A 72089-nucleotide genomic window follows, 5' to 3' on the forward strand; every position below is an offset into this window, starting at 1 on the left:
CTTCGAAAAATTCTGAATCTAATTTTTTCGCCATGCACATATCTATATATTATACCAGGCTTCATTCAGCACTAGATAAACAAAATACAGCAGCACTTCTTAAAAAGGACCTTTATTAGGACATATGGTCCTAATAAAGGTCCTTTTTAAGAAGTGCTGCTGTATTTCACTTATCATATATGAGGAATTAGCAGTATCCTGGGAACAGCGTGCACTCAAGCAGGATGGTGCTGGACTCTTGTTGTATATATATTCTTTCAGCACTTCCCAGAGTTCTTCTTTAAGATTTAGATTGATAGATTGTATAGGAGGCGCCCTTGTGTCACCAACAGTGTTAAATACCTCTAAATGTGGCAGTTCTAATATATATCACTAGAGTGATAGGAGTATTTACTAGTATTAGAATTGTATTATGTGGTCACTGGTGTAGGGTACACACATACAATAATAAACAAAGAGATTATTCAAATCACACAATATAAAATATAAGATGAGGTAATAAGTCAGATATTATGCACATGTTTATATAAAGATAATTGTCAATAATAATAAATGCTTATAAATGGACTCGCTATGGAACAGTATCTTCAAATTGTGGAGAAATGTGATATCTGGGCTGGTGGAGGCAGCTGACTGTTAAGGATCACGGCCAAGATCCAAGATCAGTATTCTGCAAACAACACAAAAAAACAGAAGCTCCACATGGCCCAATATTGTATGGAACAGAATTTTTGATAGATGTTAATGATTACACTCACATATGGTCAGACACCCCTAGTGGTGTGGACGAGGCAGTCTGGGATCAGTGTCAGTCACCCAGAAGACTGGACTATAGAATGTATCCGGATCTCTGCAGAGGATTATAAAGAAAAACACAAAGAAGCCTACATGGCCTAGCATTGTTGAGACTAGCAGTGGGAGGTAGAGAGATAGATATACACTCACATTTAGTGGAGCACCTCCCTTAGTGCTATAGAGGCAAGCTGGGGTCAATATAGTCACCCAGTAGACTTATCCCACAGGGGTCAGGAACTTCCAGTGTCCAATCTCAGGTTGATGGTGTTTTGGAACAAAAACACAGAGTATGGCAGCAAGTGGTAAGTTTAAATAAAACTTACTTTATTAAAATAATTAAAAAATAATTGCAACGCGTTTCTCAGCCTACCAGTGGCTGTTTCATCAGGCATCATTCTTTAAGATTTAGGTTGTCTTTTATTTTGTGTGCTTGGGATCGTTATCATGCTTAAAAATAAAACCATTCCCAATCAGATGCTTTCCAGAAGTAATAGCATGATGAATTAAAACCTGTCTGTACTTTTCAGCATTTATGACAATATTGCTATCACCACTGGCAGAAATGAAGCCCCAAATCAGGACAGACCCACCACCATGTTTCAATGAAGGTTGCAAGCACTCATTCTTCCATCTCTCTCCAACTCTTCATCTCACATATTGTCGATGATTGAACCCAAAAATTTCAAACTTGGATTTGTCACTCCATAATACTTTTTTCCACTGATCTTTAGTACAATCTTTGTGAGCTTTCACATATCTTAGCCTTTTCACCCTATTTCCCTTCCAAAAAAGTGGTTTCTTGGCTGCTACCCATCCACAAAGACCATTCCTAATCAAGCTTCTTCGGACGGAAGAAGGGTCAACTTGGCATCCAGATGAAGCTGCCAGATCCTTGCTGGACTTCTTCTGGTCTTTCAAAGCAGAAACTCTGAGAAATTTCTCATCAGATTTTCAAAGTTTCTTTGGCTTTTCAGTCCTTTTTTTGTCCTTGACCTCTCCTGAGTACTACATCTTGAGTATTCAGTTTGTTTGCTGATTTCCCTTTTGAGAGTGACCTTGTTGATGCAAAAGTATGATTGTATGTCTGTCAAATTCTGTGATCTTGGCATTTTGAATGGAATTATGTGATTGAAAGTTGGTCTTATTAGCAAGCTTCCAATTAATTAAACTCATACCACATGCTTATGTTATGCTCAAGCATGTCTTGCACAAACCTGGTGTAATAGACCTTTTTCACAGCAGTCATTTTGACATAAGATACTTGCCACTTTAGCGTATAGAAGCAGTTTTTTTCAGATTTTTCCCAGTTTTTTAATACTGCATACAAATTATATTATATATTGTCATTAAACCATTGCTTAACCCTTTGGCTGCTAAGCCATTTCCCACCTGGGTGCTAAGCTGGTTTTGAGCTTTTTATTTTTAACTTTTTAATTTGTTCCAGATCCCCAAGACATATACCGTTGGAATGGTTAGGCAATTACCTTTCCAATGGTGGGTCTTGGAGGTCTGTAGCTGCTTAGATGCCTGAGATAGAGGCTTCTAAGCAGCATGCCCCCATCTCCCTAAACGTGTCCATTGTCAACTTTAAATAAAGTTGCACAGTGACGTCATCATGTCATTGCTCATGATGTCTCAATGCCAAACGTGAAGCCCCAGTGATACCTGTCAATATACAGGCCTGATCGCCGGGGTGGGATTCAGTGGAAGCCCCCAGATTGCCCTCAAGGTGGGTGAGTGCTAGCGACGACTGAGTGCAGCACCTGACTGTAACAATTTGCAACGACTCAGAGCCGTTGTTAGCACTCAAAGGGTTAAACAACAAATCTTATGGTGGCCTAAGACTTTTGAACAGTACTGTATATAAATATATAGTTTAGATTCCTTAAACCTAAATTCAGCACTATTCTACAGTCCATCAGCAGTGGGTGGGACAAGCATTTACAATTATTAATCTTTTTCACGGTTAAAGGGGAGCTTAATGTTAGAGTTCTTCTTAATCTCTGTTTTGGTCTTCTATAGGTGGTTGAGTTGGGAGGGTCACAGTGGGTTAGAGGCCTTGTTGTAAAGGAGGAAAGTTGGTTTTGTTGGGGTGGAATTAAAGAGTACAATGCCACACAAGGGTGTCTAGATCTAAGAGGTGGGTATCAAGGGAGTAGTAAGTGGCAAGGCATTATTGCTGTAATGTGATGGGGAGCAGAGATATATTTTGGTGAGTGATCAATTGAAAAGCAATAAGAGAGATATAATTAATAACATTGTAACACTTGATGATAGTGGAGGGGTTCATTTGTTTGAAGTGGAAGTTGATTCAGTGGAATTAATATAGTTTCTCTAGCACATGGGCATTTTAAGAGATATGGCACTTTTCCTGACACAGACAACGCTTAGTTAGTCGAATTTAGCTAAATGGGAGTTGGTTTATAAAGTTGTTCTTTACAAGTGAAAACCAACTTGGATACCGTGTCTTTTTTTTAAATAGTTAAAGTGAAAGTAAATCCTAGCATTTTACAAACGTTAGGATTGACTTGTAAAACAAATAAAGGGGACTTTCATTCATGAAGTATAAGATACTTCATGTAGAAAGCTCCTTTATTTGTTTTAACTGATCGCCGATCTTAGCTGCTACAGCAGCACACGGCTAAATATTTTTTTGCTAAGAGGTGACATTTTCACCTCTTAGCCAATAGCCTGTGTGGTAAATCTGGCTCCCATGGGCGCCAAGCCGGATTTACCATACGGCTATTGGCTAAGAGGTGAAAACGTCACCTCTTAGCAAAAAAATTTGTTTAGCCGTGGGCTGCTAAAGCAGCTAAAAACGGCGATTGGTTAAAACAAATAAAGGAGCTTTCTACATGAAGTATATTATACTTCATGAATGAAAGTCCCCTTTATTTGTTTCAAAAGTCAATCCTAGTGTTTGTAAAACGCTAGGATTTACTTTCACTTTAAGCAGGTTAGCTATCAACAGATGATTCATTTGAAACTGCCATCAAGACTACTTATCAATTCCAGCTGGCTTAAATGACCACTCAACAGAATATCTTAGCATAATCAACAAATACATAATAAAGAGACAATGCACAAGCACTTAGTTTGAATTTCAAACTAGCTCAGCATGCTAAGGCACTGTGGCTGAGCTCTGTAGCAGGTCCGATCCCCTGCGAGGTCCACTCAACCTTTCAGCCTTCTGAGGTCGATAAAATGAGCAGTGCCTTGAGACCCTTACGGGTGATTAGCTGCGCTTTACAAGTACCCAATACATACATACAAATGTCAAAGCTAGTTAAATTTTCCTTGCAAATAGATCATGTGGCAGCCATCAGCCAATCACAAAATGCATATATGTATATGCTGTGAATCTTGCACATGCTCAGTCAGAGCTGGTGCCTCAAAAACTGTACATATAAAAAGATTGTGCACATTTAGATAATGAAGGTGAATTTGAAAGTTGCTCAAAATGTGGTGCTCTATCTGAATCATGAAAGCTTCATTTTGATTTGACTGTCCCTTTAAGAGCTAAATGGCGAGTTTCCATTGGTGGTGTTAACTTTGGGATGTAAAGCATTGAACTATTAATTTGGTATAGAATGTTATTAGCTTATATTCCTTATTAGTTTTACTTTCTCATTCCATTTTAAGTGTTTGAAATTTCATCAGGTGTTACGCATAACCCTCCCCTCATGTCAATTTAAAGTCAAGCAATTTGGTATTTTTTAGAGACAAAATAGAATATTAGAGCTTAGCAACAAAACAAGATTGTGTTAAGAGACTGGTTTTGCTCTTACAACCCTCTCCTGTGGTCAACTGAGCTGCAAAAGATAAGCAAATATATAAATAAATACTAAACTATTTAATTTAGATCTATGTCAGACTCCTATGTTTAGTTTGTATATTTTCCGTTATGGTTAAACAGTGCATTTATATAATTATTGAATTATGAATTATTGCATATATATCAATTTATATATATATATATATATATATATATATATATATATACATAACTTTTATTCTTGTTTTCTTTTTCTTACACATTTAATATATTAAAGGGCCATAATACCCAAATATTTAAACACTTGAAAGTGATGCAGCATAGCTGTAAAAAGCTGACTAGAAAATATCACCTGAGCATCTCTATGTAAAAAACAAAGATATTTTACCTCAAAAGTTTCTCAGTAGCCACATCTCATTGTAAAGGACTTCTAAGCAACAAATGAGTATGTCTGTCCCGGGACAGCGGAAGGAACGAGCTTTCGTGCATACTCATCTTATTTCCCTATTCAGTGTAAGGAAGTTTACAATGAAAACTCATGAGAGTTAAGTGAAATCTCATGAGATCACAGTAAAAGAGTTCATGACCTCAGCACTGCTGATGCTGATTGGCTGCTGTTCATTTCTTCATTTTTTTTTTTACCTGCAGCTGAGCAGTAACTGAAATATAACTTTTTACACAGAACTTACTCTGCTGAACTGAGGAGATTGCGAGGTAAAATATCTTCTTTTTTTACATAGAGATGCTCAGGTGATATTTTCCTGTCAGCTTTTTACAGTTATACTGCATCAGTTTCAAGTGATTTAGCATATGAGTATTATGTCCCTTTAAGTATTCCTATGTATATGTATTCTTTATAGATAAAAGTATTTAAAATGTTTTTTTTTTATTATTTGAATTATTTTGATAAATATGTGTATTTGCACATTTTTAATGTATTTCTAATTTAAATCATCAGTTTCAATTCTTTACACCAAGAACAGTCTATCATAAAAATGTGTCCATTAAATGTTGCACAGAACAGCCTTGTAAACTGCCATTTGTTGTTATTTTTATTGATAATCATTTTAGCAGTAAATGTTAATTAAAAACTTGACCAAAGTTGGAAATTTCAGGTCATATAAACTTGCTATAGCAAAGCCAAAGGTGGAAAATGTTTAGCAGTTAATCATTAACTAGGGCAATTTATATAGAGAGATCATTAATTATAATGATCACAATGCAAATACAAACCTTTTATTTGTCTTTAACATATACATCTCACTTAAATACATGAATGCTGATTATTACTACTGATTATAATTTTAAAAATAAATATTCATGTTCATTTTAAACAGACTTTAAAAAATTCTATCTCTAGTTAACATTTTTAAAATAAAGTTGGGTTTATACTTACTTTGTAAGTAATTTTCAGGCAACTTCTACTTTTTTAATATAAACACATAAATTTTTTTCTATAGTAGTGATTTCCATTTACAAGTTAGTCAAACTCAATTTATGTAAAATTAATTATCAATATTAAAGGGATAGGAAAGTCAAAATTATACTTGCATGATTCAGATAGAGCCGGTCATTTTAAGACACTTTTAAATTCACTTTTATTTTCAAATGTGCTTCGTTCTCATAGTATCCCTTGTTAAAAAATGAATACGCACATATCATACGCTAGTGGGAGCTGCTGCTAATTGGTGTCTGCACACATTTGTCTCTTGTGATTGGCTAAATAGATATTTTCAGCTTCCTGTCAGTAGTGCAATGCTGTTCCTTCAGCAATGGATAACAAGAGAATGAAGAAAATTTGATAATAGAATTAATTTGGAAATTTGTTTAAAATTGTTTGTTCTATCTGAATCACAAAATAAAATTTTGGGGTTTACTATCCCTTTAAGTAGAGTGTGTAAGTTATTTGCTGTATATGTTTTACATATCCATATAGAACGTACTGAAGAGGTGCAGCTCTGAACCTACCTGTGCTGTGTTATCTGGAGATAGAACTTTCCTTCTTGTGATTCCACCTTCTAAAACTGTTCAATAGTCTTCAGGGCTCTCTTCTAAACTTTAGAAGAAAAAATATTGTACTCTTGGGTACAGAAAAGTTAAAGTGCCATAAAACATATTGAGATCTGTTCATATCCTAAAAGGGCTAATTAAGTATAAATAGTTTGCATAAAAATAGTTTAAAATTTGCTGGCAAGTATTTTAAAGAATTTTCAAAAATATGCAAAAATACTTACATAGCCATGCTGTTTGGAGTAGTCTGGTCCACCCCCCTTATAAGTGTTTAGCTTTAGAAACACAGGCATTGTATTTCAACTGAGTTCACAACTGCTTACTTGCTTCTAGGCATGCTCCAGCAGATTATGAGTGTTAAAGTCTGCATTCTATCTAATCAAAGGTAGATATAGATGCAGCCATAGAAGGAATTGTGTGGGGGGAGTTAGAGCTGTACAATTCGGAAACTTAAAAGAAAGGATTTATGGCGAGGCACTGCAGTACAAATTTGCAAGTAATTAAAGTACATATTTTGTCTCTATCCCAACTTATTTTATGTCCCTTTATTATCAAATTTATTCAGGAACTTTAAAAAACCACGATTAGAGATGCAGGCTTTATATGTCAGATAGGTCCTTTTTAAACATCTCTTCTTTGATCACAGGTTTTCCATTATACAGGGGGTGACCTTGTTATATCCCAATATGCTCCATAAGCAGTTTGCAATCTCCACGGTTCTTTTGACATAATTTATCATATAAGGTCCTTGCTTTCCAGGTTTTACATGCTGGCACTTATCAATGGTTGCTTTGTGCTCTCTGTGGTAGTAGATATTCTACCGTTAACACTTAGGTAAATTTATGAAAAGAACAACTGAATACTCTGAAAACTTTTATCTTTATCCAATATCTTATTCACAAGTGAAATTCAGGGTTATTACAACTCACTAACAAATTTCTTACACGTTTCAAGCCTCACCGGGTGCTTTGTCTCTGATGTGCCCTGTGCAGTAAGAAATGTTTAAAGGGACATTATACATTAATTTTTTTTTTTGCATAAATGTTTTGTAGATGATCTATTTATATAGCCCATAAAGTTTTATTTTTAAATAAATGTATAGTTTTGCTTATTTTTAAATAACATTGCTCTGATTTTCAGACTCCTAACCAAGCCCCAAAGTTTTATTTGAATACCGTCAGCTACCTTCTCCAGCTTGCTCCTGTTTGTGTAAAGGGTCTTTTCATATGCAAAAGAAGGGGGAGTGTCTTATTTGCCACTTGCAGTGGGCTTTCCAGCTACCTTTTCAACAGAGCCAAACTGACAGCTTCTAGTTAAGTTTTTAAACAGTTTTATACTGGATTTTTATATCAGTATCTGTGCATCGTATTCTTTATAGTAGTGTCTATTACATGCAGTTATATGAAAATGAGTGTATACTGTCCCTTTAAGAGGTTTGGTAGAATGCTATAATGGCCCTGAGTTTCCCTTGTGAATAAAAAGTTGCCTATTGATAAAGATTAAATTTGCCAGCATATTCTACTGCTTTCATCATATACTGTACTTTACAGTAAACTGAAAATAGTCAACTTTGACCATCGTTTGCTGAGTTATTTTTTACAAAGTTGGCTGGAATAACAATAGTGGACATATTACCTATTGCCATAATAGCTGTGTTTTTTTGTTGTTGTTTAAAGTGTTTAGCAAAAGGTTTATAATAATATGTTTAATAAAAAAAATATTTTACTATTGTTTTCTTTGCGTAAAACATTAAGGGGATACTAAACCCCATTTGTTTTCGTGATTCAGATAGAGCATGCAATTTTAATCAACTTTCTAATTTACTCCTATTATCAATTTTTTTTCGTTCTCTTCGTATTGTTATTTAAAAAGCAGGAATGTAAAGCAATTTTAGGTTCAGCACCCTGGATAGCACTTGCTTATTGGTGGCTACATTTAGCCACCAATATGCAAGAGTAACCCAGGTCCTGAACCAAAAATGGGCCGGCTTCTGAGTTTTACATTCCTGCTTTTAATATAAAGATAGCAAGAGAACGAAGAAAAAATGATAATAGGAGTAAATTAGAAAGTTGCTTAAAATTGCTGCTCTTATCTGAATCATTAAAGAAAAAAAATGGGTTTAGTGTCCCTTTAATAAATAATCTATGTTTGGTACTTACCAAGTATTAAACAAAAACAAATTGTGGAGACTAGTAATTATTATGTTTATTGATCTGCTAAAATATTTGCCTGCTCCAGTTTTCACAAGTAGAAAAATCTAATGAATCAGTACAAGTTAACCTTTCTCTGTGATATATATGTGGTTGTATTTTACAGCCATTAGTATAAACTGAAAGCAATGAAATATGAACCTCAGTGGACATTATAGGTTCATGTTATCCAAACATCAAGCTAGGAATCAAAACACATTAATCAAGGCAATAAAAATTGCCTCCTAGGGGGGATAATTTTGGTAAATCTGGTGCGGCTCTTTTGTCCTAGTTTTACCTCCAAGACGTTGATAAGTGGCTGCAGTGTCTGTACATTATGAAAATCTTTCATGAAAAATGAATCTGGAAATATGAATGTATTTACCAAATTTAATATATATGTATAAAATGACATCACAATAGTAATCATCTGTTCAATGTAAAAAGCATTTTAAAGTTGTATATATTTTGAATTTCTCATTTAATTTAAAGTAACAATATTCAAAATTATTTAAATTACTAAAAAGAGAAAAATACACTTCAGATATCCAATAAAGAAATTTTGGACATAGCTATAGGAAACTCTACTCATCATTTTATTTATTTATTATTATTTTTGCTAAAAATTTATACTCCAATTAAATTGCTTCAAATTTGAATAAGAAAAATATTACAATATTAATGGCTACGTGGATCAGATATTCTTTGATGATTTGAGAACTTATGTTAAAATCAGATTTGCAACTATTATTGATTTGTTTAGAAGCTCGTGTCTCACATTTTTTTGTTTTAGTTTGGAAATTATTTTGGTCTTATTTTGTTATACCGAGACAAAATTGTTGATATTTAGAATACTTTCCAAAAGAGGAAATATTGAGAAATACAGGAAGCGATTAAAAAGGAAGTATGAGATACGTAAAAATAATTAAGTTGTTCGGTGCGGGATTATCTTTCGTCTCTATTAATTTCTTTTTAGGCAAAAAAAAAGTTGCAACTCTAGTATATAATATATAACTCCATAATAATGTGCAGGTACTGCAAAATATACTAGTGCTCTACAAATAGATTATACTACTGCTACCAGTGGCATATTTATGTTTTGTGCTGCCCTAGGCACTCAAAATTCTGCTGCCCCCTTAAAAGGTTTTAGGCCTTTTTTCAACTTGTTATTTTTTTGGGCCAGTGTGTAAAATGTTTTTGTTTTATTTGTTTTTCATAACAATTCAAAATAAAACGGTCTAGCAAAACACTTGCATACAGGTGGGTTGAAGTGCAGGCATCTCATATAATTTTCTACCTGAGAGAAGGGAGAGAAAAGAAGGGGAGAGGGAAAAAGGGAGGGAAAGGAAAGCAGGAAGGGAGAGAGGGAGAAGAGAAAAGTGGGGAGGGAAAGAAAGGAGTAAAAGAAGGGCGCAAGGGAGGGAGTTGAGAGAAAGAAGGGAGTGAGTTGAGGGAGGAAGGGAGGGAGAAAGCAAAAGAAGGGAGAGAGGAAGGGAGGGAAAGAAGAATACACTTTGAAACAATCACTGTCCTTTACATGCAACAACATACAGTAATTTACAAAGACAAGAGAAGACAGAAGCGCCACATGGCCCAATATGGTTTGATCCAAAAACAATATGATATGTATACAGGGAGTGAACTCACATTCATGAAAGCACCTCAATTAGTGCTATGGAGACAGTCTGGGATCTATTACAGTCACCCAGAAGACCAACTCCCGGTAATGATGTAGTGTCTGTATCAAAACGACAAAAAGAAACACAGGTGCCTACATGGCCTAGTATTGCCTTAACACAGGTGAATCAGTATGATAGAAGAGAATGGTACTCACAATAGTTGTAGCATCTCCTTTGATGCTATATAGGCAGGATGGAATCCATATAGTCACCCACCAGACTTAACCTTAGGCCAACTGGACACAGATGGAAATCCAGAAACACCAATGGTCAGGATAGACCCAGGATACACCAATGGTCAGGATAGACCCAGGAAAGTTCCCTCTCAGCCAGAGGGATAAAAATGGCAAAAAAGATGGTAGCAAGTGTTCAAAATATAAAATTGCTTTATTAAAATAATAAAAACAAGGTGACGCGTTTCTCAGCTATAAGCTGTTTCATCAGGCTTCATAAAACATTAGGGAACACTTGCTATATATACCAAACATCTAATTAGTCTTACTCAGTATCACATGGTAACAGGAGGGGCCTGAGTGACCATTGGTGCCCTATTGGCCTATCATATTACAAATAACATGGTAACTCCTCTACCATATGTTAAAATAAGTAAATAAATAGCTAAATCAGCATGCATCTCATCAACATCTTGCTTATGATAATCAACATAATACATCTCAATAAATTTGATGGATAGTACATAAGTGATTAAACATGCATCTCTCTGGTGACTAGCAACAATTGATCTAAATAAAATTCATGCACATAGAACTAGATGTAAACAAATATGCATACATAATATATGTAATATATGTAACCATAGTGGTGACCCACCATTTTATATATAAACAATGGCATCTCAGACAGAAGCGTTTTTATCAAAACAACTGTGATATCGCTTTAAGGGCTATCCCCTCCCATCTCATGATCCTCCCTTTATTAGGCAAGTTCTATCAAACAGTCCTTGCCTGAAGATTGAAGTTAAACAACCACTACTTGTTGCTCATACTTTTTCCTTTCAGGTCATTTTGTACTTTTGGCTTTACTTCTAATTTCCTGAAGTCTTGGATTATTTCCCCTTCAGACACCTACCATCATCTGGATCAGATTCATACGCAGCCGGATCTACTTGCCTCCGCGTCCCGGAACTAAGCCGCACACACGCCACGCAGTTTCCTAAACAACGGTCACATCTCATCTCTCCTCTCACAAATTGGTTACCGGTATCGTATGCTGCATTATTGCTCACTGCATGTACTTGAAATAAGACTGCCATATCTGTACTTGTATTCTATCTGAATTGCCAATTGCCTAACCGGATAAGTCTGTGCATATTATTCAGAGGTTGTTTTGGTTAACTCCGCTATAGTGGATTATCAGACTTGCCACTTAAAGCTTCTATCAAGTTAACTATTTCTGCCTTCCTGTGCAAGATTGTATGACTGATATTTGTACATATTTTAGTGTGATTGAGTGTGTGTGCGTGAAGATAGAAGGATACTACTTTAACTCAAGATTGGTATTAAGACTCATAACTAAGCAAATTCATTGTTTAACTCTTACAAGAGTTTCTAACTCCAACTTAATCAAGTCGTTTCACTTCAGTTTAAGATTTCATATAAATGACTCACATTGTCTATTCAGGTAATTTTAAGTTGTAATTACTTGCTTAGCACAAAAAAGAGCAACAAACCTTTATTTAAAAGGAATAAACTTTTGAATCTAAACTGAGACATAACAGAATCTTCAGGCCCAAAAGTTTAGGGGAAATCTTGTATACAGATTATAAGATGGATCCCCAGGAAGTAAAAAATCAATTAACCAATGTTTTTCAGAAACTTGATTATTTAAACAAAGGGTTAACTGAGGTACAAGCAGAAATGGTAGCATTAAGATCCTTAGTTAAAGAATGTATTCCTACAAAAACTACTGACTGCCCTGAACCACATATACAATACCCTCAACCCTTCTCTGGCAAACGTAATGAGTATAGAGATTTTAAAAATGCATGTCATCTGCTATTCTCTCTACGCCCACGTACTTATCATTCAGAAAGAATTAAGGTGTGCACCACCATTTCATTTCTGCAAGGGGAACCCAGATCTTGGGCCAATAGGTTCTTTGAAACTAATAACCCAATCTTAGACTCATTACAGGATTTCTTCCTCGCCATGGCAAACTTATATGAGGATGCCAACACCCAGATTACTGCAGAAACTAAACTGCGCTCTTTAAAACAGGGAAAACGTACTGTCGAGGAATATACTACCGAATTTCAAATGTGGTCAAATGACTCTCAATGGAACGAAATTTCTTTAAAAAATCAATTTCGTTTAGGACTCTCGGAAAATTTAAAGGATGAACTCTCTAGGTTAGAGGTTCCTGAAACCCTCTCTGGTTTAATTAAATTAAGTACTACCTTGGACCGCAGGCTTCGTGAAAGAAAAGCAGAAAGAAAAGGTTATGACGTTATACCTAAACGTTACTCCATGTATACTCCAACTTCTGAAAGATCGTCAGCTCCTAGTACACCTATGGAAATAGGGGTCATCAAGGGTCCTCTCACCCCAGAGGAGAAAATCAGGAGACGATTGGAGAAATTATGTCTCTACTGTGCTCACAAGGAGCATACAGTTGCTACATGTCCGATACTCCTCAAACAAAAGAAGGGTAAGCAAGCTCATAATTCTCAATTGTGCCATATAAGCTCTGACACACAAATGACTATATTTTTTTCCTTACAGTGGGATCAGAGAAACATACAAGCCACAGCATTGATTGACTCAGGGGCTTCTGGAAACTATATTGATAGTACCTTTGTTAAAAATAATAAAATTCCATATGTGTGTAAAGCAAAACCTGTTTTTGTCAAATTGATAGATGGATCTCTTACACAACATGGTCCTATCACCCACCACACCATACCCTTACTCATAACAACTAAAGATGGACATACTGAATATATCACATTTGATTTAATTCCTATTTCTTTACACAGTTTCATTTTTGGGTATACATGGTTACAGAAACATAACCCTACCATAGACTGGACACTTAATGACTTAAAATTAGATTCGCCTTATTGTCTAAAGACTTGTTATCCTCACTGTACAATATCTGTATTGGAGAATGGTATACCCAAGCCTTATCAGGACTTGGTAGAGGTCTTTAACATGAAAGAGGCAGAAAATCTGCCTCCTCATAGGGAATTTGACTGTCCCATTGATTTGATACCTAATAGTCAAATTCCACACGGAAAGATATATCCGTTATCTCAAAATGAATTATCTTTTGTAAGGTCATATTTAGATGATAACCTTCGTAAGGGTTTCATTTCACATTCAACCTCTCCTGCAGAAGCAGGTATGTTTCTCGTAAAAAACAAGGATGGAACCATTCGTCCCATCATAGATTACAGAGCGTTAAATAACATAACAATAAAAAACAGATACCCACTTCCGCTTATACCTGAGCTTCTTGAACGGTTACATGGCGCTACCATCTATTCTAAACTCGATTTGAAAGGAGCTTATAATCTCATACGCATCAAACAGGGTGACGAATGGAAGACAGCTTTTAGGACACGTTATGGTTTGTACCAGTATAATGTCATGCCATTTGGGCTAAGTAATGCACCCGCTACCTTTCAACATTTTATTAACGAGGTTTTCCGTGATCTAATAGACGTATGTGTTATAATATATTTAGACGACATTCTGATCTATTCAAAAAACATACAAGAACATGAAAAACACGTCCGTTGGGTACTTACTAGATTGAAGGAACACAAATTATATGCTAAACTTGAGAAATGTTCCTTTCATGTATAAGAGATCAAATTTTTAGGTTATATCATAAAACCTGACAGAATACAAATGGATCCAGAAAAAATAAATGCAATTATAAATTGGCCGGTGCCAACAACTGTAAAAGCCTTACAAAGATTCATTGGTTTTGCAAATTTTTACCGTAAATTTATTGCTAATTTCTCAATGATTGTGAAACCATTAACATGTTTAACTAGTAAAAAACAGAAATATAAATGGACAGAAGAAGCACAGTTATCTTTTAATACATATTTTAGTGTGATTGAGTGTGTGTGCGTGAAGATAGAAGGATACTACTTTAACTCAAGATTGGTATTAAGACTCATAACTGAGCGAATTCATTGTTTAACTCTTACAAGAGTTTCTAACTCCAACTTAATCAAGTCGTTTCACTTCAGTTTAAGATTTCATATAAATGACTCACATTGTCTATTCAGGTAATTTTAAGTTGTAATTACTTGCTTAGCACAAAAAAGAGCAACAAACCTTTATTTAAAAGGAATAAACTTTTGAATCTAAACTGAGACATAACAACAACACCCTCAGGGTTTGTTAACAGGATTGATCAAATTCGAAAAACATAGTGGAACAAACCTTTGTAGATCGTGTAATTCTTAAATAGTATAACACTTAGTTACCGCTAGAATCAATACAAAATTGTAATAATAGGGCATTGTAACCATTATAGCACAATAATAGTAACAAACTAGTTAGCGTGTTAGAAAACGCAGTGCGCATGTCTTAGTCAGACATGTCATTCAAAGAAGGTTCTGTTGTGTAATTGGCGCCTAATATATAGCACTTGTGAAAAGGGATGTGAGTTAAATTATAGCGTGTCAGCAGTCTGCGAGCTCATCACGAACTGTACACCAAAATAATACTAACGTTTGATTTTTAAACTTGACCACAAAACCGCCACTCTACGGATCTACTCTAATCCCTCTAGACGTTGCATAAGGTGAATAAAAACATTCTAAGCCTATAGCGGCTAACAGAATTTAGTGTCAGCCCATTGACTCTGACGTATAGCTAGGTGATTGGGCCTAAATAATCATTTAAATAAAGGTGGGCGTGGTAGGGCAGACCGAATGTGATACCAGCCCAGGGTTTTGACATTTATCAGGATGTGAGACTAAATAATTGGACAACAGTGTTTGTTTACAGCATAAAGAGGCGTATTAGAGATTGACATATTCTCAAAAACCACAGTGTTATTCGTGGCATCTGATAAGTGAAATAAACGTAATTGATATAAATGTATATAGTATTAAAAACGAGCAATAGCGATCCTAAACTAATGTGGTGTGTATTGATTAAAATAAATGGTTAAGCTACATAATTCCTATGTGATGAGCTATGGAACTGTGACATTACATGTATATGAGTGACTAGGGGTGTAATCATATCACGGCTGATTCTCACCCTAACAAAGTAGAGCCTCATGTAGTAAATATAAATAAAATGCTCACTAGTAATAAATGTATATATTATGCCAATTGACAGAGGTGATCATGCTAAGATAAATGTATAATACTGTGTGTGAATGAATAAATAAAGTCTAACAATTCAGACCTTTATTCCATTTCTATTATATGGAAATAATAGGATAACAGATTTTCTGATATCTGTATATCCTATAGTGATTGATTGTTAGAAAAATAATTATAATAGTGGAAGGCAGCAATAGTATATGGTTATAAATAAAAAAGTAGAATTGGCCAGATCTGGACAAATAAATTACACTAATCTGCCTGGACTCATCATCTAGCCAACCAGATTAAGTGCGATAAAGGTGATAGAAGTATAAAAGCATTTAACTATTGCGGTGATGTGGATCTGAAGTTAGTAAACATATCTACCTTATTGTGATATGTATAAATTTGTGTGGTAGGGGTGTGTTGACTAAATTGGGATAGTGACGTCAGTGATGGTGTAGGTCTGAGATTGCAAGGGGTATTCGTCTCAGATGAGATATCTACATAAAGGGGTGGAAAAAGTGAAGAATAAGGAGTGATAAAAATATCATAATAATATGAATAACAGATAGGGACTCAGACAAATCAGATAAATATTCAGAGTGTTAATGATCAGGTGCACATGCTAAGTGTGATGTGTACTAGTAAGTCAGTGCTATGATGCTGAGATGGGACTTGGGGCAAGGGAGATAAGTGATCATGAGTAATAGTAGTGAAAGTGCGCATACTATGTATAGTATGTGCTAGAGATGATATTATGGAACTCACAATATACTGCAAATAATGTGTGGGGGCTCAAGATTAATGCTAAGTGATGGGAAGTGGCTAAAAAGTAAATATATAATTGATAACGAATTAGTGAGTGGTGTAGATATCGATATACACATAATGTTAAGGATATCATATATTTTAATTGGATATATCTTAATTGGATATATTTTAATTGGATATATCTCATAGATCAAAAGCGGCTAGATCGACACATTCATTAAGGCCATCGGAAATTAGGAAGTCTGATGAAACAGCTTATAACTGAGAAACGCGGTCATAGTTGTGGAATGAGGTTACAAGACAGGACACCTGTCTAAGCAGGACTTACATAATGGACAATCGCAATTTTGGACTTAGAAAGGTTGCATCTTAAGTTGTTTCTTGTATTATTGGGTGATCTTGTCTAGTTATGTCTATTTTCACTCCCCCTGTACCATGTGACAGCCATCAGCCAATCACAAATGCATATACGTTCATTCTGTGAATTCTTGCACATGCTCAGTAGGAGCTGGTGACTCAAAAATTGTAAATATAAAAAGACTGTGCACATTTTGTTAATGGAAGTAAATTGTAAAGTTGTTTAAAATTGCTGCTCTATCTGAATAATGAAAGTTTAATTTTGACCTGAGTGTCCCTTTAAGATTTTATGACTCTGATCTATACAATTCTCCCCTTACTTACAAACATATATAGCAGCAATACAAAATACGCATCAATTCCTGTTTATGTCAATATTCAGTAAGGCATAGCACAAATTCAGTCTTACATAATTTGAGTTCAGTAACATTAAAAAAATGTAATTTGTTAATCTGCATTGCACACTAAGGGCACGATTACAAGTGGCGCTCTAACAGTTACGTGCAAGTCAAAAGGGTTTATCGCAGGTGTTTGCGCACATCGGGTGTATAGCTCGTATTGCAAGTTGAAAGTGAACGCGATCGCTTGTGCGCATTTGAAGTTAGCACGCATTGGGATAGCGCGTCCTCAGAGCTCTGGTTAACTCTTTCGTGAAACAAAAAAGTGTTACAACACACATCAAAAATATAAATAACAGTACAGTTACACTTATACTAACTAATTATAAAAAAATATTGCACAAAAAGGTTATAACAGCTCAAAGATATGAGGTCTCAGGTGTTAGAAAAAAAAGGCAGACAAAGGGCTTTAACGTAGAGATACATACATATACATGAGGGTTTTTTATATAGAAAAAGAGATAAGATAAGGAGATATTTTTTATAGAGAGAAAGATGACATAAGGATGTATGTTATTTCTGCAAGCTCATCCCATTTAAAAGGTCTGGGTTTTTTATGGGCAGAAAGAGCTTTTTAATATGCAAGCATATAATTTTAAACAAATTTCCATTTACTTCTATTTTTAAATTTGCTTTATAATTTTTGGTATCTTTTGTTGAAGCAGCAGCAATACCCTACTGGGTGCTAGTTGAACACATTGGATGAGCTGATGACAAGATGCATATATGTGTAGCCACCAATTAGCAGCTAGCTCCCAGTAGTGCATTGCTTTTACTGTGCCTTTCTAGGTATGCTTTTAAACAAAGGACAACAAAGCAAATTAGATAATAGAAGTTGGAAAGTTGCTTAAAATTTCATGCTCTAGCTAAATCATGTAAGATTAAGTTTGACTTTAATACAACTTTAATTTATCTGCAACATACCTGTTCAAACTGCATATACACAAGAAAGTATTAGTTCAAGCCATATTAGTGAATACACATCAAAGAAAGATATTAAAGTGGTTACTCCCCAGGTAACGATAATTAAGAGTTTATTGACATTAAGTTTGCAGGCAAACTTTAAGAGATATTTGTGGTATATTTCCTGATCATCTAACGCCTGCTAAATAATGTCAATTTTCCTGTACCTTCTCTCAATGTACACACACTGCTCACATGCATAATTTGAGCTAGATTACAAGTGGAGCACAAAAATATTAGCTATATTGTGTTAACATTGCTCGAGCAGTATTCTAGAGCGGGCTAACTTCTAAATGTCAGATGGTGGCGGCTTCTTTAAGGTACTTTGGCTAAAATATTTACCACTCACACAAGATTTTTGGTTATTTTTTTACATGGGTTTGCGCAAAAGATAATGCTCCCTGCGCTATAAATTACGTTCCATTAGTAATCTAGGCCTTTAGTTGTAATTTCATTCCCTTGGTTACAAACAACCTGGAACATAAACAAACATACTTCAACAGCTTAACCATAGCTCCCTCTGTCTAGTTTTCTTGTGGCCATATATATACCTTTAATCATTTTCAGTAGTTAAGTCTCCTTGGAGGAAGCCAAACACGCTGCATTAAACTATTTGTTTCACACGTTAATAAACGTTACGTTTTATAACATGATGCTATTCTACATTTATAAACTCAACCAATTATACAAATATTGTTTATATATTACTTATTTGTCTTTTGAAGCATAAATTGTTCAAATAGAAGGCAATACATTTCTGCAGCGCTTACTATGTGCACTGGAGGATACAACAAAGTGAAAAGAACACAAGAGAGAAAAAAAGATGATGAGTACACAAAGAAAGAGAATAAATCCCACCCACTGTGACCCAGACTTAAAAAGAAGAAAGAAAGTTTATAAAGCTGGACTACAACCCATATAAAACAATGTCTATAAGTTACCAGTCCATAGTCCATACAATATAGACAAAAAATAATTCAGAGCATAGTTCTTTCTGTTTTTAAAGTAATCGTCTGTTATAGTCCTGATAGGGGTGCAGCCATTATCCCGAGGCGTATTGTCTATGCTCTAACATCAAAACAATCTGTATAAAAACAAAGGAACAAAGGCGCAACCCCAAATGAAGGCAGCATTTAGTTAAAAACACTTACAAGAGATAAAAAGTGCAATCGCATATCATGCAGTTCCGTGCAGCAGTCAGAGGCCATGTTCTCATGAAGCATCCGTGATGACCTTCGTACTTCAATTTCTGTTTCAAATCCTTACTGTTGGTTCAATAAACCATTCCTGCTCTCCTCCTCTACGCGTTTTGTTTGCCTCTATGCAAACTTTTTCAAGAGCAAAAAAGCAGAGATTCTACATTAATAATAACCAGTGCAAACAGCCAATATATGAAACTCCAAACAACCCAAAATGGGTATCTAGAGGTCAACGTTGTTGAATTAGACTAATCCAAGGATGCAAAAAACTGTTGAAAAATTGGTTGAGTTTTAGTGAGTTTAATATGGTGAGAACCCACTGGATAACCATATAATAACCAGGATTCTCTCTAATTTCTAAAGGATTTGAATGACCTTGAATTTGAAAACCCCACAAAAAGCTTTTGAGACCCTTATCACAGCTCTTCCAATAGCTTGTAGTAGACCCCTGGAGAAGGTATAATGATTATTGAGTGCACATTCTATATTTGCAAACATAAAAAGATAGATTTATAATCCTGCCATGGAGATAATACATCTAGACCCATTAAATATATATTTTTAATTATTTTTCAATGATATCACCCTTCAGCTCAAGAAACATCTCCAAACAATAGTGCAACATTTTTATTACGCCAAAAAATAAATAAAATAAACCAAATATATGACCTCTGTGTAGGAAGTGACCCTATGGTGGATTTGGCGCTAAGACTCATGGGGGGGGGGGGGGTGTTAAATGACTCATGCTAATGCCAATTTGAGCTTGGTTATTCTCTGTAGAAATCTTGGGGTTCTTCTATCTGGCCTCTTTTCTGGGTTTGACCCTAGGTACCCTGGCATATGTATTTTGTCTCCCCTTTGCCTGTACCTTGAATTGTGGAATGATACACTGGTTGCTGGTTTCTGCATACATTTGTCTCACTTGTGATTGGCTATAGAGATCTACGATTTGTGCAATGATGTACCTTCAGCAAAGGCTAACAAGAGAATGAATCAAATTAAATAATAGAAGTAAATTGGAAAGTTGTTTGAAATTGTATGTTCTATCCAAATCATGAAAGAAAATGTTGGGGTTTCCTGTACTTTTATCTGTTGCAAACTGAGTAGTTAGCAACATATGCAAGTAATTAGCAACAAAAGAGAAGTTAGTAATCTATGCAAGTAATTTATTCTGACAGCACAAGGGATAAAGTGCAAATAAAATTTTGCTCTATATGAAGTTTTAGCAATATGTAAAAATAAAAGTCAGAGGAACTAAAGATTCCTGCAAGACAGTAAGGACCTTTTAGTGCAATGTCCAAACAGAAGCCGCAAACCCAATGTCATAAATTACAGAAACGCTAAATCTGAAACATCCGAAAACAAAATATTATAACATCATGGGAAAAGCTTCACATTTAAAGCAACCTACTATAGGAAAATTGCTTCTAATTTTAAAACGGTATTGTTTGAGATAGATATGTTTGTTTTTTGTTCATATATTTTTTTTTTAAAATATTTGTAGCAGTAATCAAGTCATAGTTCTTGAAATTGCATTGACACTTAATTTTTTTTAGTAAATTCATGGATTGTTGTGCTTCCTTTAGGTCAAGGTGAGACTTTTTCAAATGGGAAAAAGGAAATTAATACAAAAATAGATTAAATAAATTCTACATTTACAGATAACAATAACATTTTTTTAAAGGACCAGTTAACACATTAGATTTGCATACTCAACAAATGCAATATAACAAGACAATGCAATAGCACTTAGTCTGAACTTCAAATGAGTAGTAGATTTTTTATAACAATTTTTTAAAGTTATGTATATTTCCACTCCCCTTGTACCATGTGATAGCAATCAGCCAATCACAAATGCATATACGTATAGTCTGTGAATTCTTGCACATGCTCTGTAGGATCTGGTGACTCAAAAATTGTAAATATAAAAGACTGTGAACATTTTTTTCTAATGGAAGTAAATTGGAAAGTTGTTTAAAATGACATGCTGTATCTGAATCATGAACATTTAATTTAACCTGAGTGTCCCTTTAAAGAAAAACTAAACCCATTTTTTATTTCTTTAATGATTCAGATAGAGCATCAATTTTAAGCAACTTTCTAATTTACTCTTAGGGGCCTATCTATCAAGCTCTGAATGGAGCTTGAGGGCCCGTGTTTCTGGCGAGCCTGCAGGCTCGCCAGAAATAGCAGTTATGAAGCAGCGGTCTAAAACCGCTGCTCCATAAACCATAGCTCAGAGCAGACGGATAGGAATCTCCACAATTCAACCCGATTTAGTACGATCGGGTTGATTGACACCTCCCTGCTGGTGGCCCATTGGCCACGAGTCTGCAGGGGGCGGCGTTGCACCATCAGCTCTTGCGAGCTGCTGGTGCAATGCTGAATACGGTGAGCGTATTGCTCTCCGTATTCAGCGAGGTCTTGCGGACCTGATCCGCACTGTCGGATCAGGTCCGCAAGACCATTGTTAAATAGGCCGCCTGTTGTCAATTGTCTCCATTCTCTTGCTATCTTTATTTGAAAAGCAGGAATTTAAAGCTTAGGAGCTGGCCCATTTTAGGTTCAGCACCCTGGATAGCGCTTGGTTATTGGTGGCTACATTCAACCACCAATCAGCATGCGCTACACTGGTGCCGAACCAAAAATGGGCCGGCTTCTAAGCTTTACATTCTTGCTATTCAAATAAAGATAGCAAGAGAACGAAGAAAATTGATAATATGAGTAAATTAGAAAGTTGCTTAAAATTGCTGCTCTATCTGAATCATTAAAGAAAAAAGTCTGGGTTTAGTATCCCTTCAATATATACAGAAAAAGATATCAGGAGCAGCGCTACCCAAGCTAGAAGTGTTTAATCAATAAGGGGAAACATTTATCTATGTGTTTAATAAATAATATTTAATAGAAAGAAATTATTTATTCTGTTTCCCCTTATTGATTAAACACTTCTAGCTTGGGTAGCGCTGCCCCTGATATCTTTTTCTGTATATATTAACCCTTTAACAACTTTTAGGGAGAGTTGTTATTCTGGAACAGCCTGAAGTGTTTTTTTGGTTTAAAGATATTTCCTGCGTGGAATTAAAGGGACACGAAACCCAACACTTTTCTTTAATTCTGCAGAAAGAGAATATCATTTTAAAAAAGTTTCCAATTTACTTCCAATATAAAATTTTCTTCATTCTCTTGTTATTCTTTGCTGAAGAGATATCTAGATACGTAGCGTGCACGTGCTAGAAACACTACATTAAAGGAAATAGTGCTGACATCTAGTGCTCTCGCTATTCTTTAACACTGTTGAAAAGCCGCTGCCATATACTTCTGCAGAAATGTGCACATTCCTGAACTTACCTTCCTGTTTTTCAATGAAGGATAACAAGAAAATGAAGTAAAGTGTATGTGCTATCTGAATCATGAAAGAAAATGCTTGAATTTTATGTCCCTTTAAATCACTTTTTGTACTCCCTGGATTAAGTAACTTTGCAGCAATTTATTGCAATATGAGTATATAAGCTATGATTATTAATAAATAGCAGACAATTTTTTTTATAATTATTCAATACCATTGATTAAAAAATAACCAATTTTCCTCTCTGATTGAATTGGGATATTCATTTGTTCTTTATAATTTGGGTTACTAAAGCATGAGAAAAATTGAATAAAGAAGGTAAATTGGGATCTTTCTACTTTATGGGTAGCAAATTTCGCCCTAATAGAATAATTGTGTTGATTAAAGGGTCATGAAACCCCCAAAAAATTATTTCATGATTCAGATAGAGAATACAATTTGAAACAACTTTCTAATTTACTTCTATTATCTAATTTGCTTTATTCTCTTGGTATCTTTTGTTGAAGAAGCAGCAATGCACTACTGGTTTCTAACTGAACACATGGGTGAGCCAATGAATCGGTATATATATGCAGCAACCAATCAGCAGCTGCTCCTAAGCTTACCTAGATAAACCTCTCAAGCAAAGGATAACAAGAAAAAGAAGCAAATTAAATACTAGAAGTAAATTATAAAGTTGTTTGAAATTGTATTCTCCACCTGAATCATGTCCCTTTAACTTATTATTTTCTGTATATTCAGAGTAAGGAACTAAGAAAAAAATATATTTAGCTTGTAAAAAAACCCAAACAAAATAAAACTCTGTGCAAGTGTTTATTCTGCCAAAACATAACCTTTAGCCAAAATTGCTTTACCTTTGGGCAGGACCGAAAAAAGTGCAGCAAATCCGCCCTTAGTTGTGAACATTTATAACAAATATCGTTGCCTGTTCTGTTAGACTTAGCCATGCGCCAAGGTGGGAATAAAGCCAGATTTATCAACTTACAATGCGATTCAACCCAAGGGGCAACAACAATTAAGCTAATCGTGTTTTAGGTAATAGCCGGGAATTCTACCTGCCATCTAATCCTTAATTGAACCAGAATTCTAATGCCAAATTTGAAAATTTGAAATGGTACTATAAATATGAGAGATTTTGTAAATACCTGATTGATAAAGATTAATGTTAGTTTCCAACAAAGTCCAGTCCCATTTAGTTTCATCTAATCCACCTGTCGTAACTGAAAATAAGCAAAACAAATCTGAATGTGAGAGAATAATGTTTATTTTGTGTCTTAACTGTCCCTTTAATTCAAATATTTTTTTAGTTATCATCCCAGGAATGCCACAGAAACTTTAAGCCTTTACTATCCCAATATTTAAATAAATACTCTAGAAGATATACCTGGAGAAAATTTGGAATAACCAAGGATGGGGTAAAACTGAGAGAAATAATAGATGATACAGATATGTTTACAGAATAGCTGCCATGGCTGTATTGTATTTCTGAATATAGTCATACTAATATTAGCAGGCAGTTTATTATATGGGCAATGTAGTAGTGCTTTGAGGGATAACGGAATTATCGGAAAGGTATTATGTTCCTTATGAGTAATCCAGTCCTGTGTGTACTTGACAAGACAAGCCAAATTAAAAAAACGAAGTTCAGCATCCTTGCTTCCTCCCTCCCTTCCTTCATTCCTTCCTTGCTTCCCTTCCGTCCTTCCTTCCTTTCTTCCTTCCTTAGTTCCTTCCTCCCTCACTCCCTCCCTCCCTTCCCTTCCTTCCTTCCTTCCTTCCCTTCCTTCCTTCCTTCCTTCCTTAGTTCCTTCCTCCCTCCCTCCCTTCCTTCATTCCTTCCTTCCCTTCCTTCCCTTCCTTCCCTTCCTTCCCTTCCTTCCTTCCTTCCTTCCTCCCTCCCTTCCTTCCTTCAATTCTTCCCTTCCTTCCTCCCTCCTTCCTTCCTTCCTTCCTTCCTTCCTCCCTTCAATCCTTCCTTCCCTCCCTTCCTTCCTTCCTTCCTCCCTTCCTTCCCTTCCTTTCTTCCTTCCTTCCTTCCTTCCTTCCTTCCCTTCCTTCCTTCCTCCCTCCTTCCTTCCTTCCTTCCTTCCTTCCCTTCCTTCCTTCCTTCCTTCCTCCCTCCTTTCTTCCCTTCCTTCCTTCCTTCCTTCCTCCCTCCTTCCTTTCTTCCTTCATTCCTTCATTCCTTCCTTCCCTTCCTTCCTTCCCTTCCTTCCCTTCCTTCATTCCTTCCTTCCTTCCTTCCTTCAATCCTTCCTTCCATCCCTTCCTTCATTCCTTCCTCCCTCCCTCCCTCCCTTCCTTCCTTTCTTTCTTTCTTTCTTTCTTTCTTTCTTTCTTCCTTTCTTCCTTCCTTTCCTACCTCATTCCTTCCCTTCTTTCCATTCTTCTTTCCTTCCCTCCTTCCTTTTTTCTACCCCTTCCTTCCTTTCTTACCACCTTCCTACATGCATTCCTCCTTATTTCCTTCCTTCCCTTCTTTTAATTCTTCCTTTCTTCTCTCCCTTCCTTCTTCCTCCCTTCCTTCACTTATTTCCATTAATCTTCCCCTCCCTCCCTCCCTCCCTCCTTCCTTCCTTCCTTCCCTTCCTTCCTTCCTCCCTCCTTCCTTCCCTTCCTTCCCTTCCTTCCTTCCTCCTTCCTTTCTTCCCTTCCTTCCTTCCTTCCTTCCTTCCCTCCCTTCCTTCCTTCCCTTCCTTCCTTCCTTCCTTCCCTTCCTTCCTTCCTCCCTTCTTCCTTCCTTCCCTTCCTTCCTTTCTTCCTTCATTCCTTCCTTCCCTTCCTTCCTTCCTTCCTTCCTTCCTTCCCTTCCCTTCCTTCAATCCTTCCTTCCTTCCTTCAATCCTTCCTTCCATCCCTTCCTTCCTTCATTTCTTCCTCCCTTCCTTCCTTCCTTCCTTCCTTCCTTCCTTCCTTTCTTTCTTTCTTTCTTTCTTTCTTTCTTCCTTCCTTTCCTACCTCATTCCTTCCCTTCTTTCCATTTTTCTTTCCTTCCCTCCTTCCTTTTTTTACCCCTTCCTTCCTTGCTTACCACCTCCCTACATGCATTCCTCCTTCTTTCCTTCCTTCCCTTCTTTTCATTCTTCCTTTCTTCTCTCCCTTCCTTCTTCCTCCCTTCCTTCACTTATTTCCATTAATCTTCCCCTCCCTCCCTCCCTCCCTCTTTCCTTCCTTCCTTCCTTTCATCCTTCCCTACCCCCTTCCTTCCCTTCTTTCCATCCATCCTTCTTTCCCTCCCCTTCTTCTTTCATTCTTTCTTTCTTTCTCTTTCTTTCTTTCTTTCTTTCTTTCTCTTTCTTTCTTTCCCTCCTTCCTTCCTCCATTCATCCTTTACCCTTCTTCCTTCCTTCACCCCTTCTTCCTTCCTTATTTCCTTCCTCCATTCCTCCTTCCTTTCCCCTTCTTCCTACCTTCATTCCCCCTTCCTTCTTTCCTTCCTCCATTCTTAAATCCCCCCTCCCTCCATCCCTCCCTCCCTCCTTTCTTTCTTTCTTTCTTTCTTTCTTTCTTTCTTTCTTTCTTTCTTTCTTTCTTCCTTCCTTCCCTTTTTCCATTCTTCCTTCCTAACTAAGCTACCTCCTTCCATCCTTTTTAACCCCTACCTCCTTCCTACATCCTCCCTTCATTCATTCCTCCCTCCTTCCTTCCTCTAACACTCTTTCTTTCTTAAGCTCACATAAATATTCAAATCAATATTATATTTAGTCTAAACACATTGTAAATGTTTTTTTTGTACTGTGTTTATTATATTAATTTCTACTGGGATCATTGGAAGATCAGATCACTATATTCTAGACCTTTGTTAGGAATGTTTTTCATTCATCAATCAGAAAACACATAAAATCAACCATTAGTTTTCTTTGTCCTTTCTAATTGCATTATGTGTGAATGAGGTAATAAAAATGTGTAAGAATCTTAATTAAAAGTGTCTGTGCAGTTTATTGCCATTGTCAATAAATTGTATTTTAACTAATCCATTATTTCAATAAAATAACTTGTCAGTTTGAGACTCATACAGGAGTTTAATGGCGTGATGTTGTGAATGTGATATCGAGCCTGCATTTTCATAGCAATGTGTGCATTCGCACCATTAACTGATTGGGATAGGACGTCTATTTTTCTGTTCCTCGCAATGAATAAAGTTGCCAAATGCCTTTTGTTATTATTCAGATTCTCACGTGTCCTGGTGTGGAAGAAACTCTAATTATACTTGCATAAAGCACAATTATTTTCACATACTTAAAGTATCTTTGCAAAGACATTTATTAGGGTAATATTCTATTAGAACTTATATAAACATTATGACCCTTCTACCTCATTTGCTAAAACATAATTGCTGCTGTCTATTTTTGAAAACACTACTTTATACTATGCAGACAACAAAGTATATATATATATATATATATATATATATATATATATATATGTGTGTGTGTGTGTGTGTGTACATCTATCTGTCTATCTATTTATCATCTATCTATCAATCTATCTATCTATCTATCTATCTCTCTATCTATCTATCTATCTATCTATCTATCTATCATCTATCGATCCTTTTATCTATCTATCTATTTTTATATCATCATCATATATCTATCTATCTATCTATCTATCTATCATTTTATCTATCCTCTATCTATCAATCAATCAATCTATCTATCTATCATCTATCCTTTTATTTATCTATCTATCTATCTATCTAGCTATCTTTCTATTATCTATATATCTTTCCACACACACACACATATATAAAACAAAATTGAATATGTAATTTAAACCTTGGCAAAAAACACTACCTCTCAACTCATACATGCATACTTTTGTTGTTGTATACCAGGAAATTGTTTGTACAAGTTTTTGATGGTGCATGGTCACACATATTTCTGTAATGTAATTTGCCTTACAAGAATGAATATTTTCATTGTAAAAGTAGTCTCAGCTTTACATTTTTTTGAAACTCGAATGTTAATTCTATTTTCATTTGAATTCAATGCATTTTCCACATGTTTTAGCACGATCTGAAACATAAACATGTCATTGAAAAAATAACACATTTTCTTTGTAAGTATTTTTCTATAAATTGTGTTAGCAGGTTTAGTGTATGCCTGCAATCTGAAATAACAAGATTCATATATGATTGTGCCAAGCAGCATTGCATATATATATATATATATATATATATATATATATATATATATATATATATATAGATACCGGTATATATATATATATATATATATATATATATATATATATATATGTATATATATATTATTATTTTTTTTATTCAAACATGGTTTCCAGTTGCAAATGGAAATAATCTACCTTGGAAATAAGAGAACAAAAAAAAAGGGCCGTAGTTAAGAATTAAATAGCAATATTTTACCTATTCATTTACATGACACATATTAACCCTCAACATGTAAGTTTCAAAGGAACTGCCTTGTTCCCTTGCCTACTGGAGAGCATGTTGCGCGCTTTAATTGCCACATTTTCAGACTGATGTAATGGCGGGGTTGTCTTAGTCATTACCTTAATGAGATAACACATTTTCTTCCTTCACCCAACTCATTATCATGCCCCTTCTTCAAATCTCAACTACAAAGCTCTCTTCTGGTAACATAAATTCCTATTCATTGTTGTTCACCTTACATGAATCTTTGTGGCGCATTAAAAAAAATAATAATAATAATAATACCAAGACCAATTAAGTATTTTCGGACAAAAAAAAAAAAAAGGTTTTAAGGAGATCAAAATCAAACATCTGGACGCACCTTCATTATTTTTGGATGGATGCAATTTCTTGACCTGCAGTGATGCAAAGGTGCCAAAAGGATGAATTTTAAGACGTTAGACTGTGAAAATGTGTAGCTGAAATACTGATGGGTTGGGGGAAGCGATGGTATCAAGGTTAGCCTCATGTGAAGTGTGAATTAAGATTTTTGCAAAGAGACTGTGATTGCAGATGGGTATAATGTTATACCCTTGAAAAAAAATCTTGCTATTATTGTAGAATGGTCAGACGGGGTGTGAAATGACTTTCTACTTTGCTTTTTATTCTTTAATGAAGTTGGTTACAAAAGAAACCACTAAAGGCAACAGCACAATCGCCAGAAACTATGTGGCATGTGCTGACAAATTAAATATTTATTTGTTTTCTCTTGTAACATAGTGTTTCAAATTTTCAGCTTTCACTAAAGAAAACACATTTAGAAAATAACCCCTATGTATTTCTAGAGACTAATGTGTGAAGAAGCAGTAACTAATGTGTACTTACAGATTTACAGCATACCTTGCAATTTGCAAATAGTTTAATTGGAAAGCAGACTATTAATTGAAGGTGTTGCATTCACATTTTAGTTTTTTTAATCAAGTTTTGGTTCGTAGTAAATATTTGTATTCTTTCTAAAAGAAAATGTGAATCTTTTAATAAAGTTTTTTTTAGTCATCGTTAAAGGGACATTAAACACTTTGAGATGGTAATATAAAATGATAAATTGTATATAATAAAACAACTCTTATTTATTTTGTCCTCTTTGCCTGTAATTCCATTCTGAAATTGTGAGCTTTTCAGTTCCTGTTAGAAATGGAAGTGCAGAACACTGTTAAATCGAGCACAACCATTGGCTGCACACTCTAGTGACCTATTTATAACTGACCCTAATTGGCCACAGCAGAGAAGGTAACACAAGTTACAACATGGCAGCTCCCAGTGTTTTATAGACACTAAAACTTTACACTTATTTTGTCACTTTTTAAACAACTAATGAAACTTTAAAAAATACATCTACATGTTAGTCATGGACTAATCTTTTCTTTGAATGCATCATTCTATCTAGCATGTATTTAGTGTTTAATGTCCCTTTAAGAGCAAAGAAAAAAAATTACCGATAAATTAAAAGAGGCAAGAAATACATTAAAGGGACATTTAAGTCAAAATTAAACTTTCATGATTCAGATAGAGCAGCAATTTTAAACAACTTTCCAATTTACTTCCATTAAAACAATGTACACAGTATTTTTATTTTAACACTTTTTGAGTCACCAGATCCTACTGAGCATGTGCAAGAATTCACAGAATATACGTTTATGCATTTGTGATTGGCTGATGGCTGTCATATGGTACAGGAAGAGTGGTAATAGACATAACTGAAATTTGTCAGAAAAAAATCAACTTATTTAAAGACCGCTGCTCCTTAATTCGTCTGCCACCTCTGAGGCGGCAGGCAGCAATCATTCGGATCAGATACGATAGGGATGATTGACACCCACTGCTAGCGGTTGATTGGCCGCGAATCTGCAGGGGGCTGCACTGCACAAGCATTTCACTACAGCAATGTAACAATGGTATACTATGGCCAACGCTACAAGGTTGATTGCTATTGCTCACCTTTTGCCTTTACATGTTTAGGAGTACAACATATTTTTTGAAGATAGTAAAACTCCTAAAGATAAAAAAAAGAGAATGTAAAAATAAACAAAAAATTCTGTCCGCTACCCTACAAAAAACCTCATTGTAAATGTATCTTAATTGCTAACTCCCCCAGAGCAATTAACTAGATTTCTTCAGGGTCATTAACCCTTACTGTGATATATAAACCCCCACCACAGGTTAACCTGTAACTGCTAGGCCTCAAGACCACTATTGCAATTATCACTTAAATGTGAACCTCCCCTCTTGGGACCTTTAATTACAATTTATCCCCCAGTGCAATTTATCATTAGGCCCCAAGACTCATCAACATAATTAACCCATAAGGCTACAACACCCTCCCCCCAGAAAAATTAACCCTTACACAAAGTCATTGAGATACACCAGTATAAAAACCTTCTAGCAGCAAATAACACTCCAAACGCTAATACCCCTAACTGCAATTACCTCTTACCTTTAAAGGTCAGTCTAAAATACTGTATGAGAAAATCTGTGTTGCTTATAACTTTTTACTATCTATAGGTAGCAAATCCAGATATTTAGAAATCTTTGGTGACCTATCTTGGGTGTTTAAATGTAATCAAATACAAGTAGTGCATGGATTGAAATAAATGTAGTAAAAATGTCAAACCACTGGCTAGTTCAGAACTATTATTTCCAACATCAAATTTTGAAAGAGTGAATTATACTCTCTTCTTCCACCCAAAGCACTTTGGAGCTACAATGGGCTAAATTCATACAAGCTTGTAAGATTGCCTAGGTACTTTGTTGTAAAAACAAGGTTATGACCAAAATGAATCGAGCCTTGCTTCACCTATATTTCTAAACGTTTAGTTAGTGGGCGTTACTCTCATTAACATATATGACTGTGTTACGTGCCCAATACATGAAATCTCACACATGAAACAAGAACCTATTGTTAAGAGGTTAAAACAAGGTACTATTGAGACAGGTTTGGAAACGTGCTTCAAACATGGTAAATGCAAAATGGCAGTGTAGAATACATGTATGTCAGTTTTATTTAAGTATTCTCACTGGACAGAGCAAGAGATGTCTCAGATATGTTGCAGACAGAGGGCAAGATTACAAATGGTGTGCTGGCGTATTACGAGTTGAAAGTAAATGTGTAGCGCTGAGTGCAATCTAAATTTGCATTAGTCAGGTTAGCGCAAATGAAGACCTCTTGCAAATGGTTAGGGCTACAAATAAATGTTCACCAAACACAACATAAATGCAATTAAATAAACTGTTACACTCATATGTACATATTAATAATAAAATGTATATTGTATATAACAAGGTGTTTGCAGGGAAAGGGCTATAATATGTGTGTGTATACATACGGTAGTAGTACAGAAGTCGGCACTCATTGGTCTTGTGTAATAAAACTTAGCATTTAATAGCCATATTTAATAACAGCAAATGTTTCGAAGCCTAACTGGCCTTTTTGTCAATGCAAATACAAAAATCTTACCTAAAGATCTTCCCTCTTACACTCCTTATATACACAGCTAATTTCACTTACAAGCTGTACACTTGTGTGATGTAAATCCTAAACACCATGTGTGTGTGGATCAGTGATGGGTGTCGCACCGATGATGTCATCATGTGTTGCCGGTCGGCTCCGTACCATGTGACTTACGATCAGCTGAATTTGACAGCTGTCTTACTCGCATCCTACCCTCTGCCTGGCTGTATAAGACGGAACCATACAGTAGTAAAATACCACAAACACCAGCAGATACCGGGTGTACAACTACCCATCATTGTAACCATCAACCTATTAAAATCTGTAAATTTATAAACATTAAAAGAAAAAATATAGATACTAAATAGAAGTATTAAAATAGGACTATAACATTGGCATACACATAACATTTTGATCTCTCCAGTATCTGGTGGAGTATGGTAGATTAGAGATCCAACTGAGGTATCCACGGATTTCTTCATGTTTTAGGTGCATTAAACAGATATACATTGCACATATATTCAATAGTCCAACAAGTTTGGTATGGGCAGATTTCATAATGTCCACAAGGGATCAAAAAAGACTCAAGGTTTGCCGAAGAAGGGGCTGAAATCCAGTATTGTATTCAGGCCTCTGGGTGTCACAGTGTCCAGTAGATATATCCACTTAGATTCCATTCGTAGTAGCTTGTGTGCCCTATTACCTCCCCTCCGTAGAGGGGTTATATGATCAAACAACATTGTTCTCTGGCTCACTAAACTGTGTTTATGGTGAACAAAATGACGTGCCACAGGCTGGTCTGAATCACCATCATCAGAGGCGACACCTATCACTGATCCGCACATACATGTTGTTTAGCATTCACATCACACAAGTGTGCAGCTTGTAAGTGAAATTAGCTGTGCATATAAGGCAGTGCTTTCCAAACTGTGTGTCAGGACACACTAGTGTGTCAGCAGCAGTGTGTAGGTGTGTCCCTGCTTCAGCATAAATTTAAAAAAATTTTTTTTTTTTTTTAATTGTTTTTTGGTTTCTGACTTTCCACCTGCCTGCTACGCATATCACATGGTTGACACGTAATTGATACCTAGTGGGTCACAGATAATCTTAACCAATTGGCACAGCTCAGTGGAAACTGAAACTATTACCATTGGCGGATTTGGCGGCACATTGGCTCCTGACTGCACGTGTAGTCTCCTTAATTGGCTCGTGACTGCACGTGTAGTCTCCTTAATTGGCTTGTGACTGCAAGTGTAGCCAGTAAGTGGGACAGCAGTGTGTTTGCAGCGCAGGCAGTAGTCAGTCGGACTCAGAGAGTTCTGAGGGTGGCAGCTTAAACACTGAGCTGAAGTCAGTGGGATTTTTTTGCAACTAGCTCCCAGTAGTGCATTGCTGCTCCTGCTCTTGATATATGGATAGGAAGTGGAAGCTCAAAAATGCTTGATGATGAAATGTGAGTGTCTTTATCTAATATTCCGAAACTGTGTTCATCCCATCAACCTCATACATCCCATTAAAATAGTAAGTAGCTGTTGGTGATATTAAACTTTTTTTAATTCTTGCACATACATACGGTTACTTGTAAATGCATTTTGTTATTATATAATTTATGTATGTGTCCGTATCTTTTAAAACAAAAGTTAGTTTAACCTCCTTTTTGCTAGTACAACTGAATTACTGTGTCGCGAAATGATTTAGGTCTACAAAGTGTGTCACCAACATGAAAAGTTTGGAAAGCTCTGATATAAGGGGTGTAAGAGGGAAGATCTTTAGGTAAGATTTTTGTAATTGCATTGACAAAGAGGCCAGTTAGGCTTCGAAACGTTTGCTGTTTTTAAATATGGCTATTAAATGCTAAGTTTTATCACACAAGACCAATGACTGCTGACTTCTGTACTACTATTTGCCTATTGATTGTGAAGCACCGTGGCATTTGTTATCTAGTTGAATAGAGTGCATCCTTTTGAACTGACTATATATACATACAGTTTATGTATATATGTCTAAATATGTCTATGGTGTATATACAGTATATGTGTATATATATATATATATATATATATAAAACACACAGAAAACCCGGCACTCACCAGCAGATTCATAGCAATGTTTAAAAGCAAAACTGGGGGAAGTCAGTTACATTTGGCGCCAAAGGATCAAGCCCAGGACCACAGCAAGGTCTCCCATTCCTTGGACCCTAAACCAGCACCCACACAATGCTTAATCACCCCTTTAAAGTGTAGCTTTCCTGCCCCAGCTGCTGCAGCCCACCATGAAATCTCCCGGTATCCTGGTATTCCAATCCAGCCTTGTATATATTCATATATATATATCTGTATATACCTATACTTGTATATTTTCATTTAGAGATATAGGTATCAATATATATTTCACTATATATATATATATATATATATATATATTTAAATTTAAAAATAAAAATATTTTTTTCTATGTGAAGAATATTGGAATGTAAAATATGAGTTACTCACGTCGGTTTGAGCGCACTTGGTTTAATACGGTTTCCCGTTTGCATGGGAATGGTAAGTTTTAGGTTTTTTCAGCAGCAAGCTCCATTAAAACCTGGGTAGAAGTTAACACAGCCGCAATATCCATAATCCTGAAGTTATCGCTCGTTGGGTTTCGCTTACAAACAAACCCTTTACTTACAACTTGTGCACTAACCCACGCACGTTAAAAGATTTCTTCTGGGGATGTTTGTGCACAGGAAAAAGCGCTGAACAGCATGCAACTTGTAATCTGGCCCAGAATGAGTGGCATGATCAATATTTTTTACCTAAACTTATAGATAAACTCTATTGCTTTTGTGAAGTACCTCCTCTTGCGGTCGTGTCTCACTATTTCAAAGCTAGCAAGATTGCACTCAAGGTAGGATCTGGAGACCACCCTGATTAAAGCCAATGAGCCAATCAGCATGCATCTAATTGGTCGCATGGAAAAAATGCTTGTGCAGTGAGGTAGCCTGTTCGGAGGTTTAGCTCTTCAGGGGGTAAGTTGTTCATAAAAACATAGCGTAGGGATAGTAAGTGACAATTATTAGGGTATACTAGGTCTCTAAAATGCTAAGAGGTACACGAAACCCAAAATTTTTCTTTTATGATTCAGATACAGCATATAGTTTTAAACAACTTTATAATACTTCCAATAGCAAATAAGCTTCATTCTCTAATTATCCATTGTAGAAGGAACAGCAATACACTACTATAAGTGAGCCAATCACACAAAGTATATATGTCCAGCCACCAATCAGCAGCTGTAGTAGTGCTTTGCTGCTCCTGAGCCTACCTAAGTATGATTTTCAACAAAGGACAACAAAAGAACAAAGCAAATTAGATAATAGAAGTAAATTAGAAAGTTGTTTAAAATCACATGTTCTATCTGAATCACAAAATAAATATTTTTAGGTCCCTTTAAATTACAAAAATTTACTATCCCTTTAAATGTTTCTTTAAAATATAGCTTCATTTCTTTTTTTAGCCATAATTTTTGTGGCATAGCTATTATGTGTTAAATGAAACGAAGAACATTTTTGGCAATGCATGGTTGTACTTAATTATATATAAGAAAAAGTCATAAGAAGACAAGTAGTCATAAAATATAAGCAGGAAAGTTTCTACGGAAAAAAAAATAGTATCTAGTTTTCGTAGATGAACGCCATATGCACTATATTATGATAATATGCGTAAATGATACATAGCCACTCTCTTCATACTACCCCTAGCAAAAACATTTTATGCCACATGGATTCGCTTATTGCGGGCATTACTTGTGATTGTTACAAACCCTTCCAATGAGTGACAAATTTACATACACATCATGTCAGACGGCAATATTTTGCAGGCTTAATTGGTTTAGCTGCAGGCATTTTGTGTCAAAATGGAGTGTTTTACGTTCTGCAAGTTGCTGTGGTTTTTTTGCAACAGTTAAATTATTCTGTAATTTGCCTGTTTTCTTTGTAATGCATTGTCCATTAACTAACTTAATTATTTATTGGATAAAGTGAAAGAGGCATCCAAAGCTACACGTAAGCTGTTTGTGCCACATTTAAATACAAACTACATAAGAAATGGAAAGACTTACACCATTTCTGCATTATTTCCAAACATTTGGTTTTTATATTGAAAATATTTATTTATATTTAACAAAAAATGGCTAGATTACAAGCGGAGCTCTAAATTATTACACTCCCGCAAACGGGCAAATTTGGCCGTTTGCAGGCGTGCGATAATTAACCATCCATTACAAGTGGCTGGTTATTGCTACCACGAACTTGTGGTAGCAATTAGCGCTCCGAAAATTAACCAGAGATCCAATCTCTGGTTAAATCTCTAAAAGTGTCCCAAATGCCCTCCAAATAGAGGATGTTTTAGTTTTTGATTAAAATAAAAAACAACTGCACTAGGCAGTTTTTGGGGTCTAAAGTTGGTGGGTGTGGGGTGTTAGAAAAAAAAAAAACGGCACTGAAAAGTGCCTTTACATTGCGGTCTATGGGAACTGTGTGTTCCCAGTAAATATATATGTACAGTATATGTACTGTATATACACATATTAACACATAAATATATATGTATATAATCATATACATATATGTTTAGAAATATGCTGCCATCGCTGCGCTACTTACCCCTTTGTTGCGTGAGGTTCTGATGCCATTAGAATGAGGCTCCCATTCAGGGCCGCCACTAGAAATTTTGGGGCCCCTGACTTAACCATTGATCAGCACCCCCCCCCCCCCCCCTTTTGGCATATGCAATTTTTGACCAAGTGACTAAAAGGTATATGCACTTTATTCTTAAGTGTAGTCAAACTTGAAAATGTTGTTAAGGTAGGTAGAAACACAGACACACTCATACACTGAAACACACACACACACACTCACACATAAGGATTCACATATAGACACTCTAGCAGACACGCAAAGAAACACACTCAGACACCCAAACAGACACTCAGTACTTGTTTACATTGACCTGACAAGTAATGAGGTAGACTACAGTTTTGTCAAAAAAGGAGATTTACAAAACAAAATATGGAGTTCTGATTATCTTTTGTCAAGGAAGATGCCAACTAAATGATGACAACAGCACACAGTGGCTGAAAGGAAGGGCCCTGAACTGAAAAAACAATAATTTAAAGATTAAATGGTGGATTGGTGATTTCCGGAAAGGTCTCATTAGTCTCAAAGTCTGTAGAAAGATGTGAATAATCAGTAGTAAGGTCAAAATGTACTAAAAAGGAACAGGCAATGGACACACACACACACACACAAACTCAAACTTGCACATACACCCAAGGAAACACTGACAGAGACAGCCTCAGAAAACACAGATAGACATACACACACACAAAAAAAACACACAAAAACATACACACACAGAGAGACAACCACATAAAAACACAGAAAGACATACATACAGGGAGTGCAGAATTATTAGGCAAGTTGTATTTTGAGGATTAATTTTATTATTGAACAACAACCATGTTCTCAATGAACCCAAAAAACTCATTAATATCAAAGCTGAATAGTTTTGGAAGTAGTTTTTAGTTTGTTTTTAGTTTTAGCTATTTTAGGGGGATATCTGTGTGTGCAGGTGACTATTACTGTGCATAATTATTAGGCAACTTAACAAAAAACAAATATATACCCATTTCAATTATTTATTTTTACTAGTGAAACCAATATAACATCTCAACATTCACAAATATACATTTCTGACATTCAAAAACAAAACAAAAACAAATCAGTGACCAATATAGCCACCTTTCTTTGCAAGGACACTCAAAAGCCTGCCATCCATGGATTCTGTCAGTGTTTTGATCTGTTCACCATCAACATTGCATGCAGCAGCAACCACAGCCTCCCAGACACTGTTCAGAGAGGTGTACTGTTTTCCCTCCTTGTAAATCTCACATTTGATGATGGACCACAGGTTCTCAATGGGGTTCAGATCAGGTGAACAAGGAGGCCATGTCATTAGATTTTCTTCTTTTATACCCTTTCTTGCCAGCCACGCTGTGGAGTACTTGGACGCGTGTGATGGAGCATTGTCCTGCATGAAAATCATGTTTTTCTTGAAGGATGCAGACTTCTTCCTGTACCACTGCTTGAAGAAGGTGTCTTCCAGAAACTGGCAGTAGGACTGGGAGTTGAGCTTGACTCCATCCTCAACCCGAAAAGGCCCCACAAGCTCATCTTTGATGATACCAGCCCAAACCAGTACTCCACCTCCACCTTGCTGGCGTCTGAGTCGGACTGGAGCTCTCTGCCCTTTACCAATCCAGCCACGGGCCCATCCATCTGGCCCATCAAGACTCACTCTCATTTCATCAGTCCATAAAACCTTAGAAAAATCAGTCTTGAGATATTTCTTGGCCCAGTCTTGACGTTTCAGCTTGTGTGTCTTGTTCAGTGGTGGTCGTCTTTCAGCCTTTCTTACCTTGGCCATGTCTCTGAGTATTGCACACCTTGTGCTTTTGGGCACTCCAGTGATGTTGCAGCTCTGAAATATGGCCAAACTGGTGGCAAGTGGCATCTTGGCAGCTGCACGCTTGACTTTTCTCAGTTCATGGGCAGTTATTTTGCGCCTTGGTTTTTCCACATGCTTCTTGCGACCCTGTTGACTATTTTGAATGAAACGCTTGATTGTTCGATGATCACGCTTCAGAAGCTTTGCAATTTTAAGAGTGCTGCATCCCTCTGCAAGATATCACACTATTTTTGACTTTTCTGAGCCTGTCAAGTCCTTCTTTTGACCCATTTTGCCAAAGGAAAGGAAGTTGCCTAATAATTATGCACACCTGATATAAGGTGTTGATGTCATTAGACCACACCCCTTCTCATTACAGAGATGCACATCACCTAATATGCTTAATTGGTAGTAGGCTTTCGAGCCTATACAGCGTGGAGTAAGAGGATGATGTGGTCAAAATACTCATTTGCCTAATAATTCTGCACTCCCTGTACACACACACACCCTCACTGAGATATCCGCATAAAACACACAAAGACATACACACACTCTCACAGAGACACACACAGAAAATGCACACCCACACAGAGACATCCACAGAAAACACAGACATACATACATACATACACACACTCTCACAGAGACATCCACAGAAAACACAGAGACATCCACACCCACCCTCACAGACATCCACAGAAAATGCACAAAGACATACACACCCACCCTCACAGAGAAACCCACAGAAAAAAAATACATACACACTCAGAGACACAAACCAAAGCACAAAGACATAAACACAGACACCCACAGAAACACTCACAGGAGGAAACATTTATGCACCTTGCATCCCCTTAATCAACAGTGTGTGACATGCATGATAAAAAAAATTGCAGAAATTAAGAGATCACTTTTTAAAGAATCATATTTGTAAATATGCAAACAAAAATAATTCTGTGAATTCAAAATTGTACATTAATGATCTGGGTAGATGGCTAGATGAAGAAAAGTACTTTTAAAAGGTTGACATATGTTTGTTTTTTCCCCCAACCAAGAGCACCACTTCAAATATAGTGTACAAATGTTCCCATCTGTCAGCTGTACTTATGGATTCTGAAAATGCTGTACTCTATATGGTCTAGGTGGAACCATAAGCTGTGGTACTCATACCATTAGATCTGGTTAAATGCAGGATTTAGGCTTGTTTTTATGTATTTCAAAATTAAGTCAGCTGTAGTGTAAAATGAACAGTTTTAAGTTAACCTGTCTCATTTCAAACACTGAGCAATCTTAGTCTGAGAGTATAACATTTTATGCAGATGTAAAAATCTTAGATAAAATGCCTTATTGCTTCTGGAAAGTCCTTGCATAAAGGGGCAGTGAACTGGAATGTAATTTATATATATATATATATATATATATATATATATATATATATATTAATTTTTAAATAATGCATATCTGCCAAAAGGGCACCTACCATTTGTGTACTGAGGAGGAAACATTTCTGCATGGCTTTAAATATAGAATTTCTACAGCATTGTCAAATAATCATAAATACACTGATGCTAAAAAAAATGTGTTTTTATGGACCCCTGGCCCCACCATACAACTACTACCACACTGAAGTTACAATCTGAAATTGCACAAAGAAATAAAAAACATTTACTAAGTAAGTCCTACCTCCTCTACGATGCCGTCACACTGCACAAACAAATTACAAAGTCTGTCTCACACTGTGCATAGTGGTTTAGTGCACACTCAGAAATCCTCTAAAATTCTAATACTTTACTCCTTGTAATAACATTTCCCATGCTCAATTAGCACTCTGCTGTAGTACCCACTAGTGGCCGCCAAAATTAAAAAAAATAAAAAATAAAAATATTTGTTTTTTAGTTCTTGCCTCATGGGACCCCCCTGTCCCATTGGGCCCCTGACAAGAGTCACCCCTGTCACCCCCTGATTGCGGCCCTGCTCCCATTGAAGCCTATGGAAGTGCACTCTCGTGAGCACAATGCTTTCTAGCAAAGTTTCCTAGCTTTACTTGTAATACCAGCGCACAATAGCGTGTGCTTGTATTACTCAGTGGAGCACTATTACTCAGTGAAGCGCTCCACTTGTAATCTAGTCCAAAATTGTTAAAGAGAGAAAATCACAAAAACAAACAAAGAAAAAAAATCCATATACAAAGCTCCACATGATATCCATACGCCTACTACTAGCAGAAATTGCCTACTGGTGGTCTGCGTTAGTCTTTGTGTCCCCTCCATCGTGAAAAAGCAGAATGAAAAATCTGTGCTTTTGGTGCTTCTGGTGGGTGGGAAAATATGGTTGTCTTAAATCAGTGTTTTTCAACCGCGGCCCTCAAATACTTCCAAATGTCCAGGTTTTCATTAAAGCAGAACCAGTGCACAGGTGAAGTAATCAGCTGATCAGTAACCATGGTTACTAACCTGCTCTCACCCATCAGCTGATTATTTCACCTGTGCTCTTGTTCAGCTATAATAACAACCTAGCCTGTTGGGTGTACTTGAGGACCGCGGTTGAGAAACAAAGCCTTAAAGGGCCATAATACCCAAATGTTTAAACACTTGAAAGTGATGCAGCACAGGTGTAAAAATCTGACTAGAAAATATCACCTGAACATCTCTATGTAAAAAAAGAAAGATATTTTACCTCAAAAGTTTCTCAGTAGCCACCTCCCATTGTAAAGGACTTCTGAGCAGCAAATTAGTATGTTGACAGCGGAAGGAGCGAGTTTACGTGCACACTCATCTTATTTCCCTATTCAACTTAAAGGGACATAAAACCTCCAATTTTTTATTTCATGATTAAGAAAGAGCATGCAATTTTAAACAACTTTCTAATTTACTTCTATTATCTAATTTGTTTCATTCTCTTGATATTCTTTGCTAAAAAGCATATCTAGATAGGCTCAGTAGCTGCTGATTGGTGGGTGCACAGAGATGCCTCGTGTGATTGGCTCACCCATATGCATTGCTATTTCTTCAACAAAGGATATCTAAAAATAAAACAAATTAGATAATAGAAGTAAATTTGAATGTTGTTTAAAATTGTATTCTCTAACTGAATTATGAAAGATTTTTTGGGGGGTTTAGTGTCCCTTTAAGGAAGTTTACAATGAAATCTCATGAGAGTTAAGTGAAATCTCATGAGATCACAGTTAAAGAGTTACTGACCTCAGCACTGCTGATGCTGATTGGCTGCTGTTCATTTCTTCATTTTTTTTTTTTAACCTGCAGCTGAGCAGTAACTGAAATATAACTTTTTACACAGAACTTACTCTGCTGAGCTGAGGAAATTGTGAGGTAAAATATCTTCCGTTTTTACATAGAGATGCTCAGGTGATATTTTCCTGTCAGCTTTTTACAGTTATACTGCATCAGTTTCAAGTGATTTAGCATATGAGTATGATGTCCCTTTAAATCAAAAGAGCCCCCTAGATGGAAAAACAGCAGTCACAGCGTATCCTGAAACCTTACCTAAATCTAGCCCTATGCCACTGGGCATTTTTAAGAAATATATTATTATCTGTGCAATTTTAGAGATAAATTTAAAGGGACAGTAAACACATTTTTAAATTTTTATATAAAATGTTTAGTTATTCATAATGAAAAAAACTTTGCAATATATTTTCACAATTTATTTTATCCCATTTTCATGTAATTTAGCTCTGAAAATTGAGCAATTTCTAATACTCATAACTTGAATTAAACCACGCTGACTTCCCAACTCTGCTACATATATGTCACTAATTGGCTTTAACTGATAACAACTGCAAATACATGCATTTCAAACTAACTTTACAACTGCAGCTAGCCTTGTTGTCTGCAGACTAAACCCCAGATTGGCTCCTCTAAATAAGACAAATGGTAGGTGGAGTTTGGCTTTTTAAAAATAACTGCAGTAAAAAGGATGTTAATTTGTTTTAAAAATGTTAAGACTTGGCCGATAGGTTCTTCTATAGTAACACCATAGAAATGTCCTGTAATCATGAGGTGTTTACTGTCCCTTTAAAGAGACAGTGTATTTATTGTAAAATAGTTTTTACCTTAATGTGTTTCAAATGATTTGTTATATCAGCTATAAAATGCATGAGAACATGCTCATTTAGGTTTATTTTTGTATTTGAAACCACAACCAATTAAAATGGATTGATTTTGCAGGGATATCAGGTATCCTTAGCTTATTACTTTCTGTACACACACATGCTTCTTTATATTATCTCTGTAAAACAAAACCCAATACTTAGAGCAATTGAAAATTAACACTTTTGGCCAGCTTACAAGTTGAACAGTATTTTGCTCTTCTGCTAGAGAGCTAATTGCACTAGAAGTAAAGTTTTTGCACTCTGCGGTTTGCGCTGGTATTATGAGTTGAAAGTTAAAGGTTATCGCTCTTGCACTTACCCGACAAGCGCAAACAGCTTGCTTCTAGCGCAATTGGACTGTCGTGCAAACAATAACCTATTCCCCCATAGAAGGCAATGGAGAAAAAAAAAGTGAAAAAAAACTTAACACCCGACTCGCACGCAAAAATTGTCCCTTTAATACTTTTAAAATATCAAGCTGCAGCCCCCACTAATAGAAAGTTGGTGATATATCTATCTATCTATTTATCTATCTATCTATCTATCTATCTTTCTTTCCACACATCTATATCTTCAAACATAATGGCCTATATCTTCCAAAATAATATAACCCTACTCTTCCTAACCCCCTTCTAAGCCATCCCACCTAAACTAACCCCCCTAATTTACAAATAATAACAAAAAGCTAAATTACAAAAAATAATAAACTATAATATTCAAAATAAAAAACCCAGCATTATACCTAACACTAAACTACATGCCCCATAAAATAAAAACCCACCGAAAACAAAAAAAACAACTAAACCCTAACACTAAATTACAATAGCCTTTACAAAGGGCATTTTTGTAGGGCTTTTGACCTAAAGTAAACAGCTCTTTTGAAAAAAACAAAAACAATTACAAAACCCCCCTCTACAATACAAGTAACCCCCATCCCCCAAAATATCAAAATCTACCAAAAAAAAAAAAACCTAGCCTAGAAAAGTTAAAATAAAAAAGCCTTTTCTTAAAAATAAGAAAACACCCTAAAAAAAGCCGTAACTAACCCCAAAAGTGGTATTCCTCGTTGGGAAATCTAGCTCCTCTTGATCCAACATTGGGCCCTCTTCGTCCCGGCTTCTGGTGCCGGGGGCCTATCTTCATGGCAGTGGAGGCGGACTTCGGCAGCCTCTTCTGCCACCTCCACTCCGCAATCTTATTCAATGTCGGGGCTCTCTTCATCCTGGATCCCATCTTCATGGTGGTGGAGGCAGATTTCTACGGCTTCTTCTGTTGCCTCCTCTCTGCATTTCCTTTTCTTCGGCTCTCTTCATACGGTCCCCGCCGCACACTGAAACTCTGGAAGTATGGAACCTCAACATATAGTGGTACCACCTAATTCCGATTGGCTGATTTTAAATCAGTCAATCCCTATTGAATGATTTGAATCAGCCAATAGCAAGAACGTTTTTAAATTTAAATTCTAATTATCCTTTTCTATTGGATGATTTGAATTTAAATTTAAGAACGTTCTTGCTATTGGTTGATTTAAATCAGCCAATAGGGATTGGCTGATTTAAATCAGCCAATAGGGATTGACAGATTTCAAATCAGCCAATCAGAATTTAGTGGTACCCCTATATATTGGAGTTCTACGCTTCTGGAATATCAGTGTGCAGTGGCGACCACATGAAGAGGAGGGCTTGTAGGAGAGAACCAAAGAAATGAAGATGCAGAGTGGAGGTGGCGGAAGAGGCTGCCAAAGTCTGCCTCTGCGAAGATGGGCCCCTGGCGCCAGGAGAGTGCTCCGACATTGAAGAATATTGTGGAGTGGAGGTGGAGGAAGAGGCCGCCGAATTCCGACTCCACCGCCGCAAAGAGGGTCCAACATCAGATCAAGAGGAGCCAGATTTCCCAATGGTGAATACCACTTTTGGAGTTAGTTATGGCTTTTTTAAATTTATTTTTTATTTTTAAGAATAGGTTTTTTTATGTTTACTTTTCTAGGCTAGGTTTTTTTAGGTAGATTTTGTTATTTTGGGGGGGGGAGGAGCGTGGGGGTTTACTTGTGTTGTAGAGGATTTTTTTGCAATTGTTTTTTTTTGCAAAAGATCTGATCACTTTAGGGAAAAGCCCTACAAAGGCCTTTTTAAGAGCTATTGTAATTTATTTTAGTGTTAGAGTTTAGTTTTTTTTTTAGTGGTTTTTTTATTCTATGGGACATGTATTTTAGTGTTAGGTATAATGCTGTTTTTTTTTATTTTGGATGCCGTAGTTTATTAATTTTGGTAACTTAGATTTTGTTTTATTTTAATTTAGTTTTTTGTTTTTGTAACTTAGGGGTGGGGGTTAGTTTAGAGGGGGATAAGTGCAGTTCTAGTTTGCATTGGGAGGCAGCAGTTTAGGCCTTACTCTCCTACCATTATGGGTGGGGATTACTGTTAGTTAGCATTTTGTAGGCCTTAATCTCCTAACCACCCCACATACCTTTATGGGGGTTTATAAAGTGATTATTGATGGTTACCATTTTTACCATTTATTAGGCCTTAATCTCCTAACCACCCCCATACCTGTATGGGGTTGATTAGGTTATCAGGATAGGGCAGTTTAAGAGTTAATAGTGCATTTATCTACAATTTTTTAAATACTATGCATTCCTATCTATGAGTGCTGAGGGCGGAGCTCTAAGGCAAGCCCAGTAATTTAAAAAAAGAAACATTCTGGAAACGAGAGACATTGCAGCAAGTTTGTGCATCCTGTTGAAAAAGTCTGTCTGGGCACAGACGAAACACATCCAGGAGGATCACGCTACAAGGCTTAGGAGGTTCCAGTAAAAGCAGATCAAAGAGGACACGTCTTGAGCTCAAAGATCCACCGGTGTAAAACCCCATCCGTTTACCACCACAGAGACTTGTTTCTGCTAAAAGAACCAGTAGCCAAAAAGTGTATGTGGAGAACCTTTTAAAAAATAATTTTATGAAGGCCTATTTTTAACTTACCTCTAGTAAGTGCGATAATATGTGTGTATAATTTATTTGTAATAAATTGATACCATGAGTCGCGAGTGCGCTTGTCCCTTTTTGCCTACTTTTTGCAGTATCTGTTCCAGAGGACTGAGAAGCTATCACAGTCCATGAGAATAGCGGCACCGGACACCAGCACTGTATCCCGTGAATTGTTGACATTCTGTGATTAAATTGTGAACTAACACTATTCAAAGTTCATGTATGTTTGGGCTTGTATAGCCTTCTATGTATTGTATATTTTATTGATTTAGGATAAGTTTGTATGAAATTATTTTATCTTGTAGAAAGTTTCACATATTAGAAATTGTATTAAGTATAAAGATCTTTTAAGTATAATTTAGGCTGCTCGACTAGTGCGGAGTGTTTAAACTATTTAAACCATTTAAACAATAAATAAACATTATTTCTAAAGGGCACTGCCATATTACTAATAATAGTTCTTTTTTTTCCAACCATTAGAGCGCTGCTATTTTTGATAAAGGCATTCCTATCTATGATGCATATTCTTTTAACTATTGTACATAAATTAATAGGTATTTATTTTTTTCTAATTGTATGTTTTATATTTCAAACATAAATATATATTTTTTTAAATGTATATTTATGTTACAAAAGGCATTAGTATTACTTGTTTTATTTAATTATTTTATTACATAACGGGCATGCATTTATGTAGAACTATAATGTTAATTATACTTTCTTTAATAAGAAATAATAAACACAACAAGCAACATTAATTACATTTTAATTTATATGCAAATATTTAAACATTATGCATTCTACATATCAATTAATCATTTTAAATATTGAATATTTATGTGTAGGGCCTTAGCTTCTACAGTTAGTTTTAGGGTATGGCAGTTTAGGCGTCAATGTTTAAATGATATGCATAGTCATGTACAATGCATATTGATGCTTTCTATTATTTGAAACATAAACATATCTTTTCAAATATATATTTATGTTTGAAATAATAGCAATCAACTATTAAATCCCTTTTAAGATATCTACAATACTTTAAAAAATCTACAATGTACATGAAAATGCATATTTTGTCAAGGAGATGAGGTAAAGCCTTGCCGGGATCCTGGAACTCAGTACTGGACCGGAATTGGGTCCTGGTCCGCCACTTCTTAAAAGGGGAGACAATTGAGCAGGGTGCTGTGGATCAAGTCGCCCTTTTACTATGTTGTTGGCAATTTCATGAGGCACCTAGGGATACCACTTGTTTGGGGGTACTACCGTCTGGAAGGAATGGGGACTGGATTTGAAGTGGCCGCTGGCATTTTAGTGAATCTCTGTGATACATTATTTAAAAATTGATTATAATTTTAGCGATATAGCTTCATAGTTATAATGGGGAGGTTTATTATTTAAATAGTCAACTCACTGTGGTTGTCTAGCACCCACAGTGGATATTAAATAAGTGTGCCTGCTACAAATAAGGTGCAAAGTGCTAAAAAAAATCAAACATAAAATAGATGCAAAATAATAAATAAATAAATAAAATAAAAAAATCATAAAAATAGTGCAAAATAATAAAAAAGTGCATAAACAAAAGATCATTTAGGTAGTCCTTGAATGATACACTTATGTAGAAATAACAAAGTCTGTTGTCTTGGACCAAAACAGGATGCTCTCCTTCGGTGAATGGCCCTACACTTCAATAGAATCCTGAAAATAAATTAAAGAAGGTGCCTCTGGGGAGAGCTCTCGGGGACTTCCGGCTGGGGGCGGAGCGAACAGGTAGCTGGCAGGTAGCTGCTGTCTGCTTCGTCGGTCCTGTCCTTGCTGACTAAGGATATTATCATTCTCCAGCCTCCGAATTGTGCCTTGGCCTAATGGAGTTCAATAGACCCGGCACCTGATCTGTGGATCTCGGAGTAGAAGTCCCTACAAGGCTGAAGTTGCTCCCTTGCCAGGAGCACGTTTCCCAGGCCCCTCAGCTGGGGGAGTTGGCGGGGGTTGGTAACCCAGAGAGTGTTCGTTACGTCCAACTGTAGCACAGTTATTTGTTTGCTCTATCGACCTGCTAAATAAAGACCTGATACACTACAATATTTACGTCTCGAGACGAAGGTGGGAGACAAGAAAAAGACGACCTAACATATATTGGAACCTTGACTGGGGGTTTGAGCTGTGCTAAATACAGTCTGAAACCAGCCAGTGCCCCGGCGCTGTGCCTCAATCTTGCATAAGAAATTGTGGAAGAAGCTCACATTGGCCACGGTGTCGCAAGTGTAAGAAATATCAGGCTTACTTCAAATCTTGTAGCGCTGGAGGGGAAGGTGTGTACCCGGCTGCAGCAGTTTGAGCCAATCCAGTGGCGGTGAGTCGACACTCCCATTTTCTGTTGGCGTCGCGCCAGACGGGTCCGCAAAGTGGAGTGCTGTTGACCGAGTCTCCCTTCGTCCTTTACAGCAGACAACGGCTAACACAGACAGCTGGTCGCATGGTCCAGGAGGACGAGGTTCAAGCCGAGTTGCATTGAACAGGCCGTGAAGTGGAACTTTTGCATGGGCAAACAGGTATCGCAGCTAAGACGGCTTCAGTCAAGGCTAGGGGCTCTGGAGATCTTAGAAGCTTTCCCCGGTATGGCACGGCAGATTTAACGCTGAAGAGGAAGGGGTATTAAGAGTACCAGTGTTTTGTGCACATCGACAGCATTCTGGCATATGTCAACAGCGAACTTTGAGGTACCTGTGATTTCTTTGTTTGTACGGACAGCCGCCAGAAGATATGTAAGTGTAATATCTGGAGGGTTATAAATACGAGACATTTCCTCTTAAACAATTGGAGTGATACCACATTGTCTTAGACAAGACTTTTTTCATTTTGAAGAGTGTGTTGTCCCAGTGAAATATCAATGTGCAGTGTCCAGAAGCGGCATAAGATTAAAGTCAAATAATCAAAGGGTATTAAGGTGCCCCTATCTGGACTCTGGGTCTGTTTAGAGTAAGCCTAACTGTCAGCTTATATATAGCTACTTAATGTACCAAGGTCATTTAGCAATTGTGCCAGATTTAACATATAACATGTTGCTACAGGGTGAATAAGTTTCCTGATGTGTGTCACCTAAATGAATCTTTTGCTGTTTAACATACACAAAATATTGTTAGTTTATTCAGAAAAGGGAAAAAAAATGGGGGAATTCAGTGCATAGGTACTTGGATGTAAACTTTAGGCTACTATATTTAATAAGGGTTTCACTCCTTTTGATACAACACTATCAAGTACTACATGTTTATTGACTCAGAAGTTTTTCATATAGAGATAGGGTTTAAGGGTTCATTAAGGCGTGTTGAGGGTATATAAGCATTTCACTAAACACTTGTGTTAAGTACTACACAGTACATATATCCTAAATCTTCAAAACTAACACATCTAGGGGTTTTGTGGAGCCTAAGAAAAACCGGGGGTTATTTTGCTAACCTGCTATAAATGTGGATAATTATTGTGTTGAAATCCATCTTTAGGGAATTCTAAGATTTGAGTTAAATTTTCTCTCTATTTTTGTTAAATTTTTTTTGCTGTAATTTTTTTTTTTTTTTTTTTTTTTTTAAAGCTACACTGAGAAGCACCGAAATTGTTTTTCTTTTTTTTTTCTCACACTTTTTTTTTTCCCACTATCGGCTTTTTTCAGCCCCTGTGCACAAATTGGCGCACTGAGAATCACTGATTCCTGCACTTTTCTGACACTATAAGTGAACGTGTTTGATTTTGCGCATTTTTGCTCACATTTTTTTTTTTTTTTTTTTTGCACGTACATTCGGTCAGCCCCCCTTACGGGAGCGACTGTGAATAACACACATAGACACATTTACTGATACATTGGTATTTATATCTAACACGAAATACACGTATACATCTTTAGGGAATTCTAAGATTTGAGTTAAATTTTCTCTCTATTTTTGATAATTTTTTTCGCTGTAATTTTTTTTTTTTTTTTTTTTTAAGCTACACTGAGAAGCACCGAAATTGCTTTTTTTTTTTTTCTTCCCACTATCGGCTTTTTTTAGCCCCTGTGCACAAATTGGCTCACTGAGAATCACTGATTCCTGCACTTTTTTTGGCACCATAAGTGAGCGTGTTTGATTTTGCTCATTTTTGCTCACATTTTTTTTTTTTTATTATTTTTTTTTGCACGTACATTCGGTCAGCCCCCCTTACGGGAGCGACTGTGAATAACACACATAGACACATTTACTGATACATTGGTATTTATATCTAACACGAAATATACGTATACAGAGGTGAATGGAGAGGTTTATCTCGCAGCAAAAAAATTCCTCTCCTAATATGCCACCTAAACAGAGAGACAAGAGAGGCAACTCCAAAAGTATAGAGGGGCCCCACGACACTTCCCAAGATAGAAATGCAATGAATCCTTTTAATGATATGTCTGAATTTGCCGCAGAAGTGGCGAAAATGATGGCCCCACACCTGGATTTAGTTAAACAGGAAATAAAGTCAGAGATCTCCAATCTTTCTAATGAGATTAGGCAATTTACTGCCCGAATGGAGGAGGTCGAGACAAGAGTGTCCGACGTTGAGGATAGGTTGAACATTGTGAGTACGGCATCAGCTGTCCAGGATAAGGCCATCGCTCAGTTACAAGCTCGAGTAGAGGACCTTGAAGATAGGTCAAGGCGTAACAACCTGAGAGTGATTGGCCTCCCTGAGACAGCTGAATTCCAAGATGTATTACGCTTTGTTTCCATCACGCTTCCTCAGGCACTCATGATCCCTCCTCCTCCTACACCATTTTTGATAGAAAGAGCCCACAGAATAGGGGTGCTCAGAGAAAATAACACTATGCCTAAAACAAGACCGATTATTTTTAAGTTTGTCAATTATCAAGATAAAGTTTTATTTTTGAACCATTACAGAAAACTCAACGCCTTGAGTATTAACTCCCATAGAATTTCAATCTTCCAAGACTTTTCCGCGGAAACTAGGGCCAAAAGAAGAGAAATGTCCCCTTTTTTTGATAAATTTGTGAAAGCGGAATGTAGTGTTAGACTGGTTTATCCAGCTAAGCTTCTAATTAACAAGACAGGGGTCTCATATGTGGTAAATAATAGTGAGGAAGCGATGTCTTTATGTAATAAAATGGGCATAGCTTGACTAGAAGGTGTCAAGGAAAATGACATAGAAACTCATTAACAAAAATTATTGTCTGTTATTTTGTTTCTTCTCGATATTGTGGCTAATGTCAATTGTATATATATCCATGTTGTTGCATAATATAAATCTTATTTAAAAATGAGAAAGGAAAAGAATAGAAAAATCCCAGCTAAGTGTACAAATATTTCATATAAGGGGATTATTATTTTGTTAAGACGAAGTGATTCTGTTGTCTTAGATTGTTTTTGTCTTGTTTCAAAATGTGTCTTATCTAGTCCTGCGTGGCACTAGGAGTTTGAATCCATTTGATTGTACACTTTGTTGGATATAAATAAATATTTAAAAAAAAAAAAAAAAAAGAAGGTGCCTCTTAGCGTAATACAGTTTGTGTTCATCATAGGTGAAATTCAGAAACAAAATACACTTACATTTGGTGAAGCACCAAAGGGTTCTCAAAAAGCAGGCCCAAAGAGTAACCCATCAGCCTGAGGAAACAGTTCTTAACTGAGAAACGTGTCGCTGTATGATTGTGTTTACTAATAAAACACATGATCTTAACTCACTGATGTAGATATAGGAATTATTGGGTAAGTTAGCAGGGCGTACTAGTGGGAGTAGCCTGTACTTTAATTTGGATACATTGACACAAGATCGAAATGTTCAAAGCAGCGAAGTGCAGGTTTCAAGGAGGGTATCAGCCATGTTTATCTCGCCAGCTATCAGCTGTCGGGACTACATCACCTGAGCTACTGTACTTGTACTGTAGGTGTAATTAAACTTAAGTCCTCACGGCTATATTTGAAGGGTGCCTACATGGAAACTATTTTTGGTTTCAGTGAATGCACTGTCTGTGCTGTGTAGGCCCATTTCAAATATGCCCCCCCCCTGTGATGTCATCAATGTGGAGGGTGATGTCACATTCCCATTGACTTCTATGAGAGAGACATTGCCACTCGCTGGCATTGCTCGGACACACCCTATTCTGAAAATATCTCAGCAGACCGTGTGTCACTCCTTTAAATATCAGGGCCTTAGAGAGATCCCTGTGTGCTTCCTTTTTCCTTTTGTTTCTGTTAGATTATATTTAAACACCTGAGGTGGCTATCAGGTATGGAAGCAGCCGGCAATACAAGTGAAGATTGAAGACAGCTTTGTTACTTCCTATTTCTGGGTGACTATATTTGATATACAAAAATGGACTCACACTAAAAAAGCTGGAGTGGGTTTAGCTCATTAAAATATAATAAAATATATAATAAAACAAGAATAGACAATATTCTAAAAACACATGTTCAATTTATTCTCACTATGTTTGTAAGACAGGTTAAACAGTTAACACCTTTGTGCAAATAAGTCAATATTTTAAAGAAGATGAAGATGATTAGTTCCAAAACAAGTTATTTGTGAAAAGATGTCTAAATGAACCGAACTCAGATCGATTCACAATGCGATATCGCCGACTGTATCGTTATCCGGTGTAGTACTCTGTGTATGTAAGCGTCTCGCCCAGATGGCTCCAAATCTGGCGGATTGGAGAATCCTGTCGTCTGACGTCAGAGGTGTTGAGGACCGTTACAGGTTATATTTGACTTTTATGTTGTCTGAGTTTTACTAGCAAGTGATTCATTCACCTTGTTTTTTAAATATATATATATATATATATATATATATATATATATATATATATATATATATATATGTGTGTGTGTGTGTGTGTGTGTGTGTGTGTGTTTAAATTACTATTCAAATGTTGTAATAATCCACAGCACCAAATATTATAAACAAGTCTTAGAAATTTATTCTGGTAGGTACAAACAAATGCAATGTTTCGGGAACAGTCCCCTTAATCATGCATAAAATCAACAGGTGTGCATTGAGCCTTTATAAAGGGAAACTTTAACCCTTCCCACACTCATCAAGATTGCAATAATATAGCGTCACCTAGCTGGTGTCCTACAATAATGCATTCAACCACAACAAATTACCTTACTTTTATACTAAATCCTTATCAATAAACTATACTATAATGCAAACCTATTAAAGATTACCTATATCAGACAGATACCTCTAAATATTTGACCTTAGAGAAACACAGCAAAATCTAACTCCCTATTTAGGCCCACAGGGATCATGGTGTTAAGCTTATGGATCCAGAAAGATTCCTTTTGTTTTAATAGTTGTTCCCTAATATCCCCTCTCCGTAGCCTACCTATGCCATCAATTATTTGCCACCTAAGCTGACTTATACTGTGCCCAGCCTCCAAAAAATGACTAGAAACAGGGGCATTTAAATCTCCAAAGCGAATATTTGACCTGTGTTGACTCATCCTATCTCTCACCTTTCTGGTCGTCTCACCTAAGTAATTTCTCGAACAGGGACACTTTATTAGGTAAATGACATAGGATGAGTCACACGTGAAATGTTCCCTAATTCTGAATTTTCTTCCTGTTAAGGGATGTAAAAAATCTTTACCTTTAATAAACGCATTGCAGCTGGCACATCCCAGACAAGGGAAAGTGCCAGCTATATACAGAGTACTTCTGGGGGTAAGCAAGTGGGGATACTTGCCTAGATCAACTAATTTTCTATTCAATAGATTTTAATCTCACGGTTTTATCTCCATTATGACATTTATCTTACCCCCACAAGTACTCTACATAAATTGTTACCAATGCACCAGGGAGATATTGAATATCTCATTTGCATATCTTACCCATAGTTCCCTGGTGCATAGGTAACAATGTTTACAGAGTACTTCTGGGGAGGGAGATATTGAGTATAATTTGCCTATTGTACCCAGAGATTCCTGGTGAATTAGTAACAATATATACAGAGTACTTCTGGGGGTAAGCAAGTGGGGATACTTGCCTAGATCAACTAATTTTCTATTCAATAGATTTTAATCTCACGGTTTTATCTCCATTATGACATTTATCTCCATTATTAGACATGTGCACGTCTAATATATATATATATATATATATATATATATATATATATATATATATATATATATATATATATCTTTGTGTGTGTGCTTAATAAGTAGTAATTACAGTTGTGGTACACCACATTATTGTACACTATATGAATATTACCATAATAGAACACCTTTTTTACGGGTTTCTAAGAGTTACTAAAATATTCTGTTTGCAAATTGTCTTTAATAATCAAGTTTGAAAAATGCAATTGACAATCACTCATATTCCTTCTCACATAATAGTGATAGACTGTCACTGTTTTATGGTTATTTTTTTCCTGCTGATATGTTAATGCATTTTCATTCAAACATGGAAGAATCTATCTATCCAAAAAGATCTCCATGGGAGGTAACATATCTTACAGTGTAAAGCAGCCTTCAATTCAAGCTATTTATTAGCACTGAGTGCAAAGCAAACTGATAATAACGGCTGGTTGTGATAGCGGAATACCTGCTTTCTTTATAATCAATAATATATTTCTAAAATAAAAAGATTATTTTAGCATAATGCACCAGATTACAAGTGGCGCTCTATTTACAGCTTTCACTTGCGTGCAAATATCGCTAGAAGTAAACTTTTACCACTTGTGGGTTAGCGTGCGTATTACAAGTTGGAATTGTTTGCGTGCATGCGAAAGCTGACACACCCTAACTTCCAGACTTAGGATATTGCAACTGTGTTAATTTCTTTTCCTAATAGACAAAGTGAAAAAATGAACACTTGTCGCAAGCGCACTAACCCGACACTGCGTCAGACCAACAGCACTAACTTGAAGGTAGTTATGAATATTTTACATTCTAATGTTCTTCACATAGAAGACAATGTTCTATTTATTTTAAAATAGATATTTTTATATATATATATATATATATATATATATATATATATATATATATATATATATATATATATGATGTATTTTTTGTAATATATATATATATGTACCTATATGTGCACTGTATATGAATGTCAAGAGAAATAAGTTAATTTTTAAATTAGATGCTAAGGGGAAGGTTTATTTTATTTTTATATCCACTATTTTTAAAACATGAAAGTTTAATTTTGAGTTCCTTGTTCCTTCAAGTTTGAAAATCTTGTTTTTTTTCCCCCCCCCAGAAACACTAGAATCTGCCCCTAAACCTGAAACATTCTACGCAGTGATTGTATGGTTAGTGCATAAGCACTTTTAGATCTCTAAATGATCTGCCTAATGTAGAGGAAACATCTTTTTCAAGGGGTATGTCCCTGGACTAAAAAAAAATGCATATTTTGCTTACTAACTGACAATTTTATTTTAATTCTTTAAAACCCATTATTTTGTATACATATCTACTGCAATGTATTCATTTCCACATGTAAGAAATACTTTATCTTTGAATTCTTACCCTATCTCATGGGTCCAATTTGATAAAGCTCTCTGGGATAGTTAGATTCTATAAGAAATATTACCATTACTATAAAGCTCCTGTCCTATTTCTATAAAGGCTGCTTTTACTAGGCATGTGCATTCATTTAGTTACCAACGCAAATTCGTAACTAAAAATGAAGTGTCGTTTCATGAAATCTGAACAAATGCATCAACTAAATTTAAATTTATAAGTGTCCATTTGTTTTCTGAAAATTACCTTTAAGGGTTAAAATACTTTACCTCTTGAAAAAGTCCGGCCATGTCTGGAGGAAACGCATTGAGTCTGGGAGGAGAGTAAATCATTGTGTCAATCACAAATAGGATTCACCGACCTACAATACAGAATTGACTCTCAGCTCACTTCCAGGGTCTCGCTGAACTCCGCTGGGCATTTTGGATTAGTGACGTTCTTGTATGGCAGAGTGAGGTACCGTGTGATAAGTCGCTACTCGCTACATTTTAACTGATTGAAAGGCTTTGTTTTTATGTGTGTCTTGTAAGTGTATTTTCACTTGCGCTTCTATTCTTGTTTCATTAAACGCTACATCTTTTGTTAAAAGAGGAGGTTTAGTGTGCATGAATGCCAGAGACCGCTTTAAAGGAGAAGGTCTTTAAGTGCAAGCCCTGGGATCCACAGTGCTAGGCCTCCTGTTACAGCTACCCGGCGCTCTAAGAAGAAGGGAATTAGCGCAATTCTCCAGTGCACTAGAGGTAAGTATAATGCTACAGGTGAATTTTTTAATGCTGCACATGTCTAGTTATTACCTTGAGAACAGTGTGTCTCGCAAAGGGATGTGCCCTGCTTTTAAAGGGGCAGTCTACTATACCATTTTTTTTTTTTTAATTTTGACTAGACTGTCCCTTTAAGTATGTGAAGGCGATGCTTTCATCATAATAGAGCTTACAAAAAATTGTAAATTAAACAAATAAATAATAAAATAAAAATATGTTTTAAAAATTGTATTGTTTAATATATTAAAAAAAATAACGAAATTGTTAGGAAAAATTGTATTTTAGGAAAAATTTTAATTTGGAAAATGATATAAAATGCTACAAAATTTAAAGCATATAATTTTCCTTATTGTAAAATGAGTTTCCCTGCTTGTGGGCTGGACAGGAAAATTCCATGGGTGTAGCTGAAATTTCTCCTACAGGTCTGGCATATTCTGTAAACATTTTCCCCCTGTAGGTCTCACTGTTTTCCGAGATTGTGTCAAAATACGCTTTTCAACCAAAGATACCAAGAGAACAAAGAAAAATAGATAATAGAAATAAAGTAGAAAGTTGTTTAAAATTGTATGTTCTGTCTGAATCACAAAAAAAAAAAAAATTGGGTTAGATATCTATTGCTGCCTTTAGCAAAACACCTGAGAATAGGCTTAGTAGAAATTGCCAGAACACAAGGTAAGGTCTTTGGGCGCCATGTACTAAGCTTCGAAGTGACCGTCCGACTGTATTTCCGCATCAAAATTCGCTCACGATCTGCTTCTCGTATTTAACAATCTGCGATTGAATCGAAAAACCACTATTTTTCATCAGCTATCGTAATTTTACGCAACTGATCGTTCCGAAGCCTTTTTCCACTTACTACATGTTCGATCTCACGTAAATTCGCTGTAATCGGAAATTATGAATGTTACAACTAATCCGTCCGCTCCAACTTTCACTGTAACTTTGCGTGATTTGCTTCGCGACCATTTCGGTAGCGAATACAATAGAAAACTATAGGGGGTATTAACCTGACACCAGGTAGAAGTACTTAAGTGAAAGGACTAGACTACAATAGTTTCATTATTGGTTTTTGGATCACTGAATGAAGATGGAGACACTTTTACATATGTTTCTTTTCCGATTGATTCAATTATGAGGAAGAAGGGCTATACAGGCACAGGTTCACAACAATGGATTGCAAAGAAGGAGAGGTAGAAAAATCCGAGTCCCTAGAGTTTTCCTTCCACGTATGGGTTTGGAAGTCATTTCTGATCGGGAGATTATCCAGAGATTCCGTTTGGACAGAGAAGCTATTATGGAACTTTACAATGAAATAGCAGAATACCTGGAGCCTATGACAGCACGTTCACAAGCCATACCCGGACTATTAAAACTGTTGGCAGCCTTACATTTTTTTTCCACCGGTTCATTCCAAGCTGTGTCTAGCGTTATAATTGGCATCAGCCAGTCTGCTTTTTCTAGGCACTTAACCAAAGTTATTGATGCATTGATGGTCGTTTTTGTCACGTGGGTAAAGAACTAAACCAATCAGGTCACAGACTGCTTCGTAACTTTGCTCTTTCGCGCCGAACTAAGCTTCAAAGTTATCAATAATCCGATTGTCTTCGAGACACAATAGACGCGAAATTTTATGGCTTGGTTTTTAGTACATTCATGTAACGAAGTTCTATCCGCATGGTGCGAATGCCGGCGGGTTAATTCGATACGGTCTGTGCGAAAAAATTGACGCCTTAGTACATGGCGCCCTTTATAGGGACTACTGTAAAAGAAGCATATACCAGGTATGAATTCAATGCAGGAGTAAGGTCTGTGCACTCTATTTTGTTATTGTGCATAAGTACAGTTATTGGCTGTTGATATATGGATCCATATTTATGTTAAGACAGCAATATGATGACTGCCATTATTTCATAGCCGGAATATCACTGTGACCTCAGTTTAAACGTGGCAAAAAAATTGTCGGCAGCACATGAACATTGCAGATAATATTATCTCCAAAGAGAACTTCCATTAACCTCTTAGATATTCTCAGTAGTGTCCAAAAATAATGAATTCCTTATGCCGAGCTCTAGCCCCAAACGAAGCCCATAATCTAGCCCCATTTTTAACCATCAATATGTCGCCACTCGCCTATCATTAAAATGGGAGATTGGGGACATTCTTGAAGCTCTATATATGGAGATCTATTAGTATAGATGGGATATTGGACTAAGATAATGTAGCTTGGATTTTCTCAGTGGGATCCACTAATAACCCACAACTTTAGTGAATTTTTAAAATAACTTTACCTTTATCTCTCCTGAATAGGTTAAAGGAACACTCAATGCTGTAGAATTACATAATTAACAAGTACACTATAAAAAGAAAAGGCACTTACTCTGAATTTAAAATAAGCAGTAGATTTTTTCTGACAAATTTATTTTTTCTCCTATTTTCCGGCCCCCTGTATCATGTGACAGACATCAGCCAATCACAGACTAGTATACGTATACCCTGTGAGCTTGTGCATATGCTCAGTAGGATATGGCTCCCCAGAAAGTGTGAACATAAAAAGACTGTGCAAAATTTGATAAATGGAAGTAAATTGGAAAGTGTTTTAAAACTGCTGCTCTTTCTGAATCATAAAAGTTCATTTTGACTTAAAGGGACATTATACACTATTTTTTTCTTTGCATAAATGTTTTGTAGATTATCTATTTATATAGCCCATAAAGTTTTATTTTTAAATAAATGTATAGTTTTGCTTACTTTTAAATAACATTGCTCTGATTTTCAGACTCCTAACCAAGCCCCAAAGTTTTATGTGAATACCGTCAGCTACCTTCTCCAGCTTGCTGCTGTTTGTGTAAAGGGTCTTTTCATATGCAAAAGAAAGGGGAGGGGGGAGTGTCTTATTTACCACGTGCAGGGGGCTTTCCAGCTACCTTTTCAACAGAGCTAAACTGACAGCTTCTAAGTAAGTTTTTAAACAGTTTTATACTGGATTTTTAGATCAGTATCTGTGCATCTTATTCTTTATAGTGGTGTCTATTACATGCAGTTATATGAAAATGAGTGTATACTGTCCCTTTAAGTGTCCCTTTAAGCAAACGTTTAAAACATGCATATATTAAGAAACAAAGAAATCCCAACATTTTCTTCAGGGACTTTCCCTATGATTACTCTATAATGCACCATAACTATGTTTATTGAAATATGAGCAATTCAATGTCACTGCTATGTAGTTGCTGTGAATGTGTAAAGATGAAAGCTGTTGGTTCCTTATAATCTGGGAATATAGGGATCGTAAGCACTAGAGATGTGCAGCCAAGAAATTTTCGTTTCAGACAAAATTTTCATTCCGAATATTCAAGGAAGTTCGTTATTCATTTTCTTTATAATGAAACAAATACGGAGTTTTAGTTAAACATTTATATTAGTTTTTGTTAAATGAAGGTAAATGTTTCAAAGCTACAGGGGAAAAGTTCACCTGCAGCTACAATACTTCCTTAAAGGGGTAGTCTAGTCAAAATTAAACTTTCATGATTCAGATAGAGCATGCAATTTTAGGCAACTTTCTAATTTACTCCTATTATATTTTTTTGTTCTTTTGGTATCTTTATTTGAAAAAGCAGCTTAGGAGCCATTATTGGTTCAGCACCTGGGTAACGCTTGCTGATTGGTGTCAAAATGTAGTCACCAATCACCAAGCCCTACCCAGGGTGCGGGACCAAAAATGGGCCGGCTCCTAAGCTTACATTCCAGTTTTTTTTTTCAAATAAAGATACCAAGAGAACATAGAAAAATTGATAATAGGAGTAAATTAGAAAGTTGCTTAAATTTGCATGCTCTATCTGAATCATGAAAGTTTAATTTTGACTTGACTATCACTGTCACTGATTTAGTGTTAGCATTTCTCTCTGCATGTGCATGTGAAGCATAGCTAGATATTCTCAGTGAACCAGCATTCTAAATACTGCAGCTGCTCAGATCACCAGGGGGTCTTTTATGATCTCAGCAATTAAAAAACTGAGTCATTTACCAGATGGTGCAAGCACCTTTGGCTCGCTGGGCAAGTGCTGTGTTTAAAATGCTGGTGCACGGGGTCATACTTAAATACACTTTTGAGTCAGCTATAGCTTTCTTTGCTATTACATGTTTATTACACAAATGCTTCTATTCAAAACTGAAATGCATCCATGTAGTTTGCAATTTTGGCTGGAATGTCCTTTCAAATCAGATATAAAAACAAAACAAAACACTATTTATAAAATGAATGAAACAAAAACAAAACTGTGCTCGTCTTGCTAATATTGTACATGAAACCTAAACTGTAATATCCAGTATTTTCAAGCAAAAGAAGAGACCTTTTTCTGATCTTGTTAAATAGTATAAACAAGATATTTACATAGGAAATCTGTCTGTCTATCTAGAAAGGATAACATAGAATATATATATATTTCTTATTCAATAATAAAGTACACTAGAGACCTGGTTTGATTGTTTATTCAGCTCATGTTGGAAAATAAGTGTCCCTAAAGGGGACATATTATAGAACAGTGATGAGATAATTGCATGGCTTAACATTTCTTAATGAGAATGTCCCTTACCACTTGCTATTTTTAAAAATTTAGTTAGATAATTAGAATTGTACACCTCTGTGAATTAAAACCAGTAAGACAACTTATCTACACCATTCATTAGTGATTTAAAAAATTGAAGATGGTGTTTGTCTGTCTCCCAAAATAATAATAAAAAAAAATATTCCATTAAAAAATAAATAAAGGGTTATAACTGCTAGTTTGGATTTGTTAATCTTCACTACATTTAATACCAAATATATATATTTTTTTTATTGATAATTAGACACTTGAAGCCACCTGATATTTTGGTAGAGTGTGAGGTAAAAACAGTTGATTGACTCATGGGATATATGAGTGCTGTTTCCACTGTGTTCATAAGGCAGTTTCACAAAGACTAAAAACAAGAGCTGTGACAAATTGGATCACTGTACAAGTTTCAACTGGCCCATTGTGTATGAGTAGTAAATTGGGAGCTGATATTTTTGACAACTGTGTATTAGGAAAGCTTGATGCAATGCCCCCCGCTACTGAGCCCTTCACAATAGTTATTCTCTGCAAACAGCTTTTTTTTTATCAGTCTGGATAAGCAATCTAGTGCTCTATATTATGATTTAAAGTAATTGCATAACATTATATTAAAACAATTCAGCTTATGTGTGATAATGTAACTTTCACATGTTTTCATTAATAACAAAATGAGTCTAGTTTTGAAGTGGAATAAAATAAGCAATGCTTTTTATCTCTGGCATTGACTTATATTGAAAAAAACCCCAACATATTTGGTGTAACATTTTGGTTTTCTTTGATTTCTATGATTTGGATAGAACATACAATTTTAAACAACTTTCCAATTTACTTCTATCGAATTTGCTTCTTTCTCTTAATATCTTTTATTGAATAGTACAAATAGGTAGGCTCATAAGAGCTCAGGAGTGTGCACGTGTCTTTAGTACTCTATGGCAGCAGTGTTTTGCAACATTATTTGTAGCTTTGTTATGCAATGTTGCAAAACATAGATACCATATAGTACTGTAGACACGTGCTCTTATGAGACAACCTAGTTTTGCTCTTCAGTAAAAGACACCAAGAGAAAGAAGCAAATTTGATAATGAATTCATTGGAAAGTTGTTTAAAATGGCTTGCTCTATCTGAATCACTAAAGTTTAATTTTGACTTTACTGTCCCTTTAAACACAAAGTGAACCATGTGATTGTTCTGTATAATAAGATAAGATAGTATCACATTTTGAAAAAGTTTCTTGCTTTCAAATTTGAGAGGTTTTCCTAAAGCACAATAAGTTAAAACTATAATAAAAGGAATATTTTTCCCTTCCCATCTGTCTTTCGGCTCGTTGCAATCTAGGGAGACATTATTATGGTTTCAAAGAAGTGTTTCTTGTGATGGGCAACACCTGAGAGATCAGTTTTAACCATTTAGTACAAAAAAAGTGTGAAAATAATACAGTACTGCAACCAGTTAGCAGAATTCATAGTTCCACGGGCTTCAACCTGCAGTGTCGTGCCAAATCTGATGAGGTCTAACTGAGAAATAGATAACTTTGTCCTGTTCAATTTAGATAACCCACAGGAAGAATGCAGCAGACGCTATGTCGTTACATGTTCCCAATAACAATAGCTTTTGTTTCTTTAGGTTACTTGGATAGCTTTAATAAATAATTCTGTATTAAAGGGACACTAAACCTAAATTTCTTCTTTCATGATTCAGATAAAGCAGCCATTTTAATCAACTTTCTAATTTACTCCGATTATCAATTTTTCTTCGTTCTCTTGATATCTTTATTTAAAAAGCAGGAATGTAAAGCTTAGGAGCCAGCCCACTTTAGGTTCAGCACCCTGGATAGTGCTTGTTTATTGGTGACTACATTTATCTGCAAGCTTAACCAAGGTTCTTTACCAAAAATGGGCTGGCTTCTAAGTTTTACATTCCTGCTTTTTAAAGGGACACTAAACCCACATTTTTTCTTTCATGATTCAGATAGAGGATGCAATATAAATCAACTTTCTAATTTACTCCTATTATCACATTTTCTTCGTTCTTTTGCTATCTTTATTTGAAAAGCAGGAATGTAAAGCTTAGGAGCCAGACCATTTTTGGTTCAGAACCCTCAATAGTGCTTGCTTATTGGTGGCTACATTTATCCACCAATCAGCATGCTACCCATGTTCTGAACCAAAAATGGGCTGGCTCCTAAGCTTTACATTCCTGCATTTGGGTTTAGTATTCCTTTAAGTAGCAGCCAACCCCCCCTCAGTGCTCTACATTATAGTATATGTAGAGACACAAACACATTCACACACACACTGCTTCAGGTGAGTGCCAGATACAAATTCTCACACACACATGCACACACACACACATGCACATGGGCACCTTTGCACATGCACACACTCATCTGTGCTTTAATAATAAAATTGAGATCATTGTCACAAAGTATAGCCATACTTTTTATAGCCAGTAACCAGCTCACAAGGTGTCTCAGTATAGAATGGTCCTAACATTACAGCAAATCTGCAAGAAGCAGGAATTACTCAGCCTACAAGAAATATTTGTTTTCTATTGCTGGTAGCAATTTGTACAGCCCTTTGAAATCATATATATTTGTGTGTACGCCAATATATCCTGTTTTGCATGGATATTTGATCTCATTAGCACCACTCTACTTTTTATGATAGGGAATGTTAACCAATATACTGGGTATTTTTTATCTATCTATCATCTATCTTTCTATCTATCTATCTATCATCGATATCTTTCTATCTATCTATATCTATATCTTTCTATCTATCTATATCTATATCTTTCTATCTATCTATCTATCTATCTATCTATCATCTATCTATCTATCCATCCATCCCCACCCATCTATCCATCCACCCACCCATCTATCCATCCATCCATCTATCTATCTATCTATCTATCTATCTATCTATCTATCTATCTATCTATCTATCTATCTATCTATCCATCCATCCATCCATCCATCCATCTATCTATCTATCTATCTATCTATCTATACAGTTTAAGGAATATAAAAAGTTGTCTTTTATTCATTTATTCCCCCCCCCCCCCCCCCCCCACACACACACACACACAATTTAGTTATGGAAAAATATATTATCATTGCAATATTATATAATTTTATATTATATTAACCCTTAAACTAGTAATGAATCAAAACGTACATTATTCTATTAATATAAACATTTTTTAAATGACAGCCTTTAACTGCAGACAGCAGTTTTTGATCCTACTATTATTATGATTAAGTTATTTAGTTTAGATACATTTTCAAGGAGTATAAAAACAAATTAAAATCTAAGACAGCAAATTATCTAATTCTCAATGTAAAATAATTCAGGAGTGCGGAAGATGAACATCTGATTTGTCACATCTGATACACTAATGTTTTATCCAAACGGAAGAACACATTGTAACATGCTCGTTCATCTGAATAAACACCACCTGGTTTTGCAGGCACCTAATCATGTATCAAAAGTTAAAACCACTCAGTTTTAGCTATCGTCTTGTGAACACAAAAACGCACATAGATTATTACTACCATTTCAATGTGAACCATCTAATTAATGATTGTTAATACAAGGTGTCTGCTATTAGAAAAAAAAATGTAATAAAAAAAAAAAAAAACCACAGCAAATTTGTGTGTCATCAGAAAACACACATGCTAAGAATATGCATCATTAAAATCTGGTATCACATTTCTAATGGTGAAGGTATTGTTTATAATGTTCGCTCGTTCAAATCTTCTGGAAAATAAGAACCAGTCTCAAAATCTGTTATACATTTTATGAAATTCTGCCAATTCTCGACTGAAGGTGAGGATTAGGAAGTCTAAACCTTAGAACAATTAGTGCTAGATTACAAGTGAAGCGCTAAATTATCGCATGCCCGCAAACGGGCACATTTTTGGCCGCACGATAATCAACCAGCCAATACAAGTGGCTAGTTATTGCTACCGCAAGATCGCAGTAGCAATTAGCTCTTATAGAATTAACCAGAGATCAGATCTCTGGTTAATTTTATAAATATGCCCCAAATGCCCCAAAATACTGTGCAGTGTATTTTATAAACAAATAAACACTGAGATTACTCGTTTTGCGGTAACAGGGGTGCGTTGCTAACTAGCTCTTTTTTTTTCACCGCTCCCTTAAGACAACGCTGGTATTACGGGTTTTTTTTTAAGCCCGGCGTTAGCCTCAAAAAAGTGAGCATAGAGCAAAATTTAGCTCCACATCTCACCTCAATACCAGCGTTGCTTACGGTAGCGGTGAGCTGGCAAAACGTGCTTGTGCACGATTTCCCCATAGGAATCTAGGGGGCAGATTCAGCTGAAAAAAACCTAACACCTGCAAAAAAGCAGCGTAAAGCTTCTAAACGCAGCCCCATTGATTCCTATGGGGAAATAAAATTAACGTCTATACCTAACACCCTAAAATGAACCCGAGTCTAAATACCCCTAATCTTACACTTATTAACCCCTAATCTGCCGTCCCCGACATTGCCAACACTGGCAATATATTTTTAACCCCTAATCTGCCGCTCCGGACAACGCCGCCACCTTCATTATCCCTATGAACCCCTAATCTGCCGCCCCCATCGTCGCCGCTACTATATTAAATTTATTAACCCCTAAACCTAAGTCTAAACCTAGCCCTAACACCCCCCTAACTTAAATATAATTTAAATAAAACAAAATAAAATTACTACAATTAAATAAATTAATCCTATTTAAAACTAAATACTTACCTATAAAATAAACCATAAGATAGCTACAATATAACTAATAGTTACATTGTATCTAGCTTAGGGTTTATATTTATTTTACAGGCAACTTTGTATTTATTTTAACTATTTAATAGCTACCTAGTTAAAATAAGTACAAATTTACCTGTAAAATAAATCCTAACCTAAGTTACAATTACACCTAACACAACACTATCATTAAATTAATTACCTAAACTAACTACAATTAAAGGGACACTAAACCCAAAATCTTTCTTTCATGATTCAGATAGAGACTAGAAATTTTAACAACATTACAATTTACTTCTATTATTTATTTTGCTTCATTTTTTAGATATCCTTAGTTGAAGAAAAAGCAATACACATGGTGAGCCAATCACACGAGGCTTCTATGTGCAGCAACCAATCAGCAGCTACTGAGCATATCTAGATATGCTTTTCAGCAAAGAATATCAACAGAATAAAACAAATTAGATAATATAAGTAAATTAGAAAGATGTTTAAAATTACATTCTCTTTCTAAATCATGAAAGAAAAAATGTGGGTTTCATGGCCCTTTAAATACAATTAAATTAAATAAACTAAAGTACAAAAACAAACAAACACTAAAATTACAGAAAATAAAAAAATAATTACAATTTATTTAAACTAATTTCACCTATTCTAATCCCCCAAAATAATAAAAATCCTTACCCGATACTAAATTACAAATAGCCCTTAAAAGGGCTTTTTGCGGGGCATTGCCCCAAAGTAATCAGCTCTTTTACCTCTAAAAAAAATACAATACCCCCCATATTAAAACCCACCACCCACACACCCAACCCTACTCTAAAACACACCCAATCCCCTCTTAATAAAACCTAACACTACCCCCTTGAAAATCACCCTACCTTGAGCCGTCTTCATCCAGCCGGGCACAAGTGGTCCTCCAGAGGGGCAGAAGTCTTCATCCGATCCGGGCAGAAGACTTCATCCAGGCGGTATCTTCTATCTTCATCCATCCGGAGCGGAGCAGGTCCATCTTGAAGCCAGCCGATGTGGAGCATCCTCTTCTTCTGATGACTCCCGACGAATGAAGGTTCCTTTAAATGACGTCATCCAAGATGGCGTCCCTTGAATTCCGAGTGGCTGATAGGATTCGGCGATGTTAGGGACGGCAGATTAGGGGTTAATAAAATGTAACTAGTGTTTGCGAGCGTCGGTTTAGGGGTTAATATATTTATTACAGTGGCGGCGATGTCCGGTTGGCAGATTAGGGGTTTAAAACTTTATTAAAGTGTTTCCGATGTGGGGGGGGGGGGGCTCGGTTTAGGGGTTAATAGGTAGTTGATGGGTGTTAGTGTACGTTGTAGCACTTTAGTTAAGAGTTTTATGTTACGGCATTAGCCCACAAAACTCTTAACTACTGACTTTTAAATGCGGTAGGAGTCTTGACAGGAGAGGGTCTACCGCTCTCTTCTTCCAAGACTCATAATACCGGCATTGGGCAAATCCCATTAACCCCTTAATGACCAAGGACGTACGCCACACGTCCTAAAAAAAAAATACAGTTAATGACCGAGGATGTGTGGCGTACGTCCTTGGTCTGGAAAGCAGCTGGAAGCGATCCTGCTCGCTTCCAGCTGCTTTCCGGTTATTGCAGTGATGCCTCGATATCGAGGCATCCTGCAATAACCCCCCTTGGCCATCCAATGCAGAGAGAGCCACTCTGTGGTCCTCTCTGCACTGGACATCTGTGGCTGGTATCGTTGGTGGGTGGGAGCAAGTCTGGGAGGCGGGTGGGCGGCCATCGATGTGCCGAGTGGATTGGAGGGGGGCGGGATGTACGGGAGCGTGCAGGGGAGCGCGCACGTGCACTGGGGGCGGCAGGCGTGCACGGGGCGAGATCGGGAGGGAACTGCTACACTACAGAAAAATAAAGCTGTCAAAAGTAAAAAATAAAAAGTTTTGAAAGCTGTAAATAAACAGCTAAGGGATCTGGAAGGGGTGGGGGTTGATCTTGGGGGGGGGAAGCTACACAACAGAAAAGGGCATTTTTTTTTAAAAAAAAAGGCACATTTTTTTACTAAACTGGGTACTGGCAGACAGCTGCCAGTACCCAAGATGGCGCCCATTAAGGCAGAGGGGGAGGGTTAGAGAGCTGTTTGGTGGGGGATCAGTGAGGCTGGGGGCTGCAGGGGGATCCTACACAGCAGCATATGTAAATATGCTAAAAAAAACACACAAAAAAAGCCCAAATATAGCTTTTATTTTAGTACTGGCAGAGTTTCACATACCACATTTCTATGTGAACCCACACTAAAATTATTCATGTTGGATAAAAATTCAGCTCAAGTAATGCAGTTTTTCATTTAGTTATTTGCTATACACTTTCAGTGTTAAAGGGACATTGTACACTAGATTTTTCTTGCATAAATGTTTTGTAGATGACCCATTTGGTAGTGTTTTTGGAACAATGTATAGTTTTGCTTATTTTGTAATAACCTTGTGCTGATTTTCGCGCTCTTAACCAAGCCCCAAAATATCAGATGTAGACTGAAGTCCACAGATTCCTGCAACCTCCTGTTTGTTTAATGGGTCTTTTCATATGTAGGGGAGGGGATGCGGCTCTGCTATTCCTGCTTTCTCACCCCCTTTTAGTGGGTGTTCCAGCCTAACCTCATCAACAGTGCTAAACTAGGAACTTCTAAGTAAGTTTTTCAAAGGTTTTATACTGGATTTTTAGATCAGTATCTGTGGATATTCTGCTTTATGGTCTATTAAATGATGTTATATGAAAAATGGTAAATAATGTTCCTTTAAAGGCACTGTAAATACCTTGATTTTTTTAAATAAAATGTATAGTTAGACATAAAGAGAAAACTTTGCCATACATTTTGATTATTTATTTTGCCCCATTTTCATGTAATTTAGCTCTGAAAATTTAGCTATTTCTACTTCACAGAACATGAAAAGCATTCTACTGACCTCTCAAGGCTAACTACTACATATTTTTCCCTAATTTGTTTTATCTGGTAATAAGTGAAAGATAATTCATTTTATACTAACTTTATGACAGAGGTTAGCCTTGTTGTCTGCAGACTAAAGCCCTGATTGGCTCCTCCAAATAAGGCAAATGATGGGAGGAGTTTGGCTATTAAAAAATAACTGCAGTAAAAAGGATGTTAATTTGTTTTAAAAACGTTAAGATTTTTCTTATATGTTATTCTACAGCAACACAACAGAAATGTCTTTTAATTACAAGGTGTTTACTATCCCTTTAATTTACAAATAAAACACAAACATACACACATAAACCCTCGACCAGTGTTGGTTCTAGAACTTAAAATTCAGGGTTCCAACAAAGGTGGTTAAAAAAGTTGAAAGACAGAGAACACATAACTTATTTTTATAAATACATTCAATAATGTATTTATGTAGCAGTTTAACGTGTATTTGAACGCACAATAGCAAGCGTGAATACTTCATTCTACATTTTCAAAAGCATTAAAGGGATCAGGGCCGTCTTTAATATTGACTGGACCCTGGGCGAAAATTTTCTTGGGCCCCCCCCCCCATGCAATTTCGCTCTCCATCCCAACATCCCAAAAAACAACTAAATCAATTTATTTTTTAATTATTAGCCCAGCAGTGGATTATCCACTGCTGAGCTAATCATTTAAAAAAATGAAATAAATTGCAATATGTGAAACTGGACCTAAGCAGTACTAATAAGTAAATAAATATATAAATTCCTCCACTGTGGATTCATTTAATATTCTTTTGAATGTGATTCTGGTGTGAGGTTAGTTGGTTAAAGAGATTTAGGGCAGCCAACAGGAGCAAAGCAAGGTAAAGACTGAGGGGGAAGCATGGAGGTGCAGTATAAGTTTACTGACTGGAACAGCAGAACTACTGTGGGAAGCTGTAAAATCTGAGACAGAGAAAACAAAAACTATAAAAATAAACCTTACATTAATGTGTGAAGTATCAGCATGACACTATACATCAGCCACAGCAGCACATGTCACTTCTTTGCTAGGAACAAGTTCCCTCTCACCTTGCACTAGACAATGCTGCATGGGGAGGGGTGTGTGTGCACTCACTTATTCTTCCCACTGACACCTTTCTACAAAGCACTGTTCCCCTAACAAACTTCAGTTAGTTGATCTTAGGGCCACAGCAGAAAGAGCAGGGCTAAGGGGACCAGCAGACTGGATGCTGTCTGTCCAAGGCTGCATGGATACAGTGTGAGATGAGTCACACAGCCTCAAGACTGAAGAGAGCAGTGTATGCAGCTGCACAGATGCTCAAATCCTCATGTACCTGCCGCTCCAGCTTTCTGCTGCATGCGCCTACAGTCAGCCCTACCAAGAAACAATCCCTACCACCAGAGCAGTTACCTAGTAACAGTGGTAACCCCAGTAGGACCTTTTATGATGCAGTGGGAATGGCTGGATGCTGAGTTAGGGCTTTGCATTCAGTGCTGCACAGTGCACATCTAAAACAGCACATGGCAATAGCTTGGCATGTCACATGACACCGGCACGGTCTGGCACAGTTTAAAAAACAAAAAATATATAAGCAGTGTACTTTTGACTGTGACAGTATTAGGACTGAATGTGTGTGTTCCCCATGTCAAATCAGCAGTCTGGTATGAACCATAAAAAAAAAAAAAAAAAATTTTTTTTTTTTTTTTTTTTAGGACTCTTGGGCCCCTCAACAGAAACTGGGCCCAGGGCAGCTGCCCCTTTTGCCCTGTGTTAAAGACGGTCCTGAAAGGGATAGAAAGGTCAAAATTGAATTCTGCATGGGCGCATTGCAATTTGAAACATAAACGTTTGCAATATACTTCTGTTTGCAAAAATGTTTCTAGTAAAAGTTATTACTGGTTTCCTGCTTCATATGCACATATCCTCTGAGGGCCAGTGCACCAGTTTTTAAACACAACACCTTCTCACAGAGTAGTGTGTATTGCTTCTTAAGACATAGGCCTCTATTTATGAAAGGTCTTGCGTACCTGACCCGACAGTGCGGATCTGGTCCGCAAGACCTCGCTGAATGCGGAGAGCAATATGCTCTCTGTATTCAGCATTGCACCAGCAGCTCACAAGAGCTGCTTGTGCAACTCCACCCCCTGCAGACTAACGGCCAATGGGCCGCCAGCAGGGAGGTGTCAATCAACCCGATCGTACTCGATCGGGTTGATTTCCGGCGATGTCTGTCCGCCTGCTCAGAGCAGGCGGACAGGTTATGGAGCAGCGGTCTTTGTGACCGCTGGTTCATAACTGCTGTTTCTGGCGAGTCTGCAGACTCGCCAGAAACACGGGCCGTCAAGCTCCTTTCGAAACTTGATAGATAGGCCCCATAATGTATGTCATACAAGCCACTGCTGACTCTCTGAAAAGGTCTGGTGTTTAAATACTATTGCACAGGCCCTCTCAGCATATGTGCATATGCTTCAGAAAAACTGTTTTGCTAATGGAAGTACTGTATATTGCAAAAATGCTTATATTTGAAATTGAAATATACCCATGCACATTTAGTTTTTGACCTTTCTATCCCTTTAAATGCAACAGCGGTATTTTGGATCACAAAACGTTACCGTCGACTTGTAATACAAGCACGTTAAGCTAGCTACTACTGCTGCCCACAAGCAACTGCCTTCTTCCTCATTCGGATCCTAAAAACGTAGGATCCAAGTTCACATTTCTAGTAAGTAATATAAAAATGGCCGACTTTTAAAAATTACATTACGCTATAAGCGAATCTGGAGCAACATTGGCAGGTGGTTCAGTTCAAGAAGTTTTGTTTTTTTTCACAACGCTTTTTTAGTACAGAAGAGCAAGTAAGGAAGAGGGTTAAAATTACAGAAACCTTGTTGACCCAAATACAGATTTCTACAACATTCACACCTGTTCAACAGTTATCTGTGCATAAAGTACAAACAAATGCTTCTGACATCTTTAGCAGGCAAACCTTGAAGCTGTGAGTACCCAGAGCAAAGCATTAAAGAGCTGCCTTTCACGGTTGTAGTACAACTGTGGCACATTTAATGCTTTGTGTCCAGGACATATTGATGTATTTAGCTATGATATTGCCATAAGATGCAAACAGATGTTGCGCAGATCTGCACTGGAAGGTTTGTTTCATCATAGCACGTGTTTTAGTGTTTGAATTAGATTTAAAAGAAATAAATTTATATAGAGCATGTATCACATGTAAATCTTAGCTATTAAAGGGATGCTAAAACCACATTTTTTCTTCTAATGTACTCCTATTATCAATTTTTCTTTGTTCTCTTGCTATCTTTATTTAAAAAGCAGAAATGTAAAGCTTAAGAGACAGACCATTTTTGGTTCAGAACCTGGGTTAGGCTTGCTTATTTGTGGCTACATGTGACTACTACCTTTAAAAACATATATACAGTATATATTTTCTTGGAATCATTACATTAAAAGTTTAACCTGCACTAGGAGAAGTTTTGTGTCTTTTATATTTTTAAAGGCTGTAACTTCCAGTATCCAGTTTACTGAAACTTGAGGGAGACCTTGCCCCAATCAGTCAGCTGGAGACTGCATAGCCCAGCCTGCGCATATTGCACTTTATTAGTGCACACACCCTTGTGACAGCCTGCGCATATTGCACTTTATTAGTGCACACACCCTTGTGACAGCCTGCGCATATTGCACTTTATTAGTGCACACACCCTTGTGAGTAGTCACTTGTTAGCAACTTTGCATTCACTGAAAATTTATTTTGGATCAACTGCACTAAATTTGAATGAAAAAAATGTAAAAATTTGAATGAACCGGACAACTCCATGAACTACCCTTTTTTTTAAATTTGTCTGTGCACATATATAGTGGTCACTAGAGATTTGTAACGAAAATCTGATTTTTGTTTCGTTTTAACCAAACGAATATCCAAATGAATGCACAAAGGAAATGAAAGAAAATGAAAAAATAATGATGAAAATTGTCACTATTCATTTACTTACATTATTCTTTTTTTAAAGGGGATAATACTTACCTTAACAAGCTCTGGAGAGCACGCTAAACCAATCCTCTTCTTGCCAGAGCCACAGCTGCACTAACAGGAATCTTAGCGCACTCGTCTAACAGGACGTGCACAAAAGTTAGCGCAGGTCCTGGGAACCAAGAGCGTTAAGCCTGCTGTTAGCGAGGCAGGGGCCCTAGCAAGAAGAGGATCGGGTTACTGCGCTCTCCAGA

The sequence above is a fragment of the Bombina bombina genome, chromosome 10, assembly GCF_027579735.1.
Source record: "Bombina bombina isolate aBomBom1 chromosome 10, aBomBom1.pri, whole genome shotgun sequence".
Classification (NCBI taxonomy): domain Eukaryota; kingdom Metazoa; phylum Chordata; class Amphibia; order Anura; family Bombinatoridae; genus Bombina; species Bombina bombina.